This window comes from Oncorhynchus kisutch, unplaced genomic scaffold, assembly GCF_002021735.2.
Source record: "Oncorhynchus kisutch isolate 150728-3 unplaced genomic scaffold, Okis_V2 scaffold1119, whole genome shotgun sequence".
NCBI lineage: Eukaryota > Metazoa > Chordata > Actinopteri > Salmoniformes > Salmonidae > Oncorhynchus > Oncorhynchus kisutch.
In genome coordinates, this window is record NW_022263064.1 from 1 (window position 1) to 67,224 (window position 67,224).

At 43.1% G+C, this 67,224-nt stretch overlaps 58 non-coding genes across 58 annotated transcripts; all 58 read left to right on the top strand.

The window, feature by feature from the left end:
* The first annotated feature begins 804 nt into the window (after nt 1-804).
* Nucleotides 805-886, top strand: trnas-gcu (transfer RNA serine (anticodon GCU)). The gene has a single exon. It is a non-coding gene; the product is annotated as a tRNA-Ser (tRNA).
* Nucleotides 887-2,488: 1,602 nt separating this feature from the next.
* Nucleotides 2,489-2,570, top strand: trnas-gcu (transfer RNA serine (anticodon GCU)). Its single transcript has one exon. It is a non-coding gene; the product is annotated as a tRNA-Ser (tRNA).
* A 478-nt stretch (nt 2,571-3,048) lies between these two features.
* trnas-gcu (transfer RNA serine (anticodon GCU)) lies at nt 3,049-3,130 on the top strand. The gene has a single exon. It is a non-coding gene; the product is annotated as a tRNA-Ser (tRNA).
* A 1,043-nt stretch (nt 3,131-4,173) lies between these two features.
* Nucleotides 4,174-4,255, top strand: trnas-gcu (transfer RNA serine (anticodon GCU)). Its single transcript has one exon. It is a non-coding gene; the product is annotated as a tRNA-Ser (tRNA).
* A 479-nt stretch (nt 4,256-4,734) lies between these two features.
* On the top strand, nt 4,735-4,816 carry trnas-gcu (transfer RNA serine (anticodon GCU)). Its single transcript has one exon. It is a non-coding gene; the product is annotated as a tRNA-Ser (tRNA).
* Nucleotides 4,817-5,296: 480 nt separating this feature from the next.
* trnas-gcu (transfer RNA serine (anticodon GCU)) lies at nt 5,297-5,378 on the top strand. Its single transcript has one exon. It is a non-coding gene; the product is annotated as a tRNA-Ser (tRNA).
* A 479-nt stretch (nt 5,379-5,857) lies between these two features.
* Nucleotides 5,858-5,939, top strand: trnas-gcu (transfer RNA serine (anticodon GCU)). The gene has a single exon. It is a non-coding gene; the product is annotated as a tRNA-Ser (tRNA).
* Nucleotides 5,940-6,417: 478 nt separating this feature from the next.
* Nucleotides 6,418-6,499, top strand: trnas-gcu (transfer RNA serine (anticodon GCU)). Its single transcript has one exon. It is a non-coding gene; the product is annotated as a tRNA-Ser (tRNA).
* A 480-nt stretch (nt 6,500-6,979) lies between these two features.
* Nucleotides 6,980-7,061, top strand: trnas-gcu (transfer RNA serine (anticodon GCU)). The gene has a single exon. It is a non-coding gene; the product is annotated as a tRNA-Ser (tRNA).
* A 481-nt stretch (nt 7,062-7,542) lies between these two features.
* Nucleotides 7,543-7,624, top strand: trnas-gcu (transfer RNA serine (anticodon GCU)). Its single transcript has one exon. It is a non-coding gene; the product is annotated as a tRNA-Ser (tRNA).
* A 478-nt stretch (nt 7,625-8,102) lies between these two features.
* trnas-gcu (transfer RNA serine (anticodon GCU)) lies at nt 8,103-8,184 on the top strand. Its single transcript has one exon. It is a non-coding gene; the product is annotated as a tRNA-Ser (tRNA).
* Nucleotides 8,185-8,465: 281 nt separating this feature from the next.
* On the top strand, nt 8,466-8,547 carry trnas-gcu (transfer RNA serine (anticodon GCU)). The gene has a single exon. It is a non-coding gene; the product is annotated as a tRNA-Ser (tRNA).
* Nucleotides 8,548-9,028: 481 nt separating this feature from the next.
* trnas-gcu (transfer RNA serine (anticodon GCU)) lies at nt 9,029-9,110 on the top strand. The gene has a single exon. It is a non-coding gene; the product is annotated as a tRNA-Ser (tRNA).
* A 481-nt stretch (nt 9,111-9,591) lies between these two features.
* On the top strand, nt 9,592-9,673 carry trnas-gcu (transfer RNA serine (anticodon GCU)). The gene has a single exon. It is a non-coding gene; the product is annotated as a tRNA-Ser (tRNA).
* A 481-nt stretch (nt 9,674-10,154) lies between these two features.
* On the top strand, nt 10,155-10,236 carry trnas-gcu (transfer RNA serine (anticodon GCU)). The gene has a single exon. It is a non-coding gene; the product is annotated as a tRNA-Ser (tRNA).
* A 275-nt stretch (nt 10,237-10,511) lies between these two features.
* On the top strand, nt 10,512-10,593 carry trnas-gcu (transfer RNA serine (anticodon GCU)). The gene has a single exon. It is a non-coding gene; the product is annotated as a tRNA-Ser (tRNA).
* A 480-nt stretch (nt 10,594-11,073) lies between these two features.
* Nucleotides 11,074-11,155, top strand: trnas-gcu (transfer RNA serine (anticodon GCU)). Its single transcript has one exon. It is a non-coding gene; the product is annotated as a tRNA-Ser (tRNA).
* Nucleotides 11,156-12,556: 1,401 nt separating this feature from the next.
* On the top strand, nt 12,557-12,638 carry trnas-gcu (transfer RNA serine (anticodon GCU)). The gene has a single exon. It is a non-coding gene; the product is annotated as a tRNA-Ser (tRNA).
* Nucleotides 12,639-14,803: 2,165 nt separating this feature from the next.
* trnas-gcu (transfer RNA serine (anticodon GCU)) lies at nt 14,804-14,885 on the top strand. Its single transcript has one exon. It is a non-coding gene; the product is annotated as a tRNA-Ser (tRNA).
* Nucleotides 14,886-15,364: 479 nt separating this feature from the next.
* Nucleotides 15,365-15,446, top strand: trnas-gcu (transfer RNA serine (anticodon GCU)). Its single transcript has one exon. It is a non-coding gene; the product is annotated as a tRNA-Ser (tRNA).
* Nucleotides 15,447-15,926: 480 nt separating this feature from the next.
* trnas-gcu (transfer RNA serine (anticodon GCU)) lies at nt 15,927-16,008 on the top strand. The gene has a single exon. It is a non-coding gene; the product is annotated as a tRNA-Ser (tRNA).
* Nucleotides 16,009-16,488: 480 nt separating this feature from the next.
* On the top strand, nt 16,489-16,570 carry trnas-gcu (transfer RNA serine (anticodon GCU)). Its single transcript has one exon. It is a non-coding gene; the product is annotated as a tRNA-Ser (tRNA).
* A 481-nt stretch (nt 16,571-17,051) lies between these two features.
* Nucleotides 17,052-17,133, top strand: trnas-gcu (transfer RNA serine (anticodon GCU)). The gene has a single exon. It is a non-coding gene; the product is annotated as a tRNA-Ser (tRNA).
* A 277-nt stretch (nt 17,134-17,410) lies between these two features.
* trnas-gcu (transfer RNA serine (anticodon GCU)) lies at nt 17,411-17,492 on the top strand. Its single transcript has one exon. It is a non-coding gene; the product is annotated as a tRNA-Ser (tRNA).
* Nucleotides 17,493-19,470: 1,978 nt separating this feature from the next.
* On the top strand, nt 19,471-19,552 carry trnas-gcu (transfer RNA serine (anticodon GCU)). Its single transcript has one exon. It is a non-coding gene; the product is annotated as a tRNA-Ser (tRNA).
* Nucleotides 19,553-19,830: 278 nt separating this feature from the next.
* Nucleotides 19,831-19,912, top strand: trnas-gcu (transfer RNA serine (anticodon GCU)). The gene has a single exon. It is a non-coding gene; the product is annotated as a tRNA-Ser (tRNA).
* Nucleotides 19,913-23,762: 3,850 nt separating this feature from the next.
* trnas-gcu (transfer RNA serine (anticodon GCU)) lies at nt 23,763-23,844 on the top strand. Its single transcript has one exon. It is a non-coding gene; the product is annotated as a tRNA-Ser (tRNA).
* A 2,694-nt stretch (nt 23,845-26,538) lies between these two features.
* Nucleotides 26,539-26,620, top strand: trnas-gcu (transfer RNA serine (anticodon GCU)). The gene has a single exon. It is a non-coding gene; the product is annotated as a tRNA-Ser (tRNA).
* A 279-nt stretch (nt 26,621-26,899) lies between these two features.
* Nucleotides 26,900-26,981, top strand: trnas-gcu (transfer RNA serine (anticodon GCU)). Its single transcript has one exon. It is a non-coding gene; the product is annotated as a tRNA-Ser (tRNA).
* A 4,582-nt stretch (nt 26,982-31,563) lies between these two features.
* trnas-gcu (transfer RNA serine (anticodon GCU)) lies at nt 31,564-31,645 on the top strand. The gene has a single exon. It is a non-coding gene; the product is annotated as a tRNA-Ser (tRNA).
* A 3,688-nt stretch (nt 31,646-35,333) lies between these two features.
* On the top strand, nt 35,334-35,415 carry trnas-gcu (transfer RNA serine (anticodon GCU)). Its single transcript has one exon. It is a non-coding gene; the product is annotated as a tRNA-Ser (tRNA).
* Nucleotides 35,416-41,521: 6,106 nt separating this feature from the next.
* Nucleotides 41,522-41,603, top strand: trnas-gcu (transfer RNA serine (anticodon GCU)). Its single transcript has one exon. It is a non-coding gene; the product is annotated as a tRNA-Ser (tRNA).
* Nucleotides 41,604-43,774: 2,171 nt separating this feature from the next.
* Nucleotides 43,775-43,856, top strand: trnas-gcu (transfer RNA serine (anticodon GCU)). The gene has a single exon. It is a non-coding gene; the product is annotated as a tRNA-Ser (tRNA).
* Nucleotides 43,857-44,135: 279 nt separating this feature from the next.
* On the top strand, nt 44,136-44,217 carry trnas-gcu (transfer RNA serine (anticodon GCU)). Its single transcript has one exon. It is a non-coding gene; the product is annotated as a tRNA-Ser (tRNA).
* A 3,670-nt stretch (nt 44,218-47,887) lies between these two features.
* trnas-gcu (transfer RNA serine (anticodon GCU)) lies at nt 47,888-47,969 on the top strand. The gene has a single exon. It is a non-coding gene; the product is annotated as a tRNA-Ser (tRNA).
* Nucleotides 47,970-48,248: 279 nt separating this feature from the next.
* trnas-gcu (transfer RNA serine (anticodon GCU)) lies at nt 48,249-48,330 on the top strand. Its single transcript has one exon. It is a non-coding gene; the product is annotated as a tRNA-Ser (tRNA).
* Nucleotides 48,331-49,374: 1,044 nt separating this feature from the next.
* trnas-gcu (transfer RNA serine (anticodon GCU)) lies at nt 49,375-49,456 on the top strand. The gene has a single exon. It is a non-coding gene; the product is annotated as a tRNA-Ser (tRNA).
* Nucleotides 49,457-52,350: 2,894 nt separating this feature from the next.
* On the top strand, nt 52,351-52,432 carry trnas-gcu (transfer RNA serine (anticodon GCU)). The gene has a single exon. It is a non-coding gene; the product is annotated as a tRNA-Ser (tRNA).
* A 1,412-nt stretch (nt 52,433-53,844) lies between these two features.
* On the top strand, nt 53,845-53,926 carry trnas-gcu (transfer RNA serine (anticodon GCU)). Its single transcript has one exon. It is a non-coding gene; the product is annotated as a tRNA-Ser (tRNA).
* Nucleotides 53,927-54,404: 478 nt separating this feature from the next.
* Nucleotides 54,405-54,486, top strand: trnas-gcu (transfer RNA serine (anticodon GCU)). Its single transcript has one exon. It is a non-coding gene; the product is annotated as a tRNA-Ser (tRNA).
* Nucleotides 54,487-54,967: 481 nt separating this feature from the next.
* Nucleotides 54,968-55,049, top strand: trnas-gcu (transfer RNA serine (anticodon GCU)). The gene has a single exon. It is a non-coding gene; the product is annotated as a tRNA-Ser (tRNA).
* A 1,400-nt stretch (nt 55,050-56,449) lies between these two features.
* On the top strand, nt 56,450-56,531 carry trnas-gcu (transfer RNA serine (anticodon GCU)). Its single transcript has one exon. It is a non-coding gene; the product is annotated as a tRNA-Ser (tRNA).
* Nucleotides 56,532-57,012: 481 nt separating this feature from the next.
* On the top strand, nt 57,013-57,094 carry trnas-gcu (transfer RNA serine (anticodon GCU)). Its single transcript has one exon. It is a non-coding gene; the product is annotated as a tRNA-Ser (tRNA).
* A 479-nt stretch (nt 57,095-57,573) lies between these two features.
* Nucleotides 57,574-57,655, top strand: trnas-gcu (transfer RNA serine (anticodon GCU)). Its single transcript has one exon. It is a non-coding gene; the product is annotated as a tRNA-Ser (tRNA).
* Nucleotides 57,656-58,135: 480 nt separating this feature from the next.
* Nucleotides 58,136-58,217, top strand: trnas-gcu (transfer RNA serine (anticodon GCU)). The gene has a single exon. It is a non-coding gene; the product is annotated as a tRNA-Ser (tRNA).
* Nucleotides 58,218-58,697: 480 nt separating this feature from the next.
* Nucleotides 58,698-58,779, top strand: trnas-gcu (transfer RNA serine (anticodon GCU)). The gene has a single exon. It is a non-coding gene; the product is annotated as a tRNA-Ser (tRNA).
* Nucleotides 58,780-60,387: 1,608 nt separating this feature from the next.
* trnas-gcu (transfer RNA serine (anticodon GCU)) lies at nt 60,388-60,469 on the top strand. The gene has a single exon. It is a non-coding gene; the product is annotated as a tRNA-Ser (tRNA).
* Nucleotides 60,470-60,946: 477 nt separating this feature from the next.
* trnas-gcu (transfer RNA serine (anticodon GCU)) lies at nt 60,947-61,028 on the top strand. The gene has a single exon. It is a non-coding gene; the product is annotated as a tRNA-Ser (tRNA).
* A 481-nt stretch (nt 61,029-61,509) lies between these two features.
* Nucleotides 61,510-61,591, top strand: trnas-gcu (transfer RNA serine (anticodon GCU)). Its single transcript has one exon. It is a non-coding gene; the product is annotated as a tRNA-Ser (tRNA).
* A 481-nt stretch (nt 61,592-62,072) lies between these two features.
* On the top strand, nt 62,073-62,154 carry trnas-gcu (transfer RNA serine (anticodon GCU)). Its single transcript has one exon. It is a non-coding gene; the product is annotated as a tRNA-Ser (tRNA).
* A 481-nt stretch (nt 62,155-62,635) lies between these two features.
* On the top strand, nt 62,636-62,717 carry trnas-gcu (transfer RNA serine (anticodon GCU)). The gene has a single exon. It is a non-coding gene; the product is annotated as a tRNA-Ser (tRNA).
* A 479-nt stretch (nt 62,718-63,196) lies between these two features.
* trnas-gcu (transfer RNA serine (anticodon GCU)) lies at nt 63,197-63,278 on the top strand. The gene has a single exon. It is a non-coding gene; the product is annotated as a tRNA-Ser (tRNA).
* A 481-nt stretch (nt 63,279-63,759) lies between these two features.
* trnas-gcu (transfer RNA serine (anticodon GCU)) lies at nt 63,760-63,841 on the top strand. Its single transcript has one exon. It is a non-coding gene; the product is annotated as a tRNA-Ser (tRNA).
* A 481-nt stretch (nt 63,842-64,322) lies between these two features.
* On the top strand, nt 64,323-64,404 carry trnas-gcu (transfer RNA serine (anticodon GCU)). The gene has a single exon. It is a non-coding gene; the product is annotated as a tRNA-Ser (tRNA).
* A 1,042-nt stretch (nt 64,405-65,446) lies between these two features.
* trnas-gcu (transfer RNA serine (anticodon GCU)) lies at nt 65,447-65,528 on the top strand. Its single transcript has one exon. It is a non-coding gene; the product is annotated as a tRNA-Ser (tRNA).
* A 481-nt stretch (nt 65,529-66,009) lies between these two features.
* On the top strand, nt 66,010-66,091 carry trnas-gcu (transfer RNA serine (anticodon GCU)). The gene has a single exon. It is a non-coding gene; the product is annotated as a tRNA-Ser (tRNA).
* Nucleotides 66,092-66,571: 480 nt separating this feature from the next.
* trnas-gcu (transfer RNA serine (anticodon GCU)) lies at nt 66,572-66,653 on the top strand. Its single transcript has one exon. It is a non-coding gene; the product is annotated as a tRNA-Ser (tRNA).
* A 481-nt stretch (nt 66,654-67,134) lies between these two features.
* On the top strand, nt 67,135-67,216 carry trnas-gcu (transfer RNA serine (anticodon GCU)). The gene has a single exon. It is a non-coding gene; the product is annotated as a tRNA-Ser (tRNA).
* Nucleotides 67,217-67,224: the final 8 nt, after the last annotated feature.

Sequence of the window (67,224 nt, forward strand, 5' to 3'; positions counted from 1 at the left end):
ACTAATAAGATTCAGGTATTGAAGAAGAGCTTCACCAGGCAACCCCAATGGTGGGATTTTGAAACCGACACCTCAACACACTTAATCAAGCACTTGAGACCACTCGGCCTGACACAACATTTGTTAAATGTCCTCGATGGATCGACACATGGCCCTGCCATTGCTCTACCCTCACTTTCATTGATTTCAATCTGGGGTTTACATACAGCAACACAATTTTTTAAGATCATTTGCCAATCAAAAAACAGGATGAGGTGGCCGAGTGGTTAAGGCGATGGACTGCTAATCCATTATGCTCTGCATGCATGGGTTCGAATCCCTCCTCATCGTGTAAAATTTAAATTCTGTGCTTTATTTTGGCACTGGAAGATTTTGACTTTCACAACATGGTAAAATTGCTGACTGCCACAGCGAGAGCACAGGACTTGGTATCTGAGTGGTGAAGGCGATTGAACTGCATGTGTGGATTAAACACCAACCTCTTCACAAAACATTTGTTATTTCCCTCTCTTACATGGCCCCACATGAAATAGAATCCCTGCTCAAGCCTCGAGCGACTAATAAGATTCAGGTATTGAAGAATAGCTTCACCAAGGGCAACCTCAATGGTGGATTTGAACCGACACCTCAACACACTTAATCAAGCACTTGAGACACACTCGGCCTGACAAAACATTTGTTAAATGTCTCGATGGGATCGACACATGCCCTGCCATTGCTCTACCTCACTTTCACTGATTTCAATCTGGGGTTTACATACAGCAACAACAGTTTTTTAAGATCATTTGCCACTCAAAATAACAGGATGAGGTGGCCGAGTGGTTAAGGCGATGGACTGCTAATCCATTATGCTCTGCATGCATGGGTTCGAATCCCATCCTCATCGTGTAACAATTTAAATTCTGTGCTTTATTTTGGCACTGGTAGATTTTGACTTTCACAAACACTGGTAAAATTGCTGACTGCCACAGCGAGAGCACAGGACTTGGTATCTGAGTGGTGAAGGCGATGAACTGCATGTGTGGATTATAACACACCAACCTCTTCACAAAACATTTGTTATTTCCTCTCTTACATGGCCCACATGAAAATAGAATCCCTCTGCTCAAGCCTCGAGCGACTAATAAGATTCAGGTATTGAAGAATAGCTTCACCAAGGGCCCTCAATGGTGGGATTTGAACCGACACCTCAACACACTTAATCAAGCACTTGAGACCACTCGGCCTGACAAAACATTTGTTAAAATTCTCGATGGGATCGACACATGGCCCTGCCATTGCTCTACCTCACTTTCATTGATTTCAATCTGGGGTTACATACAGCAACAACATTTTTTAAGATCATTTGCCACTTCAAAAATACAGGATGAGGTGGCCGAGTGGTTAGGCGATGACTGCTAATCCATTATGCTCTGCATGCATGGGTTCGAATCCCATCCTCATCGTGTAATAATTTAAATTCTGTGCTTTATTTTGGCACTGGAAGATTTTGACTTTCACAAACACTGGTAAAATTGCTGACTGCCACAGCGAGAGCACAGGACTTGGTATCTGAGTGGTGAAGGCGATGAACTGCATGTGTGGATTATAACACCAACCTCTTCACAAAACATTTGTTATTTCCTCTCTTACATGGCCCCACATGAAAATAGAATCCCTGCTCAAGCCTCGAGCGACTAATAAGATTCAGGTATTGAAGAATAGCTTCACCAAGGGCAACCTCAATGGTGGGATTTGAACCGACACCTCAACACACTTAATCAAGCACTTGAGACCACTCGGCCTGACAAAACATTTGTTAAATGTCTCGATGGATCGACACATGGCCCTGCCATTGCTCTACCCTCACTTTCATTGATTTCAATCTGGGGTTTACATACAGCAACAACAGATTTTTAAGATCATTTGCCAATTCAAAAAAAATCAGGTGAGGTGGCCGAGTGGTTAAGGCGATGGACTGCTAATCCATTATGCTCTGCATGCATGGTTCGAATCCCATCCTCATCGTGTAACAATTAAAATTCTGTGCTTTATTTTGGCACTGGAAGATTTTGACTTTCACAAACACTGGTAAAATTGCTGACTGCCACAGCGAGAGCACAGGACTTGGTATCTGAGTGGTGAAGGCGATGAACTGCATGTGTGGATTATAACACCAACCTCTTCACAAAACATTTGTTATTTCCTCTCTTACATGGCCCCACATGAAAATAGAATCCCTGCTCAAGCCTCGAGCGACTAATAAGATTCAGGTATTGAAGAATAGCTTCACCAAGGGCAACCTCAATGGTGGGATTTGAACCGACACCTCAACACACTTAATCAAGCACTTGAGACCACTCGGCCTGACAAAACATTTGTTAAATGTCTCGATGGGATCGACACATGGCCCTGCCATTGCTCTACCTCACTTTCATTGATTTCAATCTGGGGTTTACATACAGCAACAACAGTTTTTTAAGATCATTTGCCACTTCAAAAATAACAGGATGAGGTGGCCGAGTGGTTAAGGCGATGGACTGCTAATCCATTATGCTCTGCATGCATGGGTTCGAATCCCATCCTCATCGTGTAACAATTAAATTCTGTGCTTTATTTTGGCACTGGAAGATTTTGACTTTCACAAACACTGGTAAAATTGCTGACTGCCACAGCGAGAGCACAGGACTTGGTATCTGAGTGGTGAAGGCGATGAACTGCATGTGTGGATTATAACACCAACCTCTTCACAAAACATTTGTTATTTCCTCTCTTACATGGCCCCACATGAAAATAGAATCCCTGCTCAAGCCTCGAGCGACTAATAAGATTCAGGTATTGAAGAATAGCTTCACCAAGGGCAACCTCAATGGTGGGATTTGAACCGACACCTCAACACACTTAATCAAGCACTTGAGACCACTCGGCCTGACAAACATTTGTTAAATGTCTCGATGGGATCGACACATGGCCCTGCCATTGCTCTACCTCACTTTCATTGATTTCAATCTGGGGTTTACATACAGCAACAACAGTTTTTAAGATCATTTGCCACTTCAAAAATAACAGGATGAGGTGGCCGAGTGGTTAAGGCGATGGACTGCTAATCCATTATGCTCTGCATGCATGGGTTCGAATCCCATCCTCATCGTGTAACAATTTAAATTCTGTGCTTTATTTTGGCACTGGAAGATTTTGACTTTCACAAACACTGGTAAAATTGCTGACTGCCACAGCGAGAGCACAGGACTTGGTATCTGAGTGGTGAAGGCGATGAACTGCATGTGTGGATTATAACACCAACCTCTTCACAAAACATTTGTTATTTCCTCTCTTACATGGCCCCACATGAAAATAGAATCCCTGCTCAAGCCTCGAGCGACTAATAAGATTCAGGTATTGAAGAATAGCTTCACCAAGGGCAACCTCAATGGTGGGATTTGAACCGACACCTCAACACACTTAATCAAGCACTTGAGACCACTCGGCCTGACAAAACATTTGTTAAATGTCTCGATGGGATCGACACATGGCCCTGCCATTGCTCTACCTCACTTTCATTGATTTCAATCTGGGGTTTACATACAGCAACAACAGATTTTTAAGATCATTTGCCACTTCAGAAAAATCAGGTTGAGGTGGCCGAGTGGTTAAGGCGATGGACTGCTAATCCATTATGCTCTGCATGCATGGGTTCGAATCCCATCCTCATCGTGTAACAATTAAAATTCTGTGCTTTATTTTGGCACTGGAAGATTTTGACTTTCACAAACACTGGTAAAATTGCTGACTGCCACAGCGAGAGCACAGGACTTGGTATCTGAGTGGTGAAGGCGATGAACTGCATGTGTGGATTATAACACCAACCTCTTCACAAAACATTTGTTATTTCCTCTCTTACATGGCCCCACATGAAAATAGAATCCCTGCTCAAGCCTCGAGCGACTAATAAGATTCAGGTATTGAAGAATAGCTTCACCAAGGGCAACCTCAATGGTGGGATTTGAACCGACACCTCAACACACTTAATCAAGCACTTGAGACCACTCGGCCTGACAAAACATTTGTTAAATGTCTCGATGGGATCGACACATGGCCCTGCCATTGCTCTACCTCACTTTCATTGATTTCAATCTGGGGTTTACATACAGCAACAACAGATTTTTAAGATCATTTGCCACTTCAAAAAAACAGGATGAGGTGGCCGAGTGGTTAAGGCGATGGACTGCTAATCCATTATGCTCTGCATGCATGGGTTCGAATCCCATCCTCATCGTGTAACAATTAAATTCTGTGCTTTATTTTGGCACTGGAAGATTTTGACTTTCACAAACACTGGTAAAATTGCTGACTGCCACAGCGAGAGCACAGGACTTGGTATCTGAGTGGTGAAGGCGATGAACTGCATGTGTGGATTATAACACCAACCTCTTCACAAAACATTTGTTATTTCCTCTCTTACATGGCCCCACATGAAAATAGAATCCCTGCTCAAGCCTCGAGCGACTAATAAGATTCAGGTATTGAAGAATAGCTTCACCAAGGGCAACCTCAATGGTGGGATTTGAACCGACACCTCAACACACTTAATCAAGCACTTGAGACCACTCGGCCTGACAAAACATTTGTTAAATGTCTCGATGGGATCGACACATGGCCCTGCCATTGCTCTACCTCACTTTCATTGATTTCAATCTGGGGTTTACATACAGCAACAACAGTTTTTTAAGATCATTTGCCACTTCAAAAAAACAGGATGAGGTGGCCGAGTGGTTAAGGCGATGGACTGCTAATCCATTATGCTCTGCATGCATGGGTTCGAATCCCATCCTCATCGTGTAACAATTTAAATTCTGTGCTTTATTTTGGCACTGGAAGATTTTGACTTTCACAAACACTGGTAAAATTGCTGACTGCCACAGCGAGAGCACAGGACTTGGTATCTGAGTGGTGAAGGCGATGAACTGCATGTGTGGATTATAACACCAACCTCTTCACAAAACATTTGTTATTTCCTCTCTTACATGGCCCCACATGAAAATAGAATCCCTGCTCAAGCCTCGAGCGACTAATAAGATTCAGGTATTGAAGAATAGCTTCACCAAGGGCAACCTCAATGGTGGGATTTGAACCGACACCTCAACACACTTAATCAAGCACTTGAGACCACTCGGCCTGACAAAACATTTGTTAAATGTCTCGATGGGATCGACACATGGCCCTGCCATTGCTCTACCTCACTTTCATTGATTTCAATCTGGGGTTTACATACAGCAACAACAGTTTTTTAAGATCATTTGCCAATTCAAAAAAAACAGGTGAGGTGGCCGAGTGGTTAAGGCGATGGACTGCTAATCCATTATGCTCTGCATGCATGGGTTCGAATCCCATCCTCATCGTGTAACAATTAAATTCTGTGCTTTATTTTGGCACTGGAAGATTTTGACTTTCACAACACTGGTAAAATTGCTGACTGCCACAGCGAGAGCACAGGACTTGGTATCTGAGTGGTGAAGGCGATGAACTGCATGTGTGGATTATAACACCAACCTCTTCACAAAACATTTGTTATTTCCTCTCTTACATGGCCCCACATGAAAATAGAATCCCTGCTCAAGCCTCGAGCGACTAATAAGATTCAGGTATTGAAGAATAGCTTCACCAAGGGCAACCTCAATGGTGGGATTTGAACCGACACCTCAACACACTTAATCAAGCACTTGAGACCACTCGGCCTGACAAAACATTTGTTAAATGTCTCGATGGGATCGACACATGGCCCTGCCATTGCTCTACCTCACTTTCATTGATTTCAATCTGGGGTTTACATACAGCAACAACAGTTTTTTAAGATCATTTGCCACTTCAAAAAAAACAGGGTGAGGTGGCCGAGTGGTTAAGGCGATGGACTGCTAATCCATTATGCTCTGCATGCATGGGTTCGAATCCCATCCTCATCGTGTAACAATTAAAATTCTGTGCTTTATTTTGGCACTGGAATTTTGACTTTCACAAACACTGGTAAAATTGCTGACTGCCACAGCGAGAGCACAGGACTTGGTATCTGAGTGGTGAAGGCGATGAACTGCATGTGTGGATTATAACACCAACCTCTTCACAAAACATTTGTTATTTCCTCTCTTACATGGCCCCACATGAAAATAGAATCCCTGCTCAAGCCTCGAGCGACTAATAAGATTCAGGTATTGAAGAATAGCTTCACCAAGGGCAACCTCAATGGTGGGATTTGAACCGACACCTCAACACACTTAATCAAGCACTTGAGACCACTCGGCCTGACAAAACATTTGTTAAATGTCTCGATGGGATCGACACATGGCCCTGCCATTGCTCTACCTCACTTTCATTGATTTCAATCTGGGGTTTACATACAGCAACAACAGTTTTTTAAGATCATTTGCCACTTCAAAAAAACAGGATGAGGTGGCCGAGTGGTTAAGGCGATGGACTGCTAATCCATTATGCTCTGCATGCATGGGTTCGAATCCCATCCTCATCGTGTAACAATTAAAATTCTGTGATTTATTTTGGCACTGGAAGATTTTGACTTTCACAAACACTGGTAAAATTGCTGACTGCCACAGCGAGAGCACAGGACTTGGTATCTGAGTGGTGAAGGCGATGAACTGCATGTGTGGATTATAACACCAACCTCTTCACAAAACATTTGTTATTTCCTCTCTTACATGGCCCCACATGAAATAGAATCCCTGCTCAAGCCTCGAGCGACTAATAAGATTCAGGTATTGAAGAATAGCTTCACCAAGGGCAACCTCAATGGTGGGATTTGAACCGACACCTCAACACACTTAATCAAGCACTTGAGACCACTCGGCCTGACAAAACATTTGTTAAATGTCTCGATGGGATCGACACATGGCCCTGCCATTGCTCTACCTCACTTTCATTGATTTCAATCTGGGGTTTACATACAGCAACAACAGTTTTTTAAGATCATTTGCCAATTCAAAAAAATCAGGGTGAGGTGGCCGAGTGGTTAAGGCGATGGACTGCTAATCCATTATGCTCTGCATGCATGGGTTCGAATCCCATCCTCATCGTGTAACAATTGAAATTCTGTGATTTATTTTGGCACTGGAAGATTTTGACTTTCACAAACACTGGTAAAATTGCTGACTGCCACAGCGAGAGCACAGGACTTGGTATCTGAGTGGTGAAGGCGATGAACTGCATGTGTGGATTATAACACCAACCTCTTCACAAAACATTTGTTATTTCCTCTCTTACATGGCCCCACATGAAAATAGAATCCCTGCTCAAGCCTCGAGCGACTAATAAGATTCAGGTATTGAAGAATAGCTTCACCAAGGGCAACCTCAATGGTGGGATTTGAACCGACACCTCAACACACTTAATCAAGCACTTGAGACCACTCGGCCTGACAAAACATTTGTTAAATGTCTCGATGGGATCGACACATGGCCCTGCCATTGCTCTACCTCACTTTCATTGATTTCAATCTGGGGTTTACATACAGCAACAACAGTTTTTTAAGATCATTTGCCAATTCAAAAAAAACAGGATGAGGTGGCCGAGTGGTTAAGGCGATGGACTGCTAATCCATTATGCTCTGCATGCATGGGTTCGAATCCCATCCTCATCGTGTAACAATTTAAATTCTGTGCTTTATTTTGGCACTGGTAGATTTTGACTTTCACAAACACTGGTAAAATTGCTGACTGCCACAGCGAGAGCACAGGACTTGGTATCTGAGTGGTGAAGGCGATGAACTGCATGTGTGGATTATAACACCAACCTCTTCACAAAACATTTGTTATTTCCTCTCTTACATGGCCCCACATGAAAATAGAATCCCTGCTCAAGCCTCGAGCGACTAATAAGATTCAGGTATTGAAGAATAGCTTCACCAAGGGCAACCTCAATGGTGGGATTTGAACCGACACCTCAACACACTTAATCAAGCACTTGAGACCACTCGGCCTGACAAAACATTTGTTAAATGTCTCGATGGGATCGACACATGGCCCTGCCATTGCTCTACCTCACTTTCATTGATTTCAATCTGGGGTTTACATACAGCAACAACAGTTTTTTAAGATCATTTGCCACTTCAAAAAAAGGATGAGGTGGCCGAGTGGTTAAGGCGATGGACTGCTAATCCATTATGCTCTGCATGCATGGGTTCGAATCCCATCCTCATCGTGTAATAATTTAAATTCTGTGCTTTATTTTGGCACTGGAAGATTTTGACTTTCACAAACACTGGTAAAATTGCTGACTGCCACAGCGAGAGCACAGGACTTGGTATCTGAGTGGTGAAGGCGATGAACTGCATGTGTGGATTATAACAACAACCAAGTCTCGATGTGATCGACACATGGCCCTGCCATTGCTCTACCACCTCACTTTCATTGATTTCAATCTGGGGTTTACATACAGCAACAACAGTTTTTTAAGATCATTTGCCACTTCAAAAATAACAGGATGAGGTGGCCGAGTGGTTAAGGCGATGGACTGCTAATCCATTATGCTCTGCATGCATGGGTTCGAATCCCATCCTCATCGTGTAACAATTTAAATTCTGTGCTTTATTTTGGCACTGGAAGATTTTGACTTTCACAAACACTGGTAAAATTGCTGACTGCCACAGCGAGAGCACAGGACTTGGTATCTGAGTGGTGAAGGCGATGAACTGCATGTGTGGATTATAACACCAACCTCTTCACAAAACATTTGTTATTTCCTCTCTTACATGGCCCCACATGAAAATAGAATCCCTGCTCAAGCCTCGAGCGACTAATAAGATTCAGGTATTGAAGAATAGCTTCACCAAGGGCAACCTCAATGGTGGGATTTGAACCGACACCTCAACACACTTAATCAAGCACTTGAGACCACTCGGCCTGACAAAACATTTGTTAAATGTCTCGATGGGATCGACACATGGCCCTGCCATTGCTCTACCTCACTTTCATTGATTTCAATCTGGGGTTTACATACAGCAACAACAGATTTTTAAGATCATTTGCCACTTCAAAAAAAACAGGATGAGGTGGCCGAGTGGTTAAGGCGATGGACTGCTAATCCATTATGCTCTGCATGCATGGGTTCGAATCCCATCCTCATCGTGTAACAATTTAAATTCTGTGCTTTATTTTGGCACTGGTAGATTTTGACTTTCACAAACACTGGTAAAATTGCTGACTGCCACAGCGAGAGCACAGGACTTGGTATCTGAGTGGTGAAGGCGATGAACTGCATGTGTGGATTATAACACCAACCTCTTCACAAAACATTTGTTATTTCCTCTCTTACATGGCCCCACATGAAAATAGAATCCCTGCTCAAGCCTCGAGCGACTAATAAGATTCAGGTATTGAAGAATAGCTTCACCAAGGGCAACCTCAATGGTGGGATTTGAACCGACACCTCAACACACTTAATCAAGCACTTGAGACCACTCGGCCTGACAAAACATTTGTTAAATGTCTCGATGGGATCGACACATGGCCCTGCCATTGCTCTACCTCACTTTCATTGATTTCAATCTGGGGTTTACATACAGCAACAACAGTTTTTTAAGATCATTTGCCACTTCAAAAAAATCAGGATGAGGTGGCCGAGTGGTTAAGGCGATGGACTGCTAATCCATTATGCTCTGCATGCATGGGTTCGAATCCCATCCTCATCGTGTAACAATTAAAATTCTGTGCTTTATTTTGGCACTGGAAGATTTTGACTTTCACAAACACTGGTAAAATTGCTGACTGCCACAGCGAGAGCACAGGACTTGGTATCTGAGTGGTGAAGGCGATGAACTGCATGTGTGGATTATAACACCAACCTCTTCACAAAACATTTGTTATTTCCTCTCTTACATGGCCCCACATGAAAATAGAATCCCTGCTCAAGCCTCGAGCGACTAATAAGATTCAGGTATTGAAGAATAGCTTCACCAAGGGCAACCTCAATGGTGGGATTTGAACCGACACCTCAACACACTTAATCAAGCACTTGAGACCACTCGGCCTGACAAAACATTTGTTAAATGTCTCGATGGGATCGACACATGGCCCTGCCATTGCTCTACCTCACTTTCATTGATTTCAATCTGGGGTTTACATACAGCAACAACAGTTTTTTAAGATCATTTGCCACTTCAAAAATAACAGGATGAGGTGGCCGAGTGGTTAAGGCGATGGACTGCTAATCCATTATGCTCTGCATGCATGGGTTCGAATCCCATCCTCATCGTGTAATAATTTAAATTCTGTGCTTTATTTTGGCACTGGAAGATTTTGACTTTCACAAACACTGGTAAAATTGCTGACTGCCACAGCGAGAGCACAGGACTTGGTATCTGAGTGGTGAAGGCGATGAACTGCATGTGTGGATTATAACACAACCAAGTCTCGATGTGATCGACACATGGCCCTGCCATTGCTCTACCTCACTTTCATTGATTTCAATCTGGGGTTTACATACAGCAACAACAGTTTTTTAAGATCATTTGCCACTTCAAAAAACAGGATGAGGTGGCCGAGTGGTTAAGGCGATGGACTGCTAATCCATTGTGCTCTGCATGCATGGGTTCGAATCCCATCCTCATCGTGTAACAATTAAATTCTGTGCTTTATTTTGGCACTGGAAGATTTTGACTTTCACAAACACTGGTAAAATTGCTGACTGCCACAGCGAGAGCACAGGACTTGGTATCTGAGTGGTGAAGGCGATGAACTGCATGTGTGGATTATAACACCAACCTCTTCACAAAACATTTGTTATTTCCTCTCTTACATGGCCCCACATGAAAATAGAATCCCTGCTCAAGCCTCGAGCGACTAATAAGATTCAGGTATTGAAGAATAGCTTCACCAAGGGCAACCTCAATGGTGGGATTTGAACCGACACCTCAACACACTTAATCAAGCACTTGAGACCACTCGGCCTGACAAAACATTTGTTAAATGTCTCGATGGGATCGACACATGGCCCTGCCATTGCTCTACCTCACTTTCATTGATTTCAATCTGGGGTTTACATACAGCAACAACAGATTTTTAAGATCATTTGCCACTTCAAAAAAAACAGGATGAGGTGGCCGAGTGGTTAAGGCGATGGACTGCTAATCCATTATGCTCTGCATGCATGGGTTCGAATCCCATCCTCATCGTGTAACAATTTAAATTCTGTGCTTTATTTTGGCACTGGTAGATTTTGACTTTCACAAACACTGGTAAAATTGCTGACTGCCACAGCGAGAGCACAGGACTTGGTATCTGAGTGGTGAAGGCGATGAACTGCATGTGTGGATTATAACACCAACCTCTTCACAAAACATTTGTTATTTCCTCTCTTACATGGCCCCACATGAAAATAGAATCCCTGCTCAAGCCTCGAGCGACTAATAAGATTCAGGTATTGAAGAATAGCTTCACCAAGGGCAACCTCAATGGTGGGATTTGAACCGACACCTCAACACACTTAATCAAGCACTTGAGACCACTCGGCCTGACAAAACATTTGTTAAATGTCTCGATGGGATCGACACATGGCCCTGCCATTGCTCTACCTCACTTTCATTGATTTCAATCTGGGGTTTACATACAGCAACAACAGTTTTTTAAGATCATTTGCCACTTCAAAATAACAGAATGAGGTGGCCGAGTGGTTAAGGCGATGGACTGCTAATCCATTATGCTCTGCATGCATGGGTTCGAATCCCATCCTCATCGTGTAATAATTTAAATTCTGTGCTTTATTTTGGCACTGGAAGATTTTGACTTTCACAAACACTGGTAAAATTGCTGACTGCCACAGCGAGAGCACAGGACTTGGTATCTGAGTGGTGAAGGCGATGAACTGCATGTGTGGATTATAACAACAACCAAGTCTCGATGTGATCGACACATGGCCCTGCCATTGCTCTACCTCACTTTCATTGATTTCAATCTGGGGTTTACATACAGCAACAACAGATTTTTAAGATCATTTGCCACTTCAAAAAAATCAGGGAGGTGGCCGAGTGGTTAAGGCGATGGACTGCTAATCCATTATGCTCTGCATGCATGGGTTCGAATCCCATCCTCATCGTGTAACAATTTAAATTCTGTGCTTTATTTTGGCACTGGAAGATTTTGACTTTCACAAACACTGGTAAAATTGCTGACTGCCACAGCGAGAGCACAGGACTTGGTATCTGAGTGGTGAAGGCGATGAACTGCATGTGTGGATTATAACACCAACCTCTTCACAAAACATTTGTTATTTCCTCTCTTACATGGCCCCACATGAAAATAGAATCCCTGCTCAAGCCTCGAGCGACTAATAAGATTCAGGTATTGAAGAATAGCTTCACCAAGGGCAACCTCAATGGTGGGATTTGAACCGACACCTCAACACACTTAATCAAGCACTTGAGACCACTCGGCCTGACAAAACATTTGTTAAATGTCTCGATGGGATCGACACATGGCCCTGCCATTGCTCTACCTCACTTTCATTGATTTCAATCTGGGGTTTACATACAGCAACAACAGTTTTTTAAGATCATTTGCCACTTCAAAAATAACAGGATGAGGTGGCCGAGTGGTTAAGGCGATGGACTGCTAATCCATTATGCTCTGCATGCATGGGTTCGAATCCCATCCTCATCGTGTAACAATTTAAATTCTGTGCTTTATTTTGGCACTGGTAGATTTTGACTTTCACAAACACTGGTAAAATTGCTGACTGCCACAGCGAGAGCACAGGACTTGGTATCTGAGTGGTGAAGGCGATGAACTGCATGTGTGGATTATAACACCAACCTCTTCACAAAACATTTGTTATTTCCTCTCTTACATGGCCCCACATGAAAATAGAATCCCTGCTCAAGCCTCGAGCGACTAATAAGATTCAGGTATTGAAGAATAGCTTCACCAAGGGCAACCTCAATGGTGGGATTTGAACCGACACCTCAACACACTTAATCAAGCACTTGAGACCACTCGGCCTGACAAAACATTTGTTAAATGTCTCGATGGGATCGACACATGGCCCTGCCATTGCTCTACCTCACTTTCATTGATTTCAATCTGGGGTTTACATACAGCAACAACAGTTTTTTAAGATCATTTGCCAATTCAAAAAAACAGGGTGAGGTGGCCGAGTGCTGAAGGCGATGGACTGCTAAACCATTATGCTCTGCATGCATGGTTTCAAAGCCCATCATCATCGTGTAACAATTAAAATTCTGTGATTTATTTTGGCACTGGAAGATTTTGACTTTCACAAACACTGGTAAAATTGCTGACTGCCACAGCGAGAGCACAGGACTTGGTATCTGAGTGGTGAAGGCGATGAACTGCATGTGTGGATTATAACACCAACCTCTTCACAAAACATTTGTTATTTCCTCTCTTACATGGCCCCACATGAAAATAGAATCCCTGCTCAAGCCTCGAGCGACTAATAAGATTCAGGTATTGAAGAATAGCTTCACCAAGGGCAACCTCAATGGTGGGATTTGAACCGACACCTCAACACACTTAATCAAGCACTTGAGACCACTCGGCCTGACAAAACATTTGTTAAATGTCTCGATGGGATCGACACATGGCCCTGCCATTGCTCTACCTCACTTTCATTGATTTCAATCTGGGGTTTACATACAGCAACAACAGTTTTTTAAGATCATTTGCCAATTCAAAAAAAAGGATGAGGTGGCCGAGTGTTTAAGGCGATGGACTGCTAATCCATTATGCTCTGCATGCATGGGTTCGAATCCCATCCTCATCGTGTAACAATTAAAATTCTGTGCTTTATTTTGGCACTGGAAGATTTTGACTTTCACAAACACTGGTAAAATTGCTGACTGCCACAGCGAGAGCACAGGACTTGGTATCTGAGTGGTGAAGGCGATGAACTGCATGTGTGGATTATAACACCAACCTCTTCACAAAACATTTGTTATTTCCTCTCTTACATGGCCCCACATGAAAATAGAATCCCTGCTCAAGCCTCGAGCGACTAATAAGATTCAGGTATTGAAGAATAGCTTCACCAAGGGCAACCTCAATGGTGGGATTTGAACCGACACCTCAACACACTTAATCAAGCACTTGAGACCACTCGGCCTGACAAAACATTTGTTAAATGTCTCGATGGGATCGACACATGGCCCTGCCATTGCTCTACCTCACTTTCATTGATTTCAATCTGGGGTTTACATACAGCAACAACAGTTTTTTAAGATCATTTGCCAATTTGAAAAGCAGGATGAGGTGGCCGAGTGGTTAAGGTGATGGTCTGCTAATCCATTGTGCTCTGCATGCATGGGTTCGAATCCCATCCTCATCGTGTAACAATTAAAATTCTGTGATTTATTTTGGCACTGGAAGATTTTGACTTTCACAAACACTGGTAAAATTGCTGACTGCCACAGCGAGAGCACAGGACTTGGTATCTGAGTGGTGAAGGCGATGAACTGCATGTGTGGATTATAACACCAACCTCTTCACAAAACATTTGTTATTTCCTCTCTTACATGGCCCCACATGAAAATAGAATCCCTGCTCAAGCCTCGAGCGACTAATAAGATTCAGGTATTGAAGAATAGCTTCACCAAGGGCAACCTCAATGGTGGGATTTGAACCGACACCTCAACACACTTAATCAAGCACTTGAGACCACTCGGCCTGACAAAACATTTGTTAAATGTCTCGATGGGATCGACACATGGCCCTGCCATTGCTCTACCTCACTTTCATTGATTTCAATCTGGGGTTTACATACAGCAACAACAGTTTTTTAAGATCATTTGCCACTTCAAAAAAAACAGGATGAGGTGGCCGAGTGGTTAAGGCGATGGACTGCTAATCCATTATGCTCTGCATGCATGGGTTCGAATCCCATCCTCATCGTGTAACAATTAAATTCTGTGCTTTATTTTGGCACTGGAGATTTTGACTTTCACAAACACTGGTAAAATTGCTGACTGCCACAGCGAGAGCACAGGACTTGGTATCTGAGTGGTGAAGGCGATGAACTGCATGTGTGGATTATAACACCAACCTCTTCACAAAACATTTGTTATTTCCTCTCTTACATGGCCCCACATGAAAATAGAATCCCTGCTCAAGCCTCGAGCGACTAATAAGATTCAGGTATTGAAGAATAGCTTCACCAAGGGCAACCTCAATGGTGGGATTTGAACCGACACCTCAACACACTTAATCAAGCACTTGAGACCACTCGGCCTGACAAAACATTTGTTAAATGTCTCGATGGGATCGACACATGGCCCTGCCATTGCTCTACCTCACTTTCATTGATTTCAATCTGGGGTTTACATACAGCAACAACAGTTTTTTAAGATCATTTGCCACTTCAAAAAAAACAGGATGAGGTGGCCGAGTGGTTAAGGCGATGGACTGCTAATCCATTATGCTCTGCATGCATGGGTTCGAATCCCATCCTCATCGTGTAACAATTAAATTCTGTGCTTTATTTTGGCACTGGAAGATTTTGACTTTCACAAACACTGGTAAAATTGCTGACTGCCACAGCGAGAGCACAGGACTTGGTATCTGAGTGGTGAAGGCGATGAACTGCATGTGTGGATTATAACACCAACCTCTTCACAAAACATTTGTTATTTCCTCTCTTACATGGCCCCACATGAAAATAGAATCCCTGCTCAAGCCTCGAGCGACTAATAAGATTCAGGTATTGAAGAATAGCTTCACCAAGGGCAACCTCAATGGTGGGATTTGAACCGACACCTCAACACACTTAATCAAGCACTTGAGACCACTCGGCCTGACAAAACATTTGTTAAATGTCTCGATGGGATCGACACATGGCCCTGCCATTGCTCTACCTCACTTTCATTGATTTCAATCTGGGGTTTACATACAGCAACAACAGTTTTTTAAGATCATTTGCCAATTCAAAAAAAACAGGATGAGGTGGCCGAGTGGTTAAGGCGATGGACTGCTAATCCATTATGCTCTGCATGCATGGGTTCGAATCCCATCCTCATCGTGTAACAATTTAAATTCTGTGCTTTATTTTGGCACTGGAAGATTTTGACTTTCACAAACACTGGTAAAATTGCTGACTGCCACAGCGAGAGCACAGGACTTGGTATCTGAGTGGTGAAGGCGATGAACTGCATGTGTGGATTATAACACCAACCTCTTCACAAAACATTTGTTATTTCCTCTCTTACATGGCCCCACATGAAATAGAATCCCTGCTCAAGCCTCGAGCGACTAATAAGATTCAGGTATTGAAGAATAGCTTCACCAAGGGCAACCTCAATGGTGGGATTTGAACCGACACCTCAACACACTTAATCAAGCACTTGAGACCACTCGGCCTGACAAAACATTTGTTAAATGTCTCGATGGGATCGACACATGGCCCTGCCATTGCTCTACCTCACTTTCATTGATTTCAATCTGGGGTTTACATACAGCAACAACAGTTTTTTAAGATCATTTGCCAATTCAAAAAAAACAGGATGAGGTGGCCGAGTGGTTAAGGCGATGGACTGCTAATCCATTATGCTCTGCATGCATGGGTTCGAATCCCATCCTCATCGTGTAACAATTTAAATTCTGTGCTTTATTTTGGCACTGGAAGATTTTGACTTTCACAAACACTGGTAAAATTGCTGACTGCCACAGCGAGAGCACAGGACTTGGTATCTGAGTGGTGAAGGCGATGAACTGCATGTGTGGATTATAACACCAACCTCTTCACAAAACATTTGTTATTTCCTCTCTTACATGGCCCCACATGAAAATAGAATCCCTGCTCAAGCCTCGAGCGACTAATAAGATTCAGGTATTGAAGAATAGCTTCACCAAGGGCAACCTCAATGGTGGGATTTGAACCGACACCTCAACACACTTAATCAAGCACTTGAGACCACTCGGCCTGACAAAACATTTGTTAAATGTCTCGATGGGATCGACACATGGCCCTGCCATTGCTCTACCTCACTTTCATTGATTTCAATCTGGGGTTTACATACAGCAACAACAGTTTTTTAAGATCATTTGCCACTTCAAAAATAACAGGATGAGGTGGCCGAGTGGTTAAGGCGATGGACTGCTAATCCATTATGCTCTGCATGCATGGGTTCGAATCCCATCCTCATCGTGTAATAATTTAAATTCTGTGCTTTATTTTGGCACTGGAAGATTTTGACTTTCACAAACACTGGTAAAATTGCTGACTGCCACAGCGAGAGCACAGGACTTGGTATCTGAGTGGTGAAGGCGATGAACTGCATGTGTGGATTATAACAACAACCAAGTCTCGATGTGATCGACACATGGCCCTGCCATTGCTCTACCTCACTTTCATTGATTTCAATCTGGGGTTTACATACAGCAACAACAGATTTTTAAGATCATTTGCCAATAAAAAAAATCAGGGTGAGGTGGCCGAGTGGTTAAGGCGATGGACTGCTAATCCATTATGCTCTGCATGCATGGGTTCGAATCCCATCCTCATCGTGTAACAATTAAAATTCTGTGCTTTATTTTGGCACTGGAAGATTTTGACTTTCACAAACACTGGTAAAATTGCTGACTGCCACAGCGAGAGCACAGGACTTGGTATCTGAGTGGTGAAGGCGATGAACTGCATGTGTGGATTATAACACCAACCTCTTCACAAAACATTTGTTATTTCCTCTCTTACATGGCCCCACATGAAAATAGAATCCCTGCTCAAGCCTCGAGCGACTAATAAGATTCAGGTATTGAAGAATAGCTTCACCAAGGGCAACCTCAATGGTGGGATTTGAACCGACACCTCAACACACTTAATCAAGCACTTGAGACCACTCGGCCTGACAAAACATTTGTTAAATGTCTCGATGGGATCGACACATGGCCCTGCCATTGCTCTACCTCACTTTCATTGATTTCAATCTGGGGTTTACATACAGCAACAACAGATTTTTAAGATCATTTGCCAATTCAAAAAAATAGGGTGAGGTGGCCGAGTGGTTAAGGCGATGGACTGCTAATCCATTATCTATGCATGCATGGGTCGAATTCCATTCACGTTGTAACACTTAAAATTCGTGCTTTTTTCTGGCACTGAGTAGATTTGACTTCCAAACACTGACGTAAAATTGCTGACTGCCACGGAGATGAGCACAGGAACTTGGTATTGGTGGTGAAAGGCGATGAACTGATGTGTGGATTATAACACCAACCTTCACAAAAACATTTGTTATTCCTCTCTTACATGGCCCCAAATGAAAATAGGAATCCTCTGCTCAAGCCTCTAGCGGACTAATAAGATTCCAGGTATTGAAGAAATAGCTTCAACCACGGCAACCTCAATGGGGGGATTTGAACCAACACCTCAAACACACTTATCAAGCACTTGAGACCACTCGGCCTGAAAAAAATTTGTTAAATGTCCTCGGATGGGATCGGACAACATGGGCCCTGACCCCATTGCTCTACCTCACTTTCATTGATTTCAATCTGGGGGTTTACATACAGCAACAACAGTTTTTAAGATCATTTGCCACTTCAAAAATAACAGGATGAGGTGGCCGAGTGGTTAAGGCGATGGACTGCTAATCCATTATGCTCTGCATGCATGTGGTTCGAAATCCCATCCTCATCGGGGTAATAATTTAAATTCTGTGCTTTATTTTGGCACTTGAAGATTTTGACTTCACAAACACTGGTAAAATTGCTGACTGCAACAGCGAGAGCACAGGACTTGGTATCGAGTGGTGAAGGCGATGAACTGCATGTGTGTAATTATAACAACAACCAAGTCTCGATGTGATCGACACATGGCCCTGCCATTGCTCTACCTCACTTTCATTGATTTCAATCTGGGGTTTACATACAGCAACAACAGATTTTTAAGATCATTTGCCAATTCAAAAAAATCAGGGTGAGGTGGCCGATAGTGTTTAAGGCGATGGACTGCTAATCCCATTATGCTCTGCATGCATGGTTCGAATCCCATCCTCATCGTGTAACAATTAAAATTCTGTGCTTTATTTTGGCACTGGAAGATTTTGACTTTCACAACACTGGTAAAATTGCTGACTGCACCGCGAGAGCACAGGACTTTGGTATCTGAGTGTGAAGGCGATGAACTGCAATGTGTGGATTATAACACCAACCTCTTCACAAAACATTTGTTATTTCCTCTCTTACATGGCCCCACATGAAAATAGAATCCCTGCTCAAGCCTCGAGCGACTAATAAGATTCAGGTATTGAAGAATAGCTTCACCAAGGGCACCCTCAATGGTGGATTTGAACCCGACACCTCAACACACTTAATCAACACTGAGACCACTTCGGCCCATGACAAAACATTTCTTTAAATGTCTCGATGGATCGACACATGCCCCTGCATTGCTCTTCTCAACTTTCATTGATTTCCATCTGGAGGGTTACATACAGCAAACAACACGTATTTTAAGAGCATTTGCCAATAAAAAAAATAACAGGATGAGGTGGCCGAGTGGTTAAGGCGATGGACTGCTAATCCATTATGCTCTGCATGCATGGGTTCGAATCCCATCCTCATCGTGTAATAATTTAAATTCTGTGCTTTATTTTGGCACTGGAAGATTTTGACTTTCACAAACACTGGTAAAATTGCTGACTGCCACAGCGAGAGCACAGGACTTGGTATCTGAGTGGTGAAGGCGATGAACTGCATGTGTGGATTATAACAACAACCAAGTCTCGATGTGATCGACACATGGCCCTGCCATTGCTCTACCTCACTTTCATTGATTTCAATCTGGGGTTTACATACAGCAACAACAGATTTTTAAGATCATTTGCCAATTCAAAAAAATCAGGGTGAGGTGGCCGAGTGGTTAAGGCGATGGACTGCTAATCCATTATGCTCTGCATGCATGGGTTCGAATCCCATCCTCATCGTGTAACAATTAAAATTCTGTGCTTTATTTTGGCACTGGAAGATTTTGACTTTCACAAACACTGGTAAAATTGCTGACTGCCACAGCGAGAGCACAGGACTTGGTATCTGAGTGGTGAAGGCGATGAACTGCATGTGTGGATTATAACAACAACCAAGTCTCGATGTGATCGACACATGGCCCTGCCATTGCTCTACCTCACTTTCATTGATTTCAATCTGGGTTTTACATACAGCAACAACAGATTTTTAAGATCATTTGCCAATTCAAAAAAAATCAGGGTGAGGTGGCCGAGTTTTAAGGCGATGGACTGCTAATCCATTATGCTCTGCATGCATGGGTTCGAATCCCATCCTCATCGTGTAACAATTAAAATTCTGTGCTTTATTTTGGCACTGGAAGATTTTGACTTTCACAAACACTGGTAAAATTGCTGACTGCCACAGCGAGAGCACAGGACTTGGTATCTGAGTGGTGAAGGCGATGAACTGCATGTGTGGATTATAACACCAACCTCTTCACAAAACATTTGTTATTTCCTCTCTTACATGGCCCCACATGAAAATAGAATCCCTGCTCAAGCCTCGAGCGACTAATAAGATTCAGGTATTGAAGAATAGCTTCACCAAGGCAACCTCAATGTGGGATTTGAACCGACAGCCTCAACACACTTAATCAAGCACTTGAGACCACTCGGCCTGACAAAACATTTGTTAAATGTCTCGATGGGATCGACAGCAGGGCCCTGTGCCATTGCTCTACCTCACTTCATTGATTCAATCTGGGGTTTACATACAGCAACAACAGATTTTTAAGATCATTTGCCAATAACAAAATAACAGGATGAGGTGGCCGAGTGGTTAAGGCGATGGACTGGCTAATGCCAGTTATGCTCTGCATGCATGGGTTTGAATCTCCATCCTCATCGTGTAATAATTTAAATTCTGTGCTTTAGTTTGGCAGCTGGAAGATTTTGACTTCACAAACACTGGTAGAATTGCTGACTGCCACAGCGAGAGCACAGGACGTGTATCTGAGTGGTGAAGGGCGAGTGAACTAGGCATGTGTGGGATTATAACAACAACCAAGTCTCGATGTGATGCGGACACATGGCCCTGCCATTGCTCTACCTCACTTTCATTGATTTCAATCTGGGTTTTACATACAGCAACAACAGATTTTTAAGATCATTTGCCAATTCAAAAAAAATCAGGGTGAGGTGGCCGAGTGTTTAAGGCGATGGACTGCTAATCCATTATGCTCTGCATGCATGGGTTCGAATCCCATCCTCATCGTGTAACAATTAAAATTCTGTGCTTTATTTTGGCACTGGAAGATTTTGACTTTCACAAACACTGGTAAAATTGCTGACTGCCACAGCGAGAGCACAGGACTTGGTATCTGAGTGGTGAAGGCGATGAACTGCATGTGTGGATTATAACAACAACCAAGTCTCGATGTGATCGACACATGGCCCTGCCATTGCTCTACCTCACTTTCATTGATTTCAATCTGGGGTTTACATACAGCAACAACAGATTTTTAAGATCATTTGCCAATTCAAAAAAAACAGGGTGAGGTGGCCGAGTGTTTAAGGCGATGGACTGCTAATCCATTATGCTCTGCATGCATGGGTTCGAATCCCATCCTCATCGTGTAACAATTAAAATTCTGTGCTTTATTTTGGCACTGGAAGATTTTGACTTTCACAAACACTGGTAAAATTGCTGACTGCCACAGCGAGAGCACAGGACTTGGTATCTGAGTGGTGAAGGCGATGAACTGCATGTGTGGATTATAACACCAACCTCTTCACAAAACATTTGTTATTTCCTCTCTTACATGGCCCCACATGAAAATAGAATCCCTGCTCAAGCCTCGAGCGACTAATAAGATTCAGGTATTGAAGAATAGCTTCACCAAGGGCAACCTCAATGGTGGGATTTGAACCGACACCTCAACACACTTAATCAAGCACTTGAGACCACTCGGCCTGACAAAACATTTGTTAAATGTCTCGATGGGATCGACACATGGCCCTGCCATTGCTCTACCTCACTTTCATTGATTTCAATCTGGGGTTTACATACAGCAACAACAGATTTTTAAGATCATTTGCCAATTACAAAAAAATCAGGGTGAGGTGGCCGAGTGGTTAAGGCGATGGACTGCTAATCCATTATGCTCTGCATGCATGGGTTCGAATCCCACTCCTCCTAGTCTGTACAATTTAAACATTCCTGTGCTTTATTTTGGCACTGGAGATTTTGACTTTCACAAACACTGGTAAAATTGCTGACTGCCACAGCGAGGAGCACAGGACTTGGTATCTGAGTGGTGAAGGCGATGAACTGCATGTGTGGATTATAACACCAACCCTCTTCACAAAACATTTGTTATTTCCTCTCTTACATGGCCCCACATGAAATAGAATCCCTGCTCAAGCCTCGAGCGACTAATAAGATTCAGGTATGAAGAATAGCTTCACCAAGGGCAACCTCAATGGTGGGATTTGAACCGACACCTCAAACACACTTAATCAAGCACTTGAGACCACTCGGCCTGACAAAACATTTGTTAAATGTCTCGATGGGATTCGGACACATGGCCCTGCCATTGCTCTACCTCACTTTCATTGATTTTCAATCTGGGGTTTACATACAAGCAAAAAAACAGATTTTTAAGATCATTTGCCACTTCAAAAAATCAGGGATGAGGTGGCCGAGTGTTTAAGGCGATGGACTGCTAATCCATTATGCTCTGCAATGCATGGGTTCGAATCCCATCCTCATCGTGTAATAATTAAAATTCTGTGCTTTATTTGGCACTTGGTAAGATTTTGACTTTCACAACACTGGTAAAATTGCTGACTGCCACAGCGAGAAGCACAGGACTTGGTATCTGAGTGGTGGAAGTGCGATGAACTGCATGTGTGGATTATAACACACCAACCTCTTCACAAAACATTTGTATTTCCTCTCTTACCATGGCCCCACTGAAAATAGAATCCCTGCTCAAGCCTCGAGCGAACTAATAAGATTCAGGTATTGAAGAATAGCTTCACCAAGGGCAACCTCAATGGTGGGATTTGAACCGACACCTCAACACACTTAATCAAGCACTTGAGACCACTCGGCCTGACAAAACATTTGTTAAATGTCTCGATGGGATCGACACATGGCCCTGCCATTTGCTCTACCTCACTTTCATTGATTTCAATCTGGGGTTTACCATACAGCAACAACAGATTTTAAGATCATTTGCCAATTCAAAAAAAATCAGGGTGAGGTGGCCGAGATGTGTTTAAGGCGATGGGACCTGCTAATCCATTATGCTCTGCATGCATGGGTTCGAATCCCATCCTCATCGTGTAACAATTAAAATTCTGTGCTTTATTTGGCACTGGAAGATTTGACTTTCACAAACCTGGTAAAATTTGCTGACTGCCACAGCGAGAGCACAGGACTTGGTATCTGTAGTGGTGAAGGCGATGTGAACTGCATGTGTGGATTATAACACCAACCTCTTCACAAAACATTTGTTATTTCCTCTCTTACATGGCCCCACATGAAAATAGAATCCCTGCTCAAGCCTCGAGCAACTAATAAGATTCAGGTATTGAAGAATAGCTTCACCAAGGGCAACCTCAATGGTGGGATTTGAACCGACACCTCAACACACTTAATCAAGCACTTGAGACCACTCGGCCTGACAAAACATTTGTTAAATGTCTCGATGGGATCGACACATGGCCCTGCCATTGCTCTACCTCACTTTCATTGATTTCAATCTGGGGTTTACATACAGCAACAACAGATTTTTAAGATCATTTGCCAATTCAAAAAAATCTGGGTGAGGTGGCCGAGTGGTTAAGGCGATGGACTGCTAATCCATTATGCTCTGCATGCATGGGTTCGAATCCCATCCTCATCGTGTAACAATTAAAATTCTGTGCTTTTTTTTGGCACTGGTAGATTTTGACTTTCACAAACACTGGGTAAAATTGCTGACTGCCACAGCGAGAGCACAGGACTTGGTATCTGAGTGGTGAAGGCGATGAAACTGCATGTGTGGATTATAACACCAACCTCTTCCACAAACATTTGTTATTTCCTCTCTTACATGGCCCCCACATGAAAATAGAATCCCTGCTCAAGCCTCGAGCGGACTAATAGATTCAGGTATTGAAGAATAGCTTCACCAAGGGCAACCTCAATGGTGGGATTTGAACCAACACCTCAACACACTTAATCAAGCACTTGAGACCACTCGGCCTGACAAAACATTTTGTTAAATGTCTCGATGGATCGACACATGGCCCTGCCATTGCTCTACCTCACTTTCATTGATTTCAATCTGGGGTTTACATACAGCAACAACAGTTTTTTAAGATCATTTGCCACTTCAAAAATAACAGGATGAGGTGGCCGAGAGTGGTTAAGGCGATGGACTGCTAATCCATTCTGCTCTGCATGCATGGGTTCGAATCCCATCCTCATCGTGTAATAATTTAAAATTCTGTGCTTTATTTTGGCACTGGAAGATTTTGACTTTCACAAACACTGGTAAAATTGCTGACTGCACAGCGAGAGCACCGGAACTGGTATCTGAGTGGTGAAGGCGAATGAACTGCATGTGTGTATTATAACAACAACCAAGTCTCGATGTGATCGACACATGGCCCTGCCATTGCTCTACCTCACTTTCATTGATTTCAATCTGGGGTTTACATACAGCAACAACAGATTTTAAGATCATTTGCCAATAAAAAAAAATCAGTGTGAGGTGGCCGAGTGGTTAAGGCGATGGACTGCTAATCCATTATGCTCTGCATGCATGGGTTCGAATCCCATCCTCATCGTGTAACAATTTAAATTCTGTGCTTTATTTTGGCACTGTAGATTTTGACTTTCACAAACCACTGGTAAAATTGCTGACTGCCACAGCGAGAGCACAGGACTTGGTATCTGAGTGGCGAAGGCGACTGAACTGCATTTGTGGATTATAACACAACCTCTTCACAAAACATTTGTTATTCTCTCTTACATGGCCCCCACATGAAAATAGAATCCCTGCTCAAGCCTCGAGCGACTAATAAGATTCAGGTATTGAAGAATAGCTTCACCAAGGGGCAACTCAATGGGGGGATTTGAACCGACACCTCAACACACTTAATCAAGCACTTGAGACCACTCGCCCTGACAAAACATTTGTTAAATGTCTCGATGGGATCGACACATGGCCCTGCATTGCTCTACCTCACTTTCATTGATTTCAATCTGGGGTTTACATACAGCAACAACAGTTTTTTAAGATCATTTGCCAGTTCAAAATAACAGGATGAGGTGGCCGAGTGGTTAAGGCGATGGACTGCTAATCCATTATGCTCTGCATGCATGGGTCGAATCCCATCCTCATCGTGTAATAATTTAAATTCTGTGCTTTATTTTGGCACTGGAAGATTTGACTTTCACAAACACTGGTAAAATGCTGACTGCCACAGCGAGAGCACAGGACTTGGTATCTGAGTGGTGAAGGCGATGAACTGCATGTGTGGATTATAACAACAACCAAGTCTCGATGTGATCGACACATGGCCCTGCCATTGCTCTACCTCACTTTCATTGATTTCAATCTGGGTTTTACATACAGCAACAACAGATTTTTAAGATCATTTGCCAATTCAAAAAAAATCAGGGTGAGGTGGCCGAGTGTTTAAGGCGATGGACTGCCTAATCCATTATGCTCTGCATGCATGGGTTCGAATCCCATCCTCATCGTGTTGTAACAATAAAAATTCTGTGCTTTATTTTGGCACTGGAAGATTTTGACTTTCACAAACACTGGTAAAATTGCTGACTGCCACAGCGAGAGCACAGGACTTGGTATCTGAGTGGTGAAGGCGATGAACTGCATGTGTGGATTATAACAACAACCAAGTCTCGATGTGATCGACACATGGCCCTGCCATTGCTCTACCTCACTTTCATTGATTTCAATCTGGGTTTTACATACAGCAACAACAGATTTTTAAGATCATTTGCCAATTCAATAAAAATCAGGGTGAGGTGGCCGAGTGGTTAAGGCGATGGACTGCTAATCCATTATGCTCTGCATGCATGTGTTCGAATCCCATCTCTCATCGTGTAACAATTTAAATTCTGTGCTTTATTTTGGCACTGGTAGATTTTGACTTTCACAAACACTGGTAAAATTGCTGACTGCCACAGCGAGAGCACAGGACTTGGTATCTGAGTGGTGAAGGCGATGAACTGCATGTGTGGATTATACACCAACCTCTTCACCAAAACATTTGTTATTTCCTCTCTTACATGGCCCCACATGAAAATAGAATCCCTGCTCAAGCCTCGAGCGACTAATAAGATTCAGGTATTGAAGAATAGCTTCACCAAGGGCAACCTCAATGGTGGGATTTGAACCGACACCTCATACACACTTAATCAAGCACTTGAGACCCACTCGGCCTGACAAAACATTTGTTAAATGTCTCGATGGGATCGACACATGGCCCTGCCATTGCTCTACCTCACTTTCATTGATTTCAATCTGGGGTTTACATACAGCAACAACAGATTTTTAAGATCATTTGCCAATAAAAAAAATCAGGGTGAGGTGGCCGAGTGGTTAAGGCGATGGACTGCTAATCCATTATGCTCTGCATGCATGGGTTCGAATCCCATCCTCATCGTGTAATAATTTAAATTCTGTGCTTTATTTTGGCACTGGAAGATTTTGACTTTCACAAACACTGGTAAAATTGCTGACTGCCACAGCGAGAGCACAGGACTTGGTATCTGAGTGGTGAAGGCGATGAACTGCATGTGTGGATTATAACAACAACCAAGTCTCGATGTGATCGACACATGGCCCTGCCATTGCTCTACCTCACTTTCATTGATTTCAATCTGGGGTTTACATACAGCAACAACAGATTTTTAAGATCATTTGCCAATTCAAAAAAAATCAGGGTGAGGTGGCCGAGTGGTTAAGGCGATGGACTGCTAATCCATTATGCTCTGCATGCATGGGTTCGAATCCCATCCTCATCGTGTAACAATTAAAATTCTGTGCTTTATTTTGGCACTGGAAGATTTTGACTTTCACAAACACTGGTAAAATTGCTGACTGCCACAGCGAGAGCACAGGACTTGGTATCTGAGTGGTGAAGGCGATGAACTGCATGTGTGGATTATAACACCAACCTCTTCACAAAACATTTGTTATTTCCTCTCTTACATGGCCCCACATGAAAATAGAATCCCTGCTCAAGCCTCGAGCGACTAATACGATTCAGGTATTGAAGAATAGCTTCACCAAGGGCAACCTCAATGGGGGATTTGAACCGACACCTCAAACACTTTAATCAAGCACTTGAGACCACTCGGCCCTGACAAAACATTTGTTAAATGTCTCGATGGATCGACACATGGCCCTGCCATTGCTCTACCTCACTTTCATTGATTTCAATCTGGGGTTTACATACAGCAACAACAGATTTTTAAGATCCATTTGCCAATAAAAAAAATTCAGGGTGCGGGTGGCCGAGTGTGGTTAAGGCGATGGACTGCTAATCCATTATGCTCTGCATGCATGGGTTCTGAATCCCATCCTCATGTGTAACAATTTAATTCTGTGCTTATTTTGGCACTGGTAGATTTTGACTTTCACAAACACTGGTAAATTGCTGACTGCCACAGCGAGAGCACAGGACTTGGTATCTGAGTGGTGAAGGCGATGAACTGCATGTGTGGATTATAACACCAACCTCTTCACAAAACATTGTTATTTCCTCTCTTACATGCCCACATGAAAATAGAATCCCTGCTCAAGCCTCGAGCGACTAATAAGATTCAGGTATTGAAGAATAGCTTCACCAAGGGCAACCTCAATGGTGGGATTTGAACCGACACCTCAACACACTTAATCAAGCACTTGAGACCACTCGGCCCCTGACAAAACATTTGTTAAATGTCTCGATGGGATCGACACATGGCCCTGCCATTGCTCTACCTCCCTTTCATTGATTTCAATCTGGGGTTTACATACAGCAACAACAGTTTTTTAAGATCATTTGCCACTTCAAAAATAACAGGATGAGGTGGCCGAGTGGTTTAAGGCGGATGGACTGCTAATCCATTATGCTCTGCATGCATGCTTTCGAATCCCATCCTCATGGTGTAATAATTTAAATCCTGTGCTTTATTTTGGCACTGGTAGATTTGACTTTCACAAACACTGGTAAAATTGCTGACTGCCACAGCGAGAGCACAGGACTTGGTATCTGAGTGGTGAAGGCGATGAACTGCATGTGTGGATTATAACACCAACCTCTTCACAAAACATTTGTTATTTCCTCTCTTACATGGCCCCACATGAAAATAGAATCCCTGCTCAAGCCTCGAGCGACTAATAAGATTCAGGTATTGAAGAATAGCTTCACCAGGGCAACCTCAATGGTGGGATTTGAACCGACACCTCAACACACTTAATCAAGCACTTGAGACCACTCGGCCTGACAAAACATTGTTAAATGTCTCGATGGGATCGACACATGGCCCTGCCATTGCTCTACCTCACTTTCATTGATTTCAATCTGGGGTTTACATACAGCAACAACAGATTTTTAAGATCATTTGCCAATAAAATAAAAATCAGGGTGAGGTGGCCGAGTGGTTTAAGGCGATGGACTGCTAATCCATTATGCTCTGCATGCATGGGTTCGAATCCATCCTCATCGTGTAATAATTTAAATTCTGTGCTTTATTTTGGCACTGGAAGATTTTGACTTTCACAAACACTGGTAAAATTGCTGACTGCCACAGCGAGAGGCACAGGACTTGGTATCTGAGTGGTGAAGGCGATGAACTGCATGTGTGGATTATGACAACAACCAAGTCTCGATGTGATCGACACATGGCCCTGCCATTGCTTCTACCCTCACTTTCATTGATTTCAATCTGGGTTTTACATACAGCAACAACAGATTTTTAAGATCATTTGCCAATTCAAAAAAATCAGGGTGAGGTGGCCGAGTGTTTAAGGCGATGGACTGCTAATCCATTATGCTCTGCATGCATGGGTTCGAATCCCATCCTCATCGTGTAACAATTAAATCTGTGCTTTATTTGGCAACTGGAAGATTTTGACTTTCACAAACACTGGTAAAATTGCTGACTGCCACAGCGAGAGCACAGGACTTGGTATCTGAGTGGTGAAGGCGATGAACTGCATGTGTGGGATTATAACACCAACCTCTTCACAAACATTTGTTATTTCCTCTCTTACATGGCCCCACATGAAAATAGAATCCCTGCTCAAGCCTCGAGCGACTAATAAGATTCAGGTATGAAGAATAGCTTCACCAAGGGCAACCTCAATGGTGGGATTTGAACCGACACCTCAACACACTTAATCAAGCACTTGAGACCACTCGGCCTGACAAAACATTTGTTAAATGTCTCGATGGATCGACACATGGCCCTGCCATTGCTCTACCTCACTTTCATTGATTTCAATCTGGGGTTTACATACAGCAACAACAGATTTTTAAGATCATTGCCAATAAAAAAAAATCAGGGTGAGGTGGCGAGTGGTTAAGGCGATGGACTGCTAATCCATTATGCTCTGCATGCATGGGTTCGAATCCCATCCTCATCGTGTAACAATTTAAATTCTGTGCTTTATTTTGGCACTGGTAGATTTTGACTTTCACAAACACTGGTAAAATTGCTGACTGCCACAGCGAGAGCACAGGACTTGGTATCTGAGTGGTGAAGGCGATGAACTGCATGTGTGGATTATAACACCAACCTCTTCACAAAACATTTGTTATTTCCTCTCTTACATGGCCCCACATGAAATAGAATCCCTGCTCAAGCCTCGAGCGACTAATAAGATTCAGGTATTGAAGAATAGCTTCACCAAGGCAACCTCAATGGTGGGATTTGAACCGACACCTCAACACACTTAATCAAGCACTTGAGACCACTCGGCCTGACAAAACATTTGTTAAATGTCTCGATGGGATCGACACATGGCCCTGCCATTGCTCTACCTCCCTTTCATTGATTTCAATCTGGGGTTTACATACAGCAACAACAGTTTTTTAAGATCATTTGCCACTTCAAAAATAACAGGATGAGGTGGCCGAGTGGTTTAAGGCGATGGACTGCTAATCCATTATGCTCTGCATGCATGCTTTCGAATCCCATCCTCATTGTGTAATAATTTAAATCCTGTGCTTTATTTTGGCACTGGTAGATTTTGACTTCACAAACACTGGTAAAATTGCTGACCTGCCACAGCGAGAGCACAGGACTTGGTATCTGAGTGGTGAAGGCGATGAACTGCATGTGTGGATTATAACACCAACCTCTTCACAAAACATTTGGTTATTTCCTCTCTTACTGCCCCACATGAAAATCGAATCCCTGCTCAAGCCTCGAGCGACTAATAAGATTCAGGTATTGAAGAATAGCTTCACCAAGGGCAACCTCAATGGTGGGATTTGAAACCGACACCCTCAACACACTTAATCAAGCACTTGAGACCACTCGGCCTCACAAACATTTGTTAATGTCTCGATGGGATCGACACATGGCCCTGCCATTGACTCTACCTCACTTTCATTGATTTCAATCTGGGGTTTACATACAGCAACAACAGATTTTTAAGATCATTTGCCAATTTAAAATAAAATCAGGGTGAGGTGGCCGAGTGGTTAAGGCGATGGACTGCATAATCCATTATGCTCTGCATGCATGGGTTCGAATCCCATCCTCATCGTGTAATAATTTAAATTCTGTGCTTTATTTTGGCACTGGAAGATTTTGACTTTCACAACACTGGTAAAATTGCTGAACTGCCACAGCGAGAGCACAGGAACTTGGTATCTGAGTGGTGAAGGCGATGAACTGCATGTGTGGATTATAACAACAACCAAGTCTCGATGTGATCGACACATGGCCCTGCCATTGCTCTACCTCACTTTCATTGATTTCAATCTGGGTTTTACATACAGCAACAACAGATTTTAAGATCATTTGCAATTCAAAAAAAAATCAGGGTGAGGTGGCCGAGTGTTTAAGGCGATGGACTGCTAATCCATTATGCTCTGCATGCATGGGTTCGAATCCCATCTCATCTGTGTAACAATTAAATTCTGTGCTTTATTTTGGCACTGGAAGATTTTGACTTTCACAAACACTGGTAAAATGCTGACTGCCACAGCGAGAGCACAGGACTTGGTATCTGAGTGGTGAAGGCGATGAACTGCATGTGTGGATTATAACACCAACCTCTTCACAAAACATTTGTTATTTCCTCTCTTACATGGCCCCCACATGAAAATAGAATCCCTGCTCAAGCCTCGAGCGACTAATAAGATTCAGGTATTGAAGAATAGCTTCACCAAGGGCAACCTCAATGGTGGGATTTGAACCGACACCTCAACACACTTAATCAAAGCACTTGAGACCACTCGGCCTGACAAAACATTTGTTAAATGTCTCGATGGGATCGACACATGGCCCCTGCCATTGCTCTACCCTCACTTTCATTGATTTCAATCTGGGTTTACATACAGCAAACAACAGATTTTTAAGATCATTTGCCAATAAAAAAATAAATCAGGGTGAGGTGGCCGAGTGGTTAAGGCGATGGACTGCTAATCCATTATGCTCTGCATGCATGGGTTCGAATCCCATCCTCATCGTGGTGAACAATTTAAATTCTGTGCTTTATTTTGGCACTGTGAGATTTTGACTTTCACAAACACTGGTAAAATTTGCTGACTGCCACAGCGAGAGCACAGGACTTGTATCTGAGTGGTGAAGGCGATGAACTGCATGTGTGGATTATAACACCAACCTCTTCACAAAACATTTGTTATTTCCTCTCTTACATGGCCCCACATGAAAATAGAATCCCTGCTCAAGCCTCGAGCGACTAATAAGATTCAGGTATTGAAGAATACTGCTTCACCAAGGGCAACTCAATGGTGGGATTTGAACCGACACCTCAACACACTTAATCAAGCCACTTGAGACCACTCGGCCTGACAAAAACATTGTTAAATGTCTCGATGGATCGACACATGGCCCTGCCATTGCTCTACCTCCACTTTCATTGATTTCAATCTGGGTTTACATACAGCAACAACAGTTTTTTAAGATCATTTGCCACTTTCAAAAATAACAGGATGAGGTGGCCGAGTGGTTAAGGCGATGGACTGCTAATCCATTATGCTCTGCATGCATGCTTTCGAATCCCATCCTCATCGTGTAATAATTTAAATCTGTGCTTTATTTTGGCACTGGTAAGATTTTGACTTTCACAAACACTGGTAAAATTGCTGACTGCCACAGCGAGAGCACAGGACTTGGTATCTGAGTGGTGAAGGCGATGAACTGCAGTGTGATTATAACACCAACCTCTTCACACAAACATTTGTTATTTCCTCTCTCTACATGGCCCCACATGAAAATAGAATCCCTGCTCAAGCCTCGAGCGACTAATAAGAGTCAGGTATTGAAGAATAGCTTCACCAAGGGCAACCTCAATGGTGGGATTTGAACCGACACCTCAACACACTTAATCAAGCACTTGAGACCACTCGGCCTGACAAAACATTTGTTAAATGTCCTCGATGGGATCGACACATGGCCCTGCCATTGCCTCTACCTCACTTTCATTGATTTCAATCTGGGGTTTACATACAGCAACAACAGATTTTTAAGATCATTTGCCAATTTTAAAAAAATCAGGGTGAGGTGGCCGAGTGGTTAAGGTGATGGACTGCTAATCCATTATGCTCTGCATGCATGGGTTCGAATCCCCATCCTCATCGTGTAACAATTTAAATTCTGTGCTTATTTTGGCACTGGTAGATTTTGACTTTCACAAACACTGGTAAAATTGCTGACTGCCACAGCGAGAGCACAGGACTTGGTATGCTGATGTGGTGAAGGCGATGAACTGGCATGTGTGGATTATACACCAACCTCTTCACAAACATTTGTTATTTCCTCTCTTACATGGCCCCACATGAAAATAGGAATCCCTGCTCAAGCCTCGAGCGACTAATAAGATTCAGGTATTGAAGAATAGCTTCACCAAGGGCAACCTCAATGGTGGGATTTGAACCGACACCTCAACACACTTAATCAAGCACTTGAGACCACTCGGCCTGACACAAACATTTTGTTAATGTCTCGTATGGGATCGACCCCACCCACATGGCCCTGCCATGCTCTACCTCACTTTCATTGATTCAATCTGGGGGTTTACATACTAAGCAACAACAGTTTTTTAAGCATCACTTTGCCACTTCAAAACTCAACAGGATGAGGTGGCACGAGTGGGTTAAGGCGATGGACTGCTAATCCATTATGCTCTGCATGCATGGGTCGAATCCCATCCTCCTCGTTGTAATAATTTAAATTCGTGCTTTTCTTTTGGCACTGGAAGATTTTTGACCTTTCACAAACACTGGTAAAATCTGCTGCTGCCACAAGCGAGAGCACAGGACTTGGTATCTGAGTGGTGAAGGCGATGAACTGCATGTGTGGATTTAACAGCAACCAAGTCTCGATGGGATCGACACATGGCCCTGCCATTGCTCTACCTCACTTTCATTGATTTCAATCTGGGTTTACATACAGCAAACAACAGATTTTAAGATCATTGCCAATTCAAAAAAAATCAGGGTGAGGTGGCCGAAGTGTTTAAGGCGATGGACTGCTAATCCATTATGCTCTGCATGCATGGGTTCGAATCCCATCCTCATTGTGTAACAATTTAAATTCTGTGCTTTATTTTGGACTGGAAGATTTTGACTTTCAACAAACACTGGTAAAATTGCTGACTGCCCACCGCGAGAGCACAGGACTTGGTATCTGAGTGGTGAAGGCGATGAACTGCATTTGTGGATTATAACACCAACCCTCTTCACAAAAACATTGTTATTTCCTCCTCTACATGGCCCCCACATGAAAATAGAATCCCTGCTCAAGCCTCGAGCGACTAATATATGTTCAGGTATTGAAGAATAGCTTCACCAAGGGCAACCTCAATGGTGGGATTGAACCGACACCTCAACACACTTAATCAAGCACTTGAGACCACTCGGCCTGACAAAACATTTGTTAAATGTCTCGATGGGATCGACACATGGCCCTGCCATTGCTCTACCTCACTTTCATTGATTTCAATCTGGGGTTTACATACAGCAACAACAGATTTTAAGATCATTTGCCAATTAAAAAATAATCAGGGAGTGAGGTGTCCGAGTGGTTAAGGCGATGGACTGCTAATCCATTATGCTCTGCATGCATGGGTTCGAATCCCATCCTCATCGTGTAACAATTTAAATTCTGTGCTTTATTTTGGCACTGGTAGATTTTGACTTTCACAAACACTGGTAAAATTGCTGACTGCCACAGCGAGAGCACAGGACTTGGTATCTGAGTGGTGAAGGCGATGAACTGCATGTGTGGATTATAACACCAACCTCTTCACAAAACATTTGTTATTTCCTCTCTTACATGGCCCCACATGAAAATAGAATCCCTGCTCAAGCCTCGAGCGACTAATAAGATTCAGGTATTGAAGAATAGCTTCACCAAGGGCAACCTCAATGGTGGGATTTGAACCGACACCTCAACACACTTAATCAAGCACTTGAGACCACTCGGCCTGACAAAACATTTGTTAAATGTCTCGATGGGATCGACACATGGCTCCTGCCATTGCTCTACCTCACTTTCATTGATTTCAATCTGGGGTTTACATACAGCAACAACAGTTTTTTAAGATCATTTGCCACTTAAAAATAACAGGATGAGGTGGCCGAGTGGTTAAGGCGATGGACTGCTAATCCATTATGCTCTGCATGCATGCTTTCGAATCCCATCCTCATTGTGTAATAATTTAAATTCTGTGCTTATTTTGGCACTGGTAGATTTTGACTTTCACAAACACTGGTAAAATTGCTGACTGCCACAGCGAGAGCACAGGACTTGGTATCTGAGTGGTGAAGGCGATGAACTGCATGTGTGGATTATAACACCAACCTCTTCACAAAACATTTGTTATTTCCTCTCTTACATGGCCCCACATGAAAATAGAATCCCTGCTCAAGCCTTCGAGCGACTAATAAGATTCAGGTATTGAAGAATAGCTTCACCAAGGGCAACCTCAATGGTGGGATTTGAACCGACACCTCAACACACTTAATCAAGCACTTGAGGACCACTCGGCCTGACAAAACATTTGTTAAATGTCTCGATGGGATCGACACATGGCCCCTGCCATTGCTCTACCTCACTTTCATTGATTTCAATCTGGGGTTTACATACAGCAACAACAGTTTTTTAAGATCATTTGCCACTTCAAAATAACAGGATGAGGTGGCCGAGTGGTTAAGGCGATGGACTGCTAATCCATTATGCTCTGCATGCATGGGTTCGAATCCCATCCTCATCGTGTAATAATTTAAATTCTGTGCTTATTTTGGCACTGGAAGATTTTGACTTTCCACAAACACTGGTAAAATTGCTGACTGCCACAGCGAGAGCACAGGACTTGGTATCTGAGTGGTGAAGGCGATGAACTGCATGTGTGGATTATAACAGCAACCAAGTCTCGATGTGATCGACACATGGCCCTGCCATTGCTCTACCTCACTTTCATTGATTTCAATCTGGGGGTTTACATACAGCAACAACAGATTTTTAAGATCATTTGCCAATTCAAAAAAAATCAGGGTGAGGTGGCCGAGTGTTTAAGGCGATGGACTGCTAATCCCTTATGCTCTGCATGCATGGGTTCGAATCCCATCCTCATCGTGTAACAATTAAAATTCTGTGCTTTATTTTGGCACTGGTAGATTTGACTTTCACAAACACTGGTAAAATTGCTGACTGCCACAGCGAGCGCCACAGGACTTGGTATCTGAGTGGTGAAGGCGATGCACTGCATGTGTGGATTATAACACCAACCTCTTCACAAACATTTGTTATTTCCTCTCTTACATGGCCCCACATGTAACAATAGAATCCCTGCTCAAGCCTCGAGCGACTAATAAGATTCGGTATTGAAGAATAGCTTCACCAAGGGCAACCTCAATGGTGGGATTTGAACCGACACCTCAACACACTTAATCAAGCACTTGAGACCACTCGGCCTGACAAAACATTTGTTAAATGTCTCGATGGGATCGACACATGGCCCTGCCATTGCTCTACCTCCCTTTCATTGATTTCAATCTGGGGTTTACATACAGCAACAACAGTTTTTAAGATCATTTGCCACTTCAAAAATAACAGGATGAGGTGGCCGAGTGGTTAGGCGATGGACTGCTAATCCATTATGCTCTGCATGCATGCTTTCGAATCCCATCCTCATTGTGTAATAATTTAAATTCTGTGCTTTATTTTGGCACTGGTAGATTTTGACTTTCACAAACACTGGTATAAATTGCTGACTGCCACAGCGAGAGCACAGGACTTGGTATCTGAGTGGTGAAGGCGATGACACTGCATGTGTGGATATAACACCAAACCTCTTCACAAAACATTTGTTATTTCCTCTCTTACATGGCCCCACATGAAAATAGAATCCTGCCTCAAGCCTCGAGGCGACTAATAAGATTCAGGTATTGAAGAATAGCTTCACCAAGGGCAACCTACAATGGTGGGGATTTGAACCGACACCATCAAACACTTAATCAAGCACTTGAGACCACTCGGCCTGACAAAACATTGTTAAATGTCTCGATGGGATCGACACATGGCCCTTGCCATTGCTCTACCTCACTTTCATTGATTTCAATACTGGTGTTTTACATACAGCAACACACAGATTATTTAAGATCATTTGCCAATTTTAAAAAATCAGGGTGAGGTGGCCGACGGTGGTTAAGGTGATGGACTGCTAATTCTCCATTTATGCTCTGCCATGCATGGGTTCGAATCCCTCCTCATTGTGTAACAATTTAAATTCTGTGCTTTATTTTGGACAACTGGTAAGGATTTTGACTTTCACAAAACACTGGTCAAATTGCTGACTGCCACAGCGAGAGCACAGGACTTGGTATTGAGTGGTGAAGGCGATGAACTGCATGTGTGGATTTATAACACCAACCTCTTCACAAAACATTTGTTATTTCCTCTCTTACATGCGCCCACATGAAAATAGAATCCCTGCTCAAGCCTCGAGCGGAACTAATAAGATTCAGGTATTGAAGAATAGCTTCACCAAGGGCAACCTCAATGGTGGGATATTGAACGACACCTCAACACACTAATCAAGCACTTGAGGACCACTCGGCCGACAAAACATGTTGTTTAAATGTCTCGATGGCTTGACACATGGCCCGCCATGCTCTACCTCACTTTCATTGATTCAATCTGGGGTTTACATACAGCAAAACAACAGTTTTTAAGATCATTTGCCACTTCAAAAATAACAGGATGAGGTGGCCGAGGGTAGGTGATGAACTTGCTAATCCATTATGCTCTGCATGCATGGGTTCGAATCCCATCCTCATCGTGTAATAATTTAAATTCTGTGCTTTATTTGGCACTGGAAGATTTGACTTTCACAAACACTGGTAAAATTGCTGACTGCCACAGCGAGAGCACAGGACTTGGTAGCTGAGTGGTGAAGGCGATGAACTGCATGTGTGGATTATAACACCAACCAAGTCTCGATGGGATCGACACATGGCCCTGCCATTGCTCTACCTCACTTTCATTGATTTCAATCTGGGGTTTACATACAGCAACAGCAGATTTTTAAGATCATTTGCCAATTCAAAAAAATCTGGGTGAGGTGCCGAGTGGTTAAGGCGATGGACTGCTTCATCCATTATGCTCTGTATGCATGGGTTCGAATCCCCTCCTCATCGTGTAACAATTAAAATTCTGTGCTTTTTTTGGCACTGGTAGATTTTGACTTTCACAAACACTGGTAAAATTGCTGACTGCCACAGCGAGAGCACAGGACTTGGTATTGAGTGGTGAAGGCGATGAACTGCATGTGTGGATTATAACACCAACCTCTTCACAAAACATTTGTTATTTCCTCTCTTACATGGCCCCCACATGAAAATAGAATCCCTGCTCAAGCCTCGAGCGACTAATAAGATTCAGGTATTGAAGAATAGCTTTCACCAAGGGCAACCTCAATGGTGGGATTTGAACCGACACCTCAACACACTTAATCAAGCACTGAGACCACTCGGCCTGACAAAACATTTGTTAATGTCTCGATGGATCGACACATGGCCCTGCTCATTGCTCTACTCACTTTCATTGATTTCAATCTGGGGTTTTACATACAGCAACAACAGATTTTTAAGTCATTTGCCAATTTAAAAAAATCAGGGTGAGTTGGCCGAGTGGTTAAGGTGATGGACTGCTAATCCATTATGCTCTGCATGCATGGGTTCGAATCCCATCCTCATCGTGTAACAATTTAAATTCTGTCCTTTATTTTGGCACTGGTAGATTTTGACTTTCACAAACACTCGTAAAATTGCTGACTGCCACAGCGAGAGCACAGGACTTGGTATCTGAGTGGTGAAGGCGATGAACTGCATGTGTGGATTATAACACCAACCTCTTCACAAAACATTTGTTATTTCCTCTCTTACATGGCCCCACATGAAAATAGAATCCCTGCTCAAGCCTCGAGCGACTAATAAGATTCAGGTATTGAAGAATAGCTTCACCAAGGGCAACCTCAATGGTGGGATTTGAACCGACACCTCAACACACTTAATCAAGCACTTGAGACCACTCGGCCTGACAAAACATTTGTTAAATGTCTCGATGGGATCGACCACATGGCCCTGCCATTGCTCTACCTCACTTTCATTGATTTCAATCTGGGGTTTTACATACAGCAACAACAGTTTTTTAAGATCATTTGCCACTTCAAAAATAACAGGAATGAGGTGGCCGAGGTGGTTAAGGCGATGGACTGCTAATCCATTATGCTCTGCATGCATGGGTTTTGAATCCCATCCTCATCGTGTTAATAATTTAAATTCTGTGCTTTATTTTTGGCACTGGAAGATTTTGACTTTCACAAACACTGGTAAAATTGCTGACTGCCACAGCGAGAGCACAGGACTTGGTATCTGAGTGGTGAAGGCGATGAACTGCATGTGTGGATTATAACACCACACCAAGTCTCGATGGGATCGGACCACATGGCCCTGGCCATTGCTCTACCTCCACTTTCATTGATTTTCAATCTGGGGTTTACATACAGCAACAACAGATTTTTTAAGATCATTGCCAATTCAAAAAAAGTCTGGGTGAGGTGGCCGAGTGGTTTAAGGCGATGGACTGACTAATCCATTATGCTCTGCATGCATGGGTTCGAATCCCATCCTCATCGTTTGTAACAATTTAAATTCTGTGCTTTTTTTGGCACTGGTAGATTTTTGACTTTCACAAACCACTGGTAAAATTGCTGACTGCCACAGCGAGAGCACAGGACCTGGATATCTGAGTGGTGAAGGCTGATGAACTGCATGTGTGGATTATAACACGCCAACCTCTTCACAAAACATTTGTTATTTCCTCTCTTACATGGCCCCACATGAAATAGAATCCCTGCTCAAGCCTCGAGGCGACTAATAAGATTTCAGGTATTGAAGAATAGCTTCACCAAGGGCAACCTCAATGGTGGGATTTGAACCGACACCCTCAACACACTTAATCAAGCACTTGAGACCACTCGGCCTGACAAAACATTTGTTAAAGTCTCGATGGGATCGACACATGGCCCTGCCATTGCTCTACCTCACTTTCATTGATTTCAATCTGGGGTTACATACAGCAACAACAGATTTTTAAGATCATTTGCCAATTTTAAAAATAATCTGGGTGAGGTGGGCCGAGTGGTTAAGGCGATGGACTGCTAATTCCATTATGCTTCTGCATGCATGGGTTCGAATCCCATCCTCATCGTTGTAACAATTAACATTCTGTGCTTTTTTTGGCACTGGTGATTTTGACTTTCACAAACACTGGTAAAATTGCTGACTGCCACAGCGAGAGCACAGGACTTGGTATCTGAGTGGTGAAGGCGATGAACTGCATGTGTGGATTTATAACACCAACCTCTTCACAAAACATTTGTTATTTCCTCTCTTACATGGCCCACATGAAAATAGAATCCCTGCTCAAGCCTCGAGCGACTAATAAGATTCAGGTATTGAAGAATAGCTTCACCAAGGGCAACCTCAATGGTGGGATTTGAACCGACACCTCAACACACTTAATCAAGCACTTTGAGACCACTCGGCCTGACAAAACATTTGTTAAATGTCTCGATGGGATCGACACATGGCCCTGCCATTGCTCTACCTCACTTTCATGATTTCAATCTGGGGTTACATACAGCAACAACAGTTTTTTTAAGATCATTGCCACTTCAAAAATAACAGGATGAGGTGGCCGAGTGGTTAAGGCGATGGACTGCTAATCCATTATGCTCTGCATGCATGCTTTCGAATCCCATCCTCATGTGTTAATAATTTAAATTCTGTGCTTTATTTTGGCACTGGTAGATTTTGACTTTCACCAAACACTGGTAAAATTGCTGACTGCCACAGCGATGAGCACAGGACTTGGTATCTGAGTGTGAAGGCGATGAACTGCATGTGTGGATTATAACACCACCTCTTCACAAAACATTTGTTATTTCCTCTCTTACATGGCCCCACATGAAAATAGAATCCCTGCTCAAGCCTCGAGCGACTAATAAGATTCAGGTATTGAAGAATCGCTTCACCAAGGGCAACCTCAATGGTGGGATTTGAACCGACACCTCAACACACTTAATCAAGCCACTTGAGACCACTCGGCCTGACAAAACATTTGTTAAATGTCTCGATGGGATCGACACATGGCCCTGCCATTGCTCTACCTCACTTTTCATTGATTTCCAATCTGGGTTTACATACAGCAACAACAGCTTTTAAGATCATTTGCCAATTTTAAAAATCAGGGTGAGGTGCCGAGTGTTTAAGGTGATGGACTGCTAATCCATTATGCTCTGCATGCATGGGTTCGAATCCCATCCTCATCGTGTAACAATTTAAATTCTGTGCTTTATTTTGGCACTGGTAGATTTTGACTTTCACAAACACTGGTAAAATTGCTGACTGCCACAGCGAGGAGCACAGGGACTGGTAATCTGAAGTGGTGAAGGAGATGAACTGCATGTGTGGATTATAACACCAACCTCTTCACAAAACATTTGTTATTTCCTCTCTTACATGGCCCCACATGAAAATAGAATCCCTGCTCAAGCCTCGAGCGACTAATAAGATTCAGGTATTGAAGAATAGCTTCACCAAGGGCAACCTCAATGGTGGGATTTGAACCGACACCTCCAACACACTTAATCAAGCACTTGAGACCACTCGGCCTGACAAAACATTTGTTAATGTCTCGATGGGATCGACACATGGCCCTTCCATTGCTCTACCTCACTTTCATTGATTTCAATCTGGGGTTTACATACAGCAACAACAGTTTTTTAAGATCATTTGCCACTTCAAAAATAACAGGATGAGGTGGCCGAGTGGTTAAGGCGATGGACTGCTAATCCATTATGCTCTGCATGCATGGGTTCGAATCCCATCCTCATCGTGTAAATAATTTAAATTCTGTGCTTTATTTTGGCACTGGAAGATTTTGACTTTCACAAACACTGGTAAAATTGCTGACTGCCACAGCGAGAGCACAGGACTTGGATCTGAGTGGTGAAGGCGATGAACTGCATGTGTGGATTATACACCAACCTCTTCACAAAAACATTTGTTATTTTCCTCTCTTACATGGCCCCACATGAAAATAGAATCCCTGCTCAAGCCTCGAGCGAATATAAGATTCAGGTATTGAAGAATAGCTTCACCAAGGGCACACCTCAATGGTGGGATTTGAACCGACACCTCAACACACTTAATCAAGCACTGAGACCACTCGGCCTGACAAAACATTTGTTAAATGTCTCGATGGATCGACACATGGCCCTGCCATTGCTCTACCTCACTTTCATTGATTTCAATCTGGGGTTTACATACAGCAACAACAGATTTTTAAGATCATTTGCCAATTTTAAAAAAATCTGGGTGAGGTGGCCGAGTGGTTAAGGCGATGGCTGCTAATCCATTATGCTCTGCATGCATGGGTTCGAATCCCATCCTCATCGTGTAACAATTAAAATTCTGTGCTTTATTTTGGCACTGGTAGATTTTGACTTTCACAAACACTGGTAAAATTGCTGACTGCCACAGCGAGAGCACAGGACTTGGTATCTGAGTGGTGAAGGCGATGAACTGCATGTGTGGATTATAACACCAACCTCTTCACAAAACATTTGTTATTTCCTCTCTTACATGGCCCCACATGAAAATAGAATCCCTGCTCAAGCCTCGAGCGACTAATAAGATTCAGGTATTGAAGAATAGCTTCACCAAGGGCAACCTCAATGGTGGGATTTGAACCGACACCTCAACACACTTAATCAAGCACTTGAGACCACTCGGCCTGACAAAACATTTGTTAAATGTCTCGATGGGATCGACACATGGCCCTGCCATTGCTCTACCTCACTTTCATTGATTTCAATCTGGGGTTTACATACAGCAACAACAGTTTTTAAGATCATTTGCCACTTCAAAAATAACAGGATGAGGTGGCCGAGGGTTAAGGCGATGGACTGCTACATCCTCTATGCTCTGCATGCATGGGTTTCGAATCCCATCCTCATCGTGTAACAATTTAAATTCTGTGCTTTATTTTGGCACTGGTAGATTTTGACCTTTCACCAACACTGGTAAAATTGCTGACTGCCACAGCGAGAGCACAGGACTTGGTATCTGAGTGGTGAAGGCGATGATGAACTGCATGTGTGGATTATAACACCAACCTCTTCACAAAACATTTGTTATTTCCTCTCTTACATGGCCCCACATGAAATAGAATCCCTGCTCAAGCCTCGAGCGGACTAATAAGATTCAGGTATTGAAGAATAGCTCACCAAGGGCAACCTCAATGTGGGGGATTTGAACCGACACCTCAACACACTAATCAAGCATTGAGACCACTCGGCCTGACAAAAATTTGTTAAATGTCTCCGATGGGATCGACACATGGCCCTGCCATTGCTCTACCTCACTTTCATTGATTTTCAATCTGGGGTTTACATACAGCAACAACAGATTTTTAAGACTATTGCCACTTCAAAAATACAGGATGAGGTAGGCCGAGTAGGTTAAGGCGATGGACTGCTAATCCATTATGATCTGCATGCATGGGTTCGAATCCCATCCTCATGTGTAACAATTTAAATTCTGTGCTTATTTTGGCACTGGTAGATTTTGACTTTCACAAACACTGGTAAAATTGCCTGACTGCCACAGCGAGAGCACAGGACTTGGTATCTGAGTGGTGAAGGCGATGAACTGCAGTGTGGATTATAACACCAACCTCTTCACACAAACATTGTTATTCCTCTCTTACATGGCCCCACATGAAAATAGAATCCCTGCTCAAGCCTCGCGCGACTAATAAGATTCAGGTATTGAAGAATAGCCTTCACCAAGGGCAACCTCAATGGTGGGATTTGAACCGACACCTCAACACACATTAATCAAGCACTTGAGACCACTCGGCCTGACAAAACATTTGTTAAATGTCTCGATGGGATCGACACATGGCCCTGCCATTGCTCTACCTCACTTTCATTGATTTCAATCTGGGGTTTACATACAGCAACAACAGTTTTTTAAGATCATTTGCCACTTCAAAAATAACAGGATGAGGTGGCCGAGTGGTTAAGGCGATGGACTGCTAATCCATTATGCTCTGCATGCATGGGTTCGAATCCCATCCTCATCGTGTAATAATTTAAATTCTGTGCTTTATTTTGGCACTGGAAGATTTTGACTTTCACAAACACTGGTAAAATTGCTGACTGCCACAGCGAGAGCACAGGACTTGGTATCTGAGTGGTGAAGGCGATGAACTGCATGTGTGGATTATAACACCAACCAAGTCTCGATGGGATCGACACATGGCCCTGCCATTGCTCTACCTCACTTTCATTGATTTCAATCTGGGGTTTACATACAGCAACAACAGATTTTTAAGATCATTTGCCAATTCAAAAAAAATCTGGGTGAGGTGGCCGAGTGGTTAAGGCGATGGACTGCTAATCCATTATGCTCTGCATGCATGGGTTCGAATCCCATCCTCATCGTGTAACAATTAAAATTCTGTGCTTTTTTTGGCACTGGTAGATTTTGACTTTCACAAACACTGGTAAAATTGCTGACTGCCACAGCGAGAGCACAGGACTTGGTATCTGAGTGGTGAAGGCGATGAACTGCATGTGTGGATTATAACACCAACCTCTTCACAAAACATTTGTTATTTCCTCTCTTACATGGCCCCACATGAAAATAGAATCCCTGCTCAAGCCTCGAGCGACTAATAAGATTCAGGTATTGAAGAATAGCTTCACCAAGGGCAACCTCAATGGTGGGATTTGAACCGACACCTCAACACACTTAATCAAGCACTTGAGACCACTCGGCCTGACAAAACATTTGTTAAATGTCTCGATGGGATCGACACATGGCCCTGCCATTGCTCTACCTCACTTTCATTGATTTCAATCTGGGGTTTACATACAGCCAACAACAGTTTTTTTTACGATCATTTGCACTTCAAAAAACAGGATGAGGTGGCCGAGTGGTTAAGGCGATGGACTGCTAATCCATTATGCTCTGCATGCATGGTTCGAATCCCATCCTCATGTGTAATAATTTGAAATTCTGTGACTTTATTTTGGACTGGTAGATTTTGACTTTCACAAAACACTGGTAAACTTGCTGACTGCCACAGCGATGAGCACAGGATTGGTATCTGAGTGGTGAAGGCGGGATGAACCTGCATGTGTGGATTATAACACCAACCTCTTCACAAAACATTTGTTATTCCTCTCTTACATGCCCCACATGAAAATAGAATCCCTGCTCAAGCCTCGAGCGGACTAATAAGATTCAGGTATTGAAGAATAGCTTCACCAAGGGCAACCTCAATGTGTGGATTTGAACCGACACCTCAACACACTTTAATCAAGCACTTGAGACCACTCGGCCTGACAAAACACTTTGTTAAATGTCTCGATGGGATCGACACATGGCCCTGCCATTGCTCTACCCCTCACTTTCATTGATTTCAATCTGGGGTTTACATACAGCAACAACAGATTTTTAAGATCATTTGCCAATTTTAAAAAAATCAGGGTGAGGTGGCCGAGTGGTTAAGGTGATGGACTGCTAATCCATTTATGCTCTGCATGCATGGGTTCGAATCCCATCCTCATCGTGTAACAATTTAAATTCTGTGCTTTATTTTGGCACTGGTAGATTTTGACTTTCACAAACACTGGTAAAATTGCTGACTGCCACAGCGAGAGCACAGGACTTGGTATCTGAGTGGTGAAGGCGATGGAACTGCATGTGTGGATTATAACACCAACCTCTTCACAAAACATTTGTTATTTTCCTCTCTACATGGCCCCCACATGAAAATAGAATCCCTGCTCAAGCCTCGAGCGACTAATAAGATTCAGGTATTGAAGAATAGCTTCACCAAGGGCAACCTCAATGGTGGGATTTTGAACCGACACCTCAACACACTTAATCAAGCCACTTGAGAGACCACATCGGCCTGACAAAACATTTGTTAAATGTCTCGATGGGATCGACACATGGCCCTGCCATTGCTCTACCTCACTATTCATTGATTTCAATCTGGGGTTACATACAGCAACAACAGTTTTTTAAGATCATTTGCCACTTCAAAAATAACAGATGAGGTGGCCGAGTGGTTAAGGAGATGGACTGCTAATCCATTATGCTCTGCATGCATGGGTTCGATCCCATCCTCATCTTGTAATAATTTAAATTCTGTGCTTTATTTTGGCACTGGAAGATTTTGACTTTCACAAACACTGGTAAAAATGGCTGACGGCCCACAGCGAGAGCACAGGACTTGGTATCTGAGTGGTGAAGGCGATGAACTGCATGTGTGGATTATAACACCAACCAAGTCTCGATGGGATCGACACATGGCCTGCCATTGCTCTACCTCACTTTCATTGATTCAATCTGGGGTTTACATACAGCAACAACAGATTTTAAGATCATTTGCCAATTCAAAAAAAATCTGGGTGAGGTGGCCGAGTGGTTTAAGGCGATGGGACTGCTAATCCTTATGCTCTGTATGCATGGGTTAGAATCCCCATCCTCATCGGTGTAACAATTAAAATTCTGTGCTTTTTTGGCACTGGTAGATTTTGACTTCATTTCACAAACACTGGTAAAATTGCTGACTGCCACGCGAGAGCACCGGACTTGGTACTGAGTGGTGAAGGCGATGAACTGCATGTGTGGATTATAACACCAACCCTCTTCACAAACATTTGTTATTTCCTCTCTTACATGGCCCCACATGAAAATAGAATCCCTGCTCAAGCCTCGAGCGACTAATAAGATTCAGGTATTGAAGAATAGCTTCACCAAGGGCAACCTCAATGGTGGGATTTGAACCGACACCTCAACACACTTATCAAGCACTTGAGACCACTCGGGCCTGACAAAACATTTGTTAAATGTCTCGATGGGATCGACACATGGCCCTGCCATTGCTCTACCTCACTTTCATTGATTTCAATCTGGGGTTTACATACAGCAACAACAGTTTTTTAAGATCATTTGCCAATAAAAAAAAAATCAGGGTGAGGTGGCCGAGTGGTTAAGGCAATGGACTGCTAATCCATTATGCTCTGCATGCATGGGTTCGAATCCCATCCTCATCGTGTAACAATTTAAATTCTGTGCTTTATTTTGGCACTGGTAGATTTTGACTTTCACAAACACTGGTAAAATTGCTGACTGCCACAGCGAGAGCACAGGACTTGGTATCTGAGTGGTGAAGGCGATGAACTGCATGTGTGGATTATAACACCAACCTCTTCACAAAACATTTGTTATTTCCTCTCTTACATGGCCCCACATGAAAATAGAATCCCTGCTCAAGCCTCGAGCGACTAATAAGATTCAGGTATTGAAGAATAGCTTCACCAAGGGCAACCTCAATGGTGGGATTTGAACCCGACACCTCAACACACTTAATCAAGCACTTGAGACCACTCGGCCTGACAAAACATTTGTTAAATGTCTCGATGGGATCGACACATGGCCCTGCCATTGCTCTACCTCACTTTCATTGATTTCAATCTGGGGTTTACATACAGCAACAACAGATTTTTAAGATCATTTGCCAATTTAAAAAAATCAGGGTGAGGTGGCCCGAGTGGTTAAGGTGATGGACTGCTAATCCATTATGCTCTGCATGCATGGGTTCGAATCCCATCCTCATCGTGTAACAATTAAAATTCTGTGCTTATTTTGGCACTGGTAGATTTTGACTTTCACAAACACTGGTAAAATTGCTGACTGCCACAGCGAGAGCACAGGACTGGTATCTGAGTGGTGAAGGCGATGAACTGCATGTGTGGATTATAACACCAACCTCTTCACAAAACATTTGTTATTTCCTCTCTTACATGGCCCCACATGAAAATAGAATCCCTGCTCAAGCCTCGAGCGACTAATAAGATTCAGGTATTGAAGAATAGCTTCACCAAGGGCAACCTCAATGGTGGGATTTGAACCGACACCTCAACCCACTTAATCAAGCACTGAGACCACTCGGCCTGACAAAACATTTGTTAAATGTCTCGATGGATCGACACATGGCCCTGCCATTGCCTCTACCTCACTTTCATTGATTTCAATCTGGGGTTACATACAGCAACAACAGTTTTTTAAGATCATTTGCCACTTCAAAAATAACAGGATGAGGTGGCCGAGTGGTTAAGGCGATGGACTGCTAATCCATTATGCTCTGCATGCATGGGTTCGAATCCCATCCTCATCGTGTAATAATTTAAATTCTGTGCTTTATTTTGGCACTGGAAGATTTTGACTTTCACAAACACTGGTAAAATTGCTGACTGCCACAGCGAGAGCACAGGACTTGGTATCTGAGTGGTGAAGGCGATGAACTGCATGTGTGGATTATAACACCAACCAAGTCTCGATGGGATCGACACATGGCCCTGCCATTGCTCTACCTCACTTTCATTGATTTCAATCTGGGGTTTACATACAGCAACAACAGATTTTTAAGATCATTTGCCAATTCAAAAAAAATCAGGGTGAGGTGGCCGAGTGGTTAAGGCGATGGACTGCTAATCCATTATGCTCTGCATGCATGGGTTCGAATCCCATCCTCATCGTGTAACAATTAAAATTCTGTGCTTTATTTTGGCACTGGTAGATTTTGACTTTCACAAACACTGGTAAAATTGCTGACTGCCACAGCGAGAGCACAGGACTTGGTATCTGAGTGGTGAAGGCGATGAACTGCATGTGTGGATTATAACACCAACCTCTTCACAAAACATTTGTTATTTCCTCTCTTACATGGCCCCACATGAAAATAGAATCCCTGCTCAAGCCTCGAGCGACTAATAAGATTCAGGTATTGAAGAATAGCTTCACCAAGGGCAACCTCAATGGTGGGATTTGAACCGACACCTCAACACACTTAATCAAGCACTTGAGACCACTCGGCCTGACAAAACATTTGTTAAATGTCTCGATGGGATCGACACATGGCCCTGCCATTGCTCTACCTCACTTCATTGATTTCAATCTGGGGTTACATACAGCAACAACAGTTTTTTAAGATCATTTGCCACTTCAAAAAAAACAGGTGAGGTGGCCGAGTGGTCTAAGGCGATGGACTGCTAATCCATTATGCTCTGCATGCATGGGTTCGAATCCCATCCTCATCGTGTAACAATTTAAATTCTGTGCTTTATTTTGGCACTGGTAGATTTTGACTTTCACAAACACTGGTAAAATTGCTGACTGCCACAGCGAGAGCACAGGACTTGCGTATCTGAGTGGTGAAGGCGATGAACTGCATGTGTGGATTATAACACCAACCTCTTCACAAAACATTTGTTATTTCCTCTCTTACATGGCCCCACATGAAAATAGAATCCCTGCTCAAGCCTCGAGCGACTAATAAGATTCAGGTATTGAAGAATAGCTTCACCAAGGGCAACCTCAATGGTGGGATTTGAACCGACACCTCAACACACTTAATCAAGCACTTGAGACCACTCGGCCTGACAAAACATTTGTTAAATGTCTCGATGGGATCGACACATGGCCCTGCCCATTGCTCTACCTCACTTTCATTGATTTCAATCTGGGGTTTACATACAGCAACAACAGTTTTTTAAGATCATTTTGCCAATCAAAAAATACAGGATGAGGTGGCCGAGTGGTTAAGGCGATGGACTGCTAATCCATTATGCTCTGCATGCATGGGTTCGAATCCCATCCTCATCGTGTAACAATTTAAAATTCCTGTGCTTTATTTTGGCACTGGTAGATTTTGACTTTCACAAACACTGGTAAAATTGCTGACTGCCACAGCGGAGAGCACAGGACTCGGCTATCTGAGTGGTGAAGGCGATGAACTGCATGTGTGGATTATAACACCAACCTCTTCACAAACATTTGTTATTTCTCTTCTTACATGGCCCCACATGAAAATAGAATCCCTGCTCAAGCCTCGAGCGACTAATAAGATTCAGGTATTGAAGAATAGCTTCACCAAGGGCAACCTCAATGGTGGGATTTGAACCGACACCTCAACACAACTTAATCAAGCACTTGAGACCACTCGGCCCTGACAAAACATTTGTTAAATGTCTCGATGGGATCGACACATGGCCCTGCCATTGCTCTACCTCACTTTCATTGATTTCAATCTGGGGTTTACATACAGCAACAACAGTTTTTTAAGATCATTTGCCACTTCAAAATAACAGGATGAGGTGGCGAGTGGTTAAGGCGATGGACTGCCTAATCCATTATGCTCTGCATGCATGGGTTCGAATCCCATCCTCATCGTTGTAATAATTTAAATCTCTGTTGCTTTATTTTGGCACTGGAAGATTTTGACTTTCACAAACACCTGAGGTAAAATTGATGACTGCCACAGCGAGAGCACAGGAACTTGGTATCTGAGTGGTGAAGGCGATGAACTGCATGTGTGGATTATAACACAACCAAGTCTCGATGTGATCGGACACATGGCCCTGCCATTTGCCTCTACCTCACTTTCATTGATTTCAATCTGGGGTTTACATACAGCAACAACAGATTTTTAAGAATCATTTGCCAATTCAAAAAAATCAGGGTGAGGTGGCCGAGTGTTAAGGTGATGGACTGCTATCATTATGTCTGCATGCATGGGTTCGAATCCCATCCTCATCGTGTAACAATTTAAATTCTGTGCTTTATTTTGGCACTGGTAGATTTGACTTTCACAAACACTGTAAAATTGCTGACTGCCACCGCGAGAGCACAGGACTTGGTATCTGAGTGGTGAAAGGCGATGAAACTGGCATGTGTGGATTATAACACCAACCTCTTACACAAAACATTTGTTATTTCCTCTCTTACATGGCCCACATGAAAATAGAATCCCTGCTCAAGCCTCGAGCGACTATAAGATTCAGGTATTGAAGAATACGCTTCACCAAGGGCAACCTCAATGGTGGGATTTGAACCGAACCCTCAACACACTTAATCAAGCACTTGAGACCACTCGGCCTGACAAACATTTGTTAAATGTCTCGATGGGATCGACACATGGCCCTGGCATTGCTCTACCTCACTTTCATTGATTTCAATCTGGGTTTACCATACAGCAACAACAGTTTTTTAAGATCATTTGCCACTTCAAAAATAACAGGATGAGGTGGCCGAGTGGTTAAGGCGAGGACTGCTAATCATTATGCTCTGCATGCATGGGTTCGAAATCCCATCCTCATCGTGTAATAATTTAAATTCTGTGCTTTATTTTGGCACTGGAAGATTTTGACTTTCACAACACCTGGTAAAATTGCTGACCTGCCGACAGCGAGAAGCACAGGACTTGGTATCTGAGTGTGAAGGCGAAGAACTGCATGTGTGGATTATAACAACCAACCAAGTCTCGATGGGATCGACACATGGCCCTGCCATTGCTCTACCTCACTTTCATTGATTTCAATCTGGGGTTTACATACAGCAACAACAGATTTTTAAGATCATTTGCCAATTCAAAAAAATCAGGGTGAGGTGGCCGAGTGTTTAAGGCGATGGACTGCTAATCCATTATGCTCTGCATGCATGGGTTCCCATCCTCATCGTGTAACAATTAAAATTCTGTGCTTTATTTTGGCACTGAAGATTTTGACTTTCACAAACACTGGTAAAATTGCTGACTGCCACCAGCGAGAGCACAGGACTTGGTATCTGAGTGGTGAAGGCGATGAACTGCATGTGTGGATTATAACACCAACCTCTTCACAAAACATTTGTTATTCCTCTCTTACATGGCCCCACATGAAAATAGAATCCCTGCTCAAGCCTCGAGCGACTAATAAGATTCAGGTATTGAAGAATAGCTTCACCAAGGGCAACCTCAATGGTGGGATTTGAACCGACACCTCAACACACTTAATCAAGCACTTGAGACCACTCGGCCTGACAAAACATTTGTTAAATGTCTCGATGGGATCGACACATGGCCCTGCCATTGCTCTACCTCACTTTCATTGATTTCAATCTGGGGTTTACATACAGCAACAACAGTTTTTTAAGATCATTTGCCACTTCAAAAATAACAGGATGAGGTGGCCGAGTGGTTAAGGCGATGGACTGCTAATCCATTATGCTCTGCATGCATGGGTTCGATCCCATCCTCATCGTGTAACTAATTTAAATTCTGTGCTTTATTTTGGCACTGGAAGATTTTGACTTTCACAAACACTGGTTAAATTGCTGACTGCCACAGCGAGAGCACAGGACTTGGTATCTGAGTGGTGAAGGCGATGAACTGCATGTGTGGATTATAACACCAACCTCTTCACAAAACATTTGTTATTTCCTCTCTTACATGGCCCCACATGAAAATAGAATCCCTGCTCAAGCCTCGAGCGACTAATAAGATTCAGGTATTGAAGAATAGCTTCACCAAGGGCAACCTCAATGGTGGGATTTGAAACCGACACCTCAACACACTTAATCAAGCACTTGAGACCACTCGGCTGACAAAAACATTTGTTAAATGTCTCGATGGGATCGAACATGGCCCCTGCATTGCTCTACCTCACTTTCATTGATTTCAATCTGGGGTTACATACAGCAACAACAGTTTTTTAAGATCATTGCCAATAAAAAAAAATCAGGGTGAGGTGGCCGAGTGGTTAAGGCGATGGACTGCTAATCCATTATGCTCTGCATGCATGGGTTCGAATCCCATCCTCATCGTGTAACAATTTAAAATTCTGTGCTTTATTTTGGCACTGGTAGATTTTGACTTTCACAAACACTGGTAAAATTGCTGACTGCCACAGCGAGAGCACAGGACTGGTATCTGAGTGGTGAAGGCGATAACTGCATGTGTGGATTATAACACCAACCTCTTCACAAAACATTTGTTATTTCCTCTCTTACATGGCCCCACATGAAAATAGAATCCCTGCTCAAGCCTCGAGCGACTAATAAGATTCAGGTATTGAAGAATAGCTTCACCAAGGGCAACTCAATGGTGGGATTTGAACCGACACCTCAACACACTTAATCAAGCACTTGAGACCACTCGGCCTGATCAAACATTTGTTAAATGTCTCGATGGGATCGACACATGGCCCTGCCCATTGCTCTACCTCACTTCATTGATTTCAATCTGGGGTTTACATACAAGCAACAACAGTTTTTTAAGATCATTTGCCACTTCAAAAATAACAGGATGAGGTGGCCGAGTGGTTACAGGCGATGGACTGCTAATCCATTATGCTCTGCATGCATGGGTTTCGAATCCCATCCTCATCGTGTAATAATTTAAATTCTGTGCTTTATTTTGGCACTGGAAGATTTTGATTTTCACAAACACTGGTAAAATTGCTGACTGCCACAGCGAGAGCACAGGATTGGTATCTGAGTGGTGAAGGCGAAGAACTGCATGTGTGGATTATAACAACCAACCCAAGTCTCGATGGGATCGACACATGGCCCTGCCATTGCTCTACCTCACTTTTCATTGATTTCAATCTGGGGTTTACATACAGCAACAACAGATTTTTAAGATCATTTGCCAAATTCAAAAAAAATCAGGGTGAGGTGGCCGAGTGTTTAAGGCGATGGACTGCTAATCCATTATGCTCTGCATGCATGGGTTCGAATCCCATCCTCATCGTGTAACAATTAAAATTCTGTGCTTTATTTTGGGCACTGGAAGATTTTTTGACTTTCACAACACTGGTAAAATTGCTGACTGCCACAGCGAGAGCACAGGACTTGGTATCTGAGTGGTGAAGGCGATGAAACTGCATGTGGTGGATTATAACACCAACCTCTTCACAAAACATTTGTTATTTCCTCTCTTACATGGCCCCACATGAAATAGAATCCCTGCTCAAGCTCGAGCAACTAATAAGATTCAGTATTGAAGAATAGCTTCACCAAGGGCAACCTCAATGGTGGGATTTGAACCGACACCTCAACACACTTAATCAAAGCACTTGAGACCACTCGGCCTGACAAAACATTTGTTTAAATGTCTCGATGGGATCGACACATGGCCCTGCCATTGCTCTACCTCACTTTCATTGATTTCAATCTGGGGTTTACATACAGCAACAACAGTTTTTTAAGATCATTTGCCACTTCAAAAATAACAGGGTGAGGTGGCCGAGTGGTTAAGGCGATGGACTGCTAATCCATTATGCTCTGCATGCATGGGTTCGAATCCCATCCTCATCGTGTAATAATTAAATTCTGTGCTTTATTTTGGCACTGGAAGATTTTGACTTTCACAAAACACTGGTAAAATTGCTGACTGCCACAGCGAGAGCACAGGACTTGGTATCTGAGTGGTGAAGGCGATTAACTGCATGTTTGGATTATAACACCAACCTCTTCACAAAACATTTGTTATTTCCTCTCTTTCATTGCCCCACATGAAAATAGAATCCCTGCTCAAGCCTCGAGCGACTAATAAGATTCAGGTATTGAAGAATAGCTTCACCAAGGGCAACCTCAATGGTGGATTTGAACCGACACCCTCAACACACTTAATCAAGCACTTGAGACCACTCGGCCTGACAAACATTTGTTAAATGTCTCGATGGGATCGACACATGGCCCTGCCATTGCTCTACCTCACTTTCATGATTTCAATCTGGGGTTTACATACAGCAACAACAGTTTTTAAGATCATTTGCCAATAAAAAAAAATCAGGGTGAGGTGGCCGAGTGGTTAAGGCGATGGACTGCTAATCCATTATGCTCTGCATGCATGGGTTCGAATCCCATCCTCATCGTGTAACAATTTAAATTCTGTGCTTTATTTTGGCACTGGTAGATTTTGACTTTCACAAACACTGGTAAAATTGCTGACTGCCACAGCGAGAGCACAGGACTTGGTATCTGAGTGGTGAAGGCGATGAACTGCATGTGTGGATTATAACACCAACCTCTTCACAAAACATTTGTTATTTCCTCTCTTACATGGCCCCACATGAAAATAGAATCCCTGCTCAAGCCTCGAGCGACTAATAAGATTCAGGTATTGAAGAATAGCTTCACCAAGGGCAACCTCAATGGTGGGATTTGAACCGACACCTCAACACACTTAATCAAGCACTTGAGACCACTCGGCCTGACAAAACATTTGTTAAATGTCTCGATGGGATCGACACATGGCCCTGCCATTGCTCTACCTCACTTTCATTGATTTCAATCTGGGGTTTACATACAGCAACAACAGTTTTTTAAGATCATTTGCCACTTCAAAAATAACAGGATGAGGTGGCCGAGTGGTTAAGGCGATGGACTGCTAATCCATTATGCTCTGCATGCATGGGTTCGAATCCCATCCTCATCGTGTAATAATTTAAATTCTGTGCTTTATTTGGCACTGGAAGATTTGACTTTCACAAACACTGGTAAAATTGCTGACTGCCACAGCGAGAGCACAGGACTTGGTATCTGAGTGGTGAAGGCGATGAACTGCATGTGTGGATTATAACAACAACCAAGTCTCGATGTGATCGACACATGGCCCTGCCATTGCTCTACCTCACTTTCATTGATTTCAATCTGGGTTTTACATACAGCAACAACAGATTTTTAAGATCATTTGCCAATTCAAAAAAAACAGGGTGAGGTGGCCGAGTGTTTAAGGCGATGGACTGCTAATCCATTATGCTCTGCATGCATGGGTTCGAATCCCATCCTCATTGTGTAACAATTTAAATTCTGTGCTTTATTTTGGCACTGGAAGATTTTGACTTTCACAAACACTGGTAAAATTGCTGACTGCCACAGCGAGAGCACAGGACTTGGTATCTGAGTGGTGAAGGCGATGAACTGCATGTGTGGATTATAACACCAACCTCTTCACAAAACATTTGTTATTTCCTCTCTTACATGGCCCCACATGAAAATAGAATCCCTGCTCAAGCCTCGAGCGACTAATAAGATTCAGGTATTGAAGAATAGCTTCACCAAGGGCAACCTCAATGGTGGGATTTGAACCGACACCTCAACACACTTAATCAAGCACTTGAGACCACTCGGCCTGACAAAACATTTGTTAAATGTCTCGATGGGATCGACACATGGCCCTGCCATTGCTCTACCTCACTTTCATTGATTTCAATCTGGGGTTTACATACAGCAACAACAGTTTTTAAGATCATTTGCCAATTAAAAAAAAACAGGATGAGGTGACCGAGTGGTTAAGGCGATGGACTGCTAATCCATTATGCTCTGCATGCATGGGTTCGAATCCCATCCTCATCGTGTAACAATTTAAATTCTGTGCTTTATTTTGGCACTGGAAGATTTTGACTTTCACAAACACTGGTAAAATTGCTGACTGCCACAGCGAGAGCACAGGACTTGGTATCTGAGTGGTGAAGGCGATGAACTGCATGTGTGGATTATAACACCAACCTCTTCACAAAACATTTGTTATTTCCTCTCTTACATGGCCCCACATGAAAATAGAATCCCTGCTCAAGCCTCGAGCGACTAATAAGATTCAGGTATTGAAGAATAGCTTCACCAAGGGCAACCTCAATGGTGGGATTTGAACCGACACCTCAACACACTTAATCAAGCACTTGAGACCACTCGGCCTGACAAAACATTTGTTAAATGTCTCGATGGGATCGACACATGGCCCTGCCATTGCTCTACCTCACTTTCATTGATTTCAATCTGGGGTTTACATACAGCAACAACAGTTTTTTAAGATCATTTGCCACTTCAAAAAAACAGGATGAGGTGGCCGAGTGGTTAAGGCGATGGACTGCTAATCCATTATGCTCTGCATGCATGGGTTCGAATCCCATCCTCATCGTGTAACAATTTAAATTCTGTGCTTTATTTTGGCACTGGTAGATTTTGACTTTCACAAACACTGGTAAAATTGCTGACTGCCACAGCGAGAGCACAGGACTTGGTATCTGAGTGGTGAAGGCGATGAACTGCATGTGTGGATTATAACACCAACCTCTTCACAAAACATTTGTTATTTCCTCTCTTACATGGCCCCACATGAAAATAGAATCCCTGCTCAAGCCTCGAGCGACTAATAAGATTCAGGTATTGAAGAATAGCTTCACCAAGGGCAACCTCAATGGTGGGATTTGAACCGACACCTCAACACACTTAATCAAGCACTTGAGACCACTCGGCCTGACAAAACATTTGTTAAATGTCTCGATGGGATCGACACATGGCCCTGCCATTGCTCTACCTCACTTTCATTGATTTCAATCTGGGGTTTACATACAGCAACAACAGTTTTTTAAGATCATTTGCCACTTCAAAAATAACAGGATGAGGTGGCCGAGTGGTTAAGGCGATGGACTGCTAATCCATTATGCTCTGCATGCATGGGTTCGAATCCCATCCTCATCGTGTAACAATTTAAATTCTGTGCTTTATTTTGGCACTGGAAGATTTTGACTTTCACAAACACTGGTAAAATTGCTGACTGCCACAGCGAGAGCACAGGACTTGGTATCTGAGTGGTGAAGGCGATGAACTGCATGTGTGGATTATAACACCAACCTCTTCACAAAACATTTGTTATTCCTCTCTTACATGGCCCCACATGAAATAGAATCCCTGCTCAAGCCTCGAGCGACTAATAAGATTCAGGTATTGAAGAATAGCTTCACCAAGGGCAACCTCAATGGTGGGATTTGAACCGACACCTCAACACACTTAATCAAGCACTTGAGACCACTCGGCCTGACAAAACATTTGTTAAATGTCTCGATGGGATCGACACATGGCCCTGCCATTGCTCTACCTCACTTTCATTGATTTCAATCTGGGGTTTACATACAGCAACAACAGTTTTTTAAGATCATTTGCCACTTCAAAAAAAACAGGATGAGGTGGCCGAGTGGTTAAGGCGATGGACTGCTAATCCATTATGCTCTGCATGCATGGGTTCGAATCCCATCCTCATCGTGTAATAATTTAAATTCTGTGCTTTATTTTGGCACTGGTAGATTTTGACTTTCACAAACACTGGTAAAATTGCTGACTGCCACAGCGAGAGCACAGGACTTGGTATCTGAGTGGTGAAGGCGATGAACTGCATGTGTGGATTATAACACCAACCTCTTCACAAAACATTTGTTATTTCCTCTCTTACATGGCCCCACATGAAAATAGAATCCCTGCTCAAGCCTCGAGCGACTAATAAGATTCAGGTATTGAAGAATAGCTTCACCAAGGGCAACCTCAATGGTGGGATTTGAACCGACACCTCAACACACTTAATCAAGCACTTGAGACCACTCGGCCTGACAAAACATTTGTTAAATGTCTCGATGGGATCGACACATGGCCCTGCCATTGCTCTACCTCACTTTCATTGATTTCAATCTGGGGTTTACATACAGCAACAACAGTTTTTAAGATCATTTGCCACTTCAAAAATAACAGGATGAGGTGGCCGAGTGGTTAAGGCGATGGACTGCTAATCCATTATGCTCTGCATGCATGGGTTCGAATCCCATCCTCATCGTGTAACAATTTAAATTCTGTGCTTTATTTTGGCACTGGTAGATTTTGACTTTCACAAACACTGGTAAAATTGCTGACTGCCACAGCGAGAGCACAGGACTTGGTATCTGAGTGGTGAAGGCGATGAACTGCATGTGTGGATTATAACACCAACCTCTTCACAAAACATTTGTTATTTCCTCTCTTACATGGCCCCACATGAAAATAGAATCCCTGCTCAAGCCTCGAGCGACTAATAAGATTCAGGTATTGAAGAATAGCTTCACCAAGGGCAACCTCAATGGTGGGATTTGAACCGACACCTCAACACACTTAATCAAGCACTTGAGACCACTCGGCCTGACAAAACATTTGTTAAATGTCTCGATGGGATCGACACATGGCCCTGCCATTGCTCTACCTCACTTTCATTGATTTCAATCTGGGGTTTACATACAGCAACAACAGTTTTTTAAGATCATTTGCCACTTCAAAAAAACAGGATGAGGTGGCCGAGTGGTTAAGGCGATGGACTGCTAATCCATTATGCTCTGCATGCATGGGTTCGAATCCCATCCTCATCGTGTAACAATTTAAATTCTGTGCTTTATTTTGGCACTGGTAGATTTTGACTTTCACAAACACTGGTAAAATTGCTGACTGCCACAGCGAGAGCACAGGACTTGGTATCTGAGTGGTGAAGGCGATGAACTGCATGTGTGGATTATAACACCAACCTCTTCACAAAACATTTGTTATTTCCTCTCTTACATGGCCCCACATGAAAATAGAATCCCTGCTCAAGCCTCGAGCGACTAATAAGATTCAGGTATTGAAGAATAGCTTCACCAAGGGCAACCTCAATGGTGGGATTTGAACCGACACCTCAACACACTTAATCAAGCACTTGAGACCACTCGGCCTGACAAAACATTTGTTAAATGTCTCGATGGGATCGACACATGGCCCTGCCATTGCTCTACCTCACTTTCATTGATTTCAATCTGGGGTTTACATACAGCAACAACAGTTTTTAAGATCATTTGCCACTTCAAAAACAGGATGAGGTGGCCGAGTGGGTTTAAGGCGATGGACTGCTAATCCATTATCTCTGCATGCATGGGTTCGAATCCCATCCTCATCGTGTAACATTACAATTCCGTGATTTATTTTGGCACTGGTAGATTTTGACTTTCACAAACACTGGTAAAATTGCTGACTGCCACAGCGAGAGCACAGGACTTGGTATCTGAGTGGTGAAGGCGATGAACTGCATGTGTGGATTATAACACCAACCTCTTCACAAAACATTTGTTATTTCCTCTCTTACATGGCCCCACATGAAAATAGAATCCCTGCTCAAGCCTCGAGCGACTAATAAGATTCAGGTAGTGAAGAATAGCTTCACCAAGGGCAACCTCAAATGGTGGGATTTGAACCGACACCTCAACACACTTAATCAAAGCACTTGAGACCACTCGGCCTGACAAAACATTTGTTAAATGTCTCGATGGGATCGACACATGGCCCTGCCATTGCTCTACCTCACTTTCAATTGATTTCAATCTGGGGTTTACTACAGCAACAACAGTTTTTTTAGATCATTTGCCAATCAAAAATACAGGATGAGGTGGACCGCGTGGTTAAGGCGATGGACTGCTATATCCATTATGCTCTGCATGCATGGGTTCGAATACCATCCTAATCGTTGTAACAATTAAATTCTGTGCTTGTATTTTGGCACTGGTAGATTTTTGACTTTCACAAAACACTGGTAAAATTGCGACGCCACAGCGAGAGCACAGGACCTTGGTATCTGAGTGGTGATAGGCGATTAACTGGCATGTGTGGATTATAACACCAACCTCTTCACAAAACATTTGTTATTCCTCTCTTACATGGCCCCCACATGAAAATAGAATCCCTGCTCAATCCTCGAGCGACTAATAAGATTCAGGTATTGAAGAATAGCTTCACCCAGGGCAACCTCAATGGTGGGATTTGAACCGACCACCTCAACCACACTTAATCAAGACTTGAGACCCACTCGGCCTGACAAACATTTGTTAAATGTCTCGATGGGATCGACACATGGCCTGCCATTGCTCTACCTCACTTCATTGATTTCAATCTGGGGTTTACATACAGCAACAACAGTTTTTTAAGATCATTTGCCACTTCAAAAATAACAGGATGAGGTGGCCGAGTGGTTAAGGCGATGGACTGCTAATCCATTATGCTCTGCATGCATGGGTTCGAATCCCATCCTCATCGTTGTAACAATTAAATCTGTGCTTTATTTTGGCACTGGAAGATTTTGACTTTCACAAACACTGGTAAAATTGCTGACTGCCACAGCGAGAGCACAGGACTTGGTATCTGAGTGTGAAGGCGATGAACTGCATGTGTGGATTATAACACCAACCTCTTCACAAAACATTTGTTATTTCCTCTCTTACATGGACCCACATGAAATAGAATCCCTGCTCAAGCCTCGAGCGACTAATAAGATTCAGGTATTGAAGAATAGCTTCACCAAGGGCAACCTCAATGGTGGGATTTGAACCGACACCTCAACACACTTAATCAAGCACTTGAGACCACTCGGCCTGACAAAACATTTGTTAAATGTCTCGATGGGATCGACACATGGCCCTGCCATTGCTCTACCTCACTTTCATTGATTTCAATCTGGGGTTTACATACAGCAACAACAGATTTTTAAGATCATTTGCCACTTCAAAAAAACAGGATGAGGTGGCCGAGTGGTTAAGGCGATGGACTGCTAATCCATTATGCTCTGCATGCATGGGTTCGAATCCCATCCTCATCGTGTAACAATTTAAATTCTGTGCTTTATTTTGGCACTGGAAGATTTTGACTTTCACAAACACTGGTAAAATTGCTGACTGCCACAGCGAGAGCACAGGACTTGGTATCTGAGTGGTGAAGGCGATGAACTGCATGTGTGGATTATAACACCAACCTCTTCACAAAACATTTGTTATTTCCTCTCTTACATGGCCCCACATGAAAATAGAATCCCTGCTCAAGCCTCGAGCGACTAATAAGATTCAGGTATTGAAGAATAGCTTCACCAAGGGCAACCTCAATGGTGGGATTTGAACCGACACCTCAACACACTTAATCAAGCACTTGAGACCACTCGGCCTGACAAAACATTTGTTAAATGTCTCGATGGGATCGACACATGGCCCTGCCATTGCTCTACCTCACTTTCATTGATTTCAATCTGGGGTTTACATACAGCAACAACAGTTTTTTAAGATCATTTGCCACTTCAAAAATAACAGGATGAGGTGGCCGAGTGGTTAAGGCGATGGACTGCTAATCCATTATGCTCTGCATGCATGGGTTCGAATCCCATCCTCATCGTGTAACAATTTAAATTCTGTGCTTTATTTTGGCACTGGAAGATTTTGACTTTCACAAACACTGGTAAAATTGCTGACTGCCACAGCGAGAGCACAGGACTTGGTATCTGAGTGGTGAAGGCGATGAACTGCATGTGTGGATTATAACACCAACCTCTTCACAAAACATTTGTTATTTCCTCTCTTACATGGCCCCACATGAAAATAGAATCCCTGCTCAAGCCTCGAGCGACTAATAAGATTCAGGTATTGAAGAATAGCTTCACCAAGGGCAACCTCAATGGTGGGATTTGAACCGACACCTCAACACACTTAATCAAGCACTTGAGACCACTCGGCCTGACAAAACATTTGTTAAATGTCTCGATGGGATCGACACATGGCCCTGCCATTGCTCTACCTCACTTTCATTGATTTCAATCTGGGGTTTACATACAGCAACAACAGTTTTTTAAGATCATTTGCCACTTCAAAAAAAACAGGATGAGGTGGCCGAGTGGTTAAGGCGATGGACTGCTAATCCATTATGCTCTGCATGCATGGGTTCGAATCCCATCCTCATCGTGTAACAATTTAAATTCTGTGCTTTATTTTGGCACTGGAAGATTTTGACTTTCACAAACACTGGTAAAATTGCTGACTGCCACAGCGAGAGCACAGGACTTGGTATCTGAGTGGTGAAGGCGATGAACTGCATGTGTGGATTATAACACCAACCTCTTCACAAAACATTTGTTATTTCCTCTCTTACATGGCCCCACATGAAAATAGAATCCCTGCTCAAGCCTCGAGCGACTAATAAGATTCAGGTATTGAAGAATAGCTTCACCAAGGGCAACCTCAATGGTGGGATTTGAACCGACACCTCAACACACTTAATCAAGCACTTGAGACCACTCGGCCTGACAAAACATTTGTTAAATGTCTCGATGGGATCGACACATGGCCCTGCCATTGCTCTACCTCACTTTCATTGATTTCAATCTGGGGTTTACATACAGCAACAACAGTTTTTTAAGATCATTTGCCACTTCAAAAAAAACAGGATGAGGTGGCCGAGTGGTTAAGGCGATGGACTGCTAATCCATTATGCTCTGCATGCATGGGTTCGAATCCCATCCTCATCGTGTAACAATTTAAATTCTGTGCTTTATTTTGGCACTGGAAGATTTTGACTTTCACAAACACTGGTAAAATTGCTGACTGCCACAGCGAGAGCACAGGACTTGGTATCTGAGTGGTGAAGGCGATGAACTGCATGTGTGGATTATAACACCAACCTCTTCACAAAACATTTGTTATTTCCTCTCTTACATGGCCCCACATGAAAATAGAATCCCTGCTCAAGCCTCGAGCGACTAATAAGATTCAGGTATTGAAGAATAGCTTCACCAAGGGCAACCTCAATGGTGGGATTTGAACCGACACCTCAACACACTTAATCAAGCACTTGAGACCACTCGGCCTGACAAAACATTTGTTAAATGTCTCGATGGGATCGACACATGGCCCTGCCATTGCTCTACCTCACTTTCATTGATTTCAATCTGGGGTTTACATACAGCAACAACAGTTTTTAAGATCATTTGCCACTTCAAAAAAACAGGATGAGGTGGCCGAGTGGTTAAGGCGATGGACTGCTAATCCATTATGCTCTGCATGCATGGGTTCGAATCCCATCCTCATCGTGTAACAATTTAAATTCTGTGCTTTATTTTGGCACTGGAAGATTTTGACTTTCACAAACACTGGTAAAATTGCTGACTGCCACAGCGAGAGCACAGGACTTGGTATCTGAGTGGTGAAGGCGATGAACTGCATGTGTGGATTATAACACCAACCTCTTCACAAAACATTTGTTATTTCCTCTCTTACATGGCCCCACATGAAAATAGAATCCCTGCTCAAGCCTCGAGCGACTAATAAGATTCAGGTATTGAAGAATAGCTTCACCAAGGGCAACCTCAATGGTGGGATTTGAACCGACACCTCAACACACTTAATCAAGCACTTGAGACCACTCGGCCTGACAAAACATTTGTTAAATGTCTCGATGGGATCGACACATGGCCCTGCCATTGCTCTACCTCACTTTCATTGATTTCAATCTGGGGTTTACATACAGCAACAACAGTTTTTTAAGATCATTTGCCACTTCAAAAAAAACAGGATGAGGTGGCCGAGTGGTTAAGGCGATGGACTGCTAATCCATTATGCTCTGCATGCATGGGTTCGAATCCCATCCTCATCGTGTAACAATTTAAATTCTGTGCTTTATTTTGGCACTGGAAGATTTTGACTTTCACAAACACTGGTAAAATTGCTGACTGCCACAGCGAGAGCACAGGACTTGGTATCTGAGTGGTGAAGGCGATGAACTGCATGTGTGGATTATAACACCAACCTCTTCACAAAACATTTGTTATTTCCTCTCTTACATGGCCCCACATGAAAATAGAATCCCTGCTCAAGCCTCGAGCGACTAATAAGATTCAGGTATTGAAGAATAGCTTCACCAAGGGCAACCTCAATGGTGGGATTTGAACCGACACCTCAACACACTTAATCAAGCACTTGAGACCACTCGGCCTGACAAAACATTTGTTAAATGTCTCGATGGGATCGACACATGGCCCTGCCATTGCTCTACCTCACTTTCATTGATTTCAATCTGGGGTTTACATACAGCAACAACAGTTTTTTAAGATCATTTGCCACTTCAAAAATAACAGGATGAGGTGGCCGAGTGGTTAAGGCGATGGACTGCTAATCCATTATGCTCTGCATGCATGGGTTCGAATCCCATCCTCATCGTGTAACAATTTAAATTCTGTGCTTTATTTTGGCACTGGAAGATTTTGACTTTCACAAACACTGGTAAAATTGCTGACTGCCACAGCGAGAGCACAGGACTTGGTATCTGAGTGGTGAAGGCGATGAACTGCATGTGTGGATTATAACACCAACCTCTTCACAAAACATTTGTTATTTCCTCTCTTACATGGCCCCACATGAAAATAGAATCCCTGCTCAAGCCTCGAGCGACTAATAAGATTCAGGTATTGAAGAATAGCTTCACCAAGGGCAACCTCAATGGTGGGATTTGAACCGACACCTCAACACACTTAATCAAGCACTTGAGACCACTCGGCCTGACAAAACATTTGTTAAATGTCTCGATGGGATCGACACATGGCCCTGCCATTGCTCTACCTCACTTTCATTGATTTCAATCTAGGGTTTACAAACAGCAACAACAGTTTTTTAAGGTCATTTGCACATTTAAAAAGCAGGATGAGGTGGCCGCGTGGTTAAGGCGATGGACTGCTAATCCATTATGCTCTGCATGCATGGGTTCGAATCCCATCCTCATCGTGTAATAATTTAAATTCTGTGCTTTATTTTGGCACTGGAAGATTTTGACTTTCACAAACACTGGTAAAATTGCTGACTGCCACAGCGAGAGCACAGGACTTGGTATCTGAGTGGTGAAGGCGATGAACTGCATGTGTGGATTATAACACCAACCTCTTCACAAAACATTTGTTATTTCCTCTCTTACATGGCCCCACATGAAAATAGAATCCCTGCTCAAGCCTCGAGCGACTAATAAGATTCAGGTATTGAAGAATAGCTTCACCAAGGGCAACCTCAATGGTGGGATTTGAACCGACACCTCAACACACTTAATCAAGCACTTGAGACCACTCGGCCTGACAAAACATTTGTTAAATGTCTCGATGGGATCGACACATGGCCCTGCCATTGCTCTACCTCACTTTCATTGATTTCAATCTGGGGTTTACATACAGCAACAACAGTTTTTTAAGATCATTTGCCACTTCAAAAATAACAGGATGAGGTGGCCGAGTGGTTAAGGCGATGGACTGCTAATCCATTATGCTCTGCATGCATGGGTTCGAATCCCATCCTCATCGTGTAACAATTTAAATTCTGTGCTTTATTTTGGCACTGGAAGATTTTGACTTTCACAAACACTGGTAAAATTGCTGACTGCCACAGCGAGAGCACAGGACTTGGTATCTGAGTGGTGAAGGCGATGAACTGCATGTGTGGATTATAACACCAACCTCTTCACAAAACATTTGTTATTTCCTCTCTTACATGGCCCCACATGAAAATAGAATCCCTGCTCAAGCCTCGAGCGACTAATAAGATTCAGGTATTGAAGAATAGCTTCACCAAGGGCAACCTCAATGGTGGGATTTGAACCGACACCTCAACACACTTAATCAAGCACTTGAGACCACTCGGCCTGACAAAACATTTGTTAAATGTCTCGATGGGATCGACACATGGCCCTGCCATTGCTCTACCTCACTTTCATTGATTTCAATCTGGGGTTTACATACAGCAACAACAGTTTTTTAAGATCATTTGCCACTTCAAAAAAAACAGGATGAGGTGGCCGAGTGGTTAAGGCGATGGACTGCTAATCCATTATGCTCTGCATGCATGGGTTCGAATCCCATCCTCATCGTGTAACAATTTAAATTCTGTGCTTTATTTTGGCACTGGAAGATTTTGACTTTCACAAACACTGGTAAAATTGCTGACTGCCACAGCGAGAGCACAGGACTTGGTATCTGAGTGGTGAAGGCGATGAACTGCATGTGTGGATTATAACACCAACCTCTTCACAAAACATTTGTTATTTCCTCTCTTACATGGCCCCACATGAAAATAGAATCCCTGCTCAAGCCTCGAGCGACTAATAAGATTCAGGTATTGAAGAATAGCTTCACCAAGGGCAACCTCAATGGTGGGATTTGAACCGACACCTCAACACACTTAATCAAGCACTTGAGACCACTCGGCCTGACAAAACATTTGTTAAATGTCTCGATGGGATCGACACATGGCCCTGCCATTGCTCTACCTCACTTTCATTGATTTCAATCTGGGGTTTACATACAGCAACAACAGATTTTTAAGATCATTTGCCAATTCAAAAAAACAGGATGAGGTGGCCGAGTGGTTAAGGCGATGGACTGCTAATCCATTATGCTCTGCATGCATGGGTTCGAATCCCATCCTCATCGTGTAACAATTTAAATTCTGTGCTTTATTTTGGCACTGGAAGATTTTGACTTTCACAAACACTGGTAAAATTGCTGACTGCCACAGCGAGAGCACAGGACTTGGTATCTGAGTGGTGAAGGCGATGAACTGCATGTGTGGATTATAACACCAACCTCTTCACAAAACATTTGTTATTTCCTCTCTTACATGGCCCCACATGAAAATAGAATCCCTGCTCAAGCCTCGAGCGACTAATAAGATTCAGGTATTGAAGAATAGCTTCACCAAGGGCAACCTCAATGGTGGGATTTGAACCGACACCTCAACACACTTAATCAAGCACTTGAGACCACTCGGCCTGACAAAACATTTGTTAAATGTCTCGATGGGATCGACACATGGCCCTGCCATTGCTCTACCTCACTTTCATTGATTTCAATCTGGGGTTTACATACAGCAACAACAGTTTTTTAAGATCATTTGCCACTTCAAAAATAACAGGATGAGGTGGCCGAGTGGTTAAGGCGATGGACTGCTAATCCATTATGCTCTGCATGCATGGGTTCGAATCCCATCCTCATCGTGTAATAA